The sequence below is a fragment of the Ammodytes marinus genome (assembly GCF_949987685.1).
Source record: "Ammodytes marinus genome assembly, chromosome: 9".
Taxonomy (NCBI): Eukaryota; Metazoa; Chordata; class Actinopteri; order Uranoscopiformes; family Ammodytidae; genus Ammodytes; species Ammodytes marinus.
The window spans coordinates 22,152,639-22,224,727 of NC_137213.1; the positions used below are offsets into that span (position 1 = coordinate 22,152,639).

At 40.5% G+C, this 72,089-nt stretch overlaps 2 protein-coding genes across 5 annotated transcripts in view; one reads left to right on the forward strand and one right to left on the reverse strand.

The window, feature by feature from the left end:
• Positions 1-5,285: 5,285 nt before the first annotated feature.
• On the forward strand, positions 5,286-40,397 carry LOC307255401 (uncharacterized protein; the record flags this gene model as incomplete). The annotated part of the gene is given in 40 exon segments (XM_080034084.1): positions 5,286-5,345; positions 6,751-6,840; positions 7,011-7,055; positions 7,276-7,320; positions 7,716-7,778; positions 8,075-8,101; positions 9,309-9,353; positions 9,497-9,577; positions 10,576-10,638; positions 14,014-14,083; positions 14,395-14,571; positions 14,786-14,875; positions 15,396-15,466; positions 15,559-15,747; positions 15,882-16,053; positions 16,176-16,265; positions 16,401-16,508; positions 16,707-16,801; positions 17,339-17,489; positions 17,651-17,761; positions 17,926-18,090; positions 18,399-18,485; positions 18,598-18,732; positions 19,692-19,790; positions 19,908-20,047; positions 20,194-20,320; positions 20,432-20,512; positions 20,730-20,828; positions 21,034-21,081; positions 21,614-21,734; positions 36,906-36,970; positions 37,267-37,341; positions 38,006-38,119; positions 38,393-38,488; positions 38,968-39,177; positions 39,272-39,449; positions 39,619-39,733; positions 39,835-40,007; positions 40,286-40,358; positions 40,362-40,397. Coding segments are annotated over 40 exon segments (4,080 nt in total).
• A 12,224-nt stretch (positions 40,398-52,621) lies between these two features.
• The window catches only part of fgf12a (fibroblast growth factor 12a), a gene marked incomplete at both ends in the record, with an annotated part of 36,250 nt that continues 16,782 nt past the window's right edge, over positions 52,622-72,089 (reverse strand). For all 4 annotated transcript variants that reach the window (XM_080034668.1, XM_080034667.1, XM_080034665.1 and 1 more), the window contains 2 exons: positions 52,622-52,740; positions 58,444-58,642. In XM_080034668.1, coding sequence (XP_079890794.1) covers positions 52,622-52,740; positions 58,444-58,642 — 318 coding nt within the window. The remainder of the gene's footprint in view (positions 52,741-58,443; positions 58,643-72,089) is intronic.

Consider the following 72,089-nt stretch of genomic DNA (forward strand, 5'->3'; position numbering starts at 1 on the left):
GGAAAAAAATCGCGGCCGACCCCCGCGGTCCCAGAGGCTTTACCGTAGAGCGACGCGAGCCGCGCGCGTCCGACAAACGACGAGTCGATCGGAGTCGGGGGGAAAGGGGCGTGGCCCGGCAAACATTGCATCGGCGAATGACGTTTTTCGCATTCGCGGCGCCCCCCCGCGGGTTAACCTCGACGAGCTTAGAGGGACACGCCACCGCATGTCTTCCGCACGTATCCTGCGAGTTTCACGCCGATAGGACCTACGGGCAACGAGTTATGGCCAATTTGTAATTAAGCCCCGCCCCTGCGTAAACGTTTTAGTCAATGGCGGCCATGTTTTCCAAGCTATCCTACTGATATTTTTCGGAGACGTGCTTCACAGTCCCCCGGGGCTTAGAGAGACATTTGGTGTCGATAGAGTAAAACGTGAAAAAGTTGTGGATAAAACCCCGATTTTCAGTTTATGCTAATTAGCCGAAATTATTTCCAGGTTGACTTTTATGGTCCAAGAGGCTTTTTTGTAGAGCGCCCTATCATACAGCCGTGTGAGAATTTTCAAGTCAATCGGACTTACGGCGTGCGGGGCGCGGCCTCTCAAACTTTCTTCAGTCTGGGTTTAATTATAGCGCCCCCTAGCGGAAATTACAAAAAAATTCTGAGAGGCTATATTGTAGAGCACCATGAGCTGTACATGTGTAATCAATTTCAAGTCAATCGGAGTCGGGTGACTTTTGTGGCGCCCCCTATGGGTTAATCGCGATAAGCTACGAGGGACACGCTACCACATGACTTCTGCACATACCCAGAAAGTTTGATGATGATAGGACCTACGGTTAAGGAGTTATGGCCAATTTGTGGATAGGCCCCGCCCCTGTGGTGCCCCCTATGGGTAAATCGCGATAAGCTTTGAAGGACATGCTACCACATGACTTCTGCACATACCCAGCAAGTTTCATGATGATAGGACCTATGGTTAAGGAGTTATGGCCAACGTGTTATTAAGCCCCGCCCATTTGTGGCGCCCCCTATGGGTTGATCTCGATAAGCTTCAAAGGACATGCAACCACATGACTTCTGCACATACCCAGCAAATTTGATGATGATAGGACCTACGGTTAAGGAGTTATGGCCAACATGTTATTAAGCCCCGCCCATTTGTGGCGCCCCCTTTGGGTTAATCTCGATATGCTTTGATGGACATGCTACCACATGACTTCTGCACATACCCAGCAAGTTTGATGATGATAGGACCTACGGTTAAGGAGTTATGGCCAACGTGTTATTAAGCCCCGCCCATTTGTGGCGCCCCCTTTGGGTTAATCTCGATATGCTTTGATGGACATGCTACCACATGACTTCCGCACATACCCAGCAAGTTTCATGATGATAGGACCTACGGTTAAGGAGTTATGGCCAACGTGTTATTATGCCCCGCCCCTGCGTAAACGTTTTGGTCAATGGCGGCCATGTTTTTCAAGTTGTACTACTAATCTTTTACGGGTATGTTTATTGTAGTCCCCCGGGGCTTCACGAGAAATTTGGTGTCGATACAATCAAATTGCAGAAAGTTGTGGATAACACGCTGTTTTTCAGTTTATGCTAATTAGCGGGAAATATTCCCAGAAGAATTTTTATGGTCCCAGAGGCTTTTTTGTAGAGCACCCTAACATACACCTGTGTGAGAAATTTCAAGTCAATCGGAGTTACGGTGTGCGGGGCGTGGCCTCTCAAAGTTCGTTCAGTCGGGACTTCATTACAGCGCCCCCTAGCGGAAATTCAAAAAACTGTATAATAGCACACCCCGCGGGGTGGGGACGCACGTTGTGCGAAATTTTTGCATGTCTGCGTGTAACGGTGTGGGAGGAGAAGCAGCTAGAAAATGTGAGGCAGAATAAGAAGAAGTCAGAAGTCAGAAGTCAGAAGTCAGAAGAATAAGTATGGTGGAGAGTAATAATTACGGATCCCCAGTTACACTGGGGACCCGTACTTAAGGATCCCCAGTTACACTGGGGACCCGTACTTAATAAACCATTTACTCCAAATTAAAGGCTAACATACAGCATTGAACAGAAACACAGGAGGTGTTGGCTTAGAGTTACAGATTTATTTTAAATGTTGGGGCAAATTGCCTCCATAATCTTTCCAAAGTAAACACTCCTCACTGTGCAAATAAAGAATTAGGGTAGTAGGGTACAAACATCCTGTTGATACTGTAGATCAACAGGATGTTTGTAAAAATCGTACCACAATTTGGATCACTCAAATCATCAGCCTGCCTTCAGGAACTAGTGTGGGCTGGACCCTGCAGGGGGCATAGACGGGTGGAGTGGGGCAGTGCACGGGGTGACCGGCTGGCCAGGGAACTGGAGTGGGGCAGAATGGAGGGGTGTCAGGCGGGCGGCCAGAAAAAGGCCCCAGGGCACGGCAGGAAGCTTCAGGCGGACAGCCTGGGGGGCAAGCAGGGGCAGAGTGGAGGTGGAACCCCTCAGGAGGCCGATGAGGGCTCAGTCCCTCTGGAGGCCTGCAGCGACGAAGGTGAGGAACCCCTTCTGGAGGCCGGCGGCGACGACGAAGACACCCTGCTGGAGGCAGGCAGCGGCGACGACCCACAGGTAGCCGGCATCGACGAGGACGGACACCCGCAGGAGACCGGTGAAGGCAGAACCACTCAGGCGGCTGGCCACGGCGAAGGCAGACCCCCGGAGGAAGGCAGGCCAGAGGGCGGTCCCCCTCAGGCAGGAGCGACGGGCGGACCCCCTCAGGCAGGAGCAGGGGGCAAGACCCCTCGAGCAGAGGGTGAGACCTCTCAGGCAGGAACAGGGGGCGAGACCCCTTGGGCGGCAACAGGGGGCTGAGACCCCCCCTCGGGCAGGAGCGAAGGCCGGTCCTCCTCGGGCAGGAGGGAAGGCCGGTCCCCCTCTGGAAGGCGAAGAAAGCAGGCCTCCCCTGGCAGGCGGGTACCCTCACGAAAACGTGGAGTGGGTTCAGGAACTGGACAGTGTTCTTGTGGTTGCTTGAGTTCCTTCAGGAGCTGGCAGCTAGCATGCTGGGGCTGGTAGCTAGCATGCTGGGGCTCTTGAGGCTGCTTGGGCTGGTAGCCAGCATGCTGGGGCTGGTAGCTAGCATGCTGGGGCTGGTAGCTAGCATGCTGGGGCTGGTAGCTAGCATGCTGGGGCTGGTAGCTAGCATGCTGGGGCTGGTAGCTAGCATGCTGGGGCTGGTAGCTAGCATGCTGGGGCTGGTAGCTAGCATGCTGGGGCTGGTAGCTAGCATGCTGGGGCTGGTAGCTAGCATGCAGGGGTTGGTAGCTAGCATGCAGGGGTTGGTAGCTAGCATGCAGGGGTTGGTAGCTAGCATGCAGGGGTTGGTAGCTAGCATGCTGGTTGCAGGAGGCCGGGGACTGGAGCTTGCTGCTGGAGGCCGGGGGCAACTCGGGAGCTGGAGAGCATTGAGGAAATGGATGGCAATCCAAACTCACCACGCCCACTCTGATAGTCCTTAAGGCAGGAGGAGGCTGGTAGCTGGGGCCCGGGGGCAGAGGCTGGAAGCAGGATACCGGGGGCTGAGGCCTGAAGCTGGAGACCGGGGCCTGAGGCCTGAAGCTGGAGACCGGGGGCTGAGGCTTGGGATCTTGCTGGTAGCTGGGAGGCCAAATCTCGGGTGGGTATAAAAAGTTATTTGCCCACTCTGGTAAGGACTCCCTGAACCAAGGCTGTAGCTCAACAGCTCGACACGCCAACGTCAAGGCTGCCTCTTGGTGGTCGAGTGTGAGGCCTTTCTCCCAGGCGTTCTTGAGGCAAGAAATAGTGAAAATTACCTCCTCAAGTTCCACCTCAAAAAAGCTGTCTGCTGGGTCCATTTCTGGTCTGTGCATTCTGTTACGGTGTGGCAGACAGGCAGGCAAGCAGGACCCAAACGCAAGATGTCGTAGCAAAAGAATAATTTATTAAGCTCAAAAAAAGGCAACAAAAAAGGCCAACAGGCAAAAAGGTCCAGGACCAGGAGCACAAGGAAACACAAGTACGCATGGAACACAAAGGACAAGGACCCACTGACACGAAACAAACCATAATGCACAGACAAGGAACACAGGGAGTATATATACAAGACACAACGAGACACAGGTGTAATACATTAGGGGAGGGAGCAGTAATCAAACAAGAGGGAAGCTTGACAGGACATGGGGAGGAACAAGACAGACATACCAAAATAAAACAGGAAATCCGGGTAACACCAAAACAAGACAAGACAAAGACAGACCATAACAAGAAAAGGTTTTTGTAAGGTATGTTTACACTTACAATAAATGTGCCATGGTATGATCGTGCGCACAATGAATATATAAAAAAAAACATAATCAGAGTAGTCTATATAATAATTAAAAGCAAGTCAAATGATATAAATAGAAAATTAAGAAAAAAATATAATAAAATGTATTCTTTAAAAAGTATAGCTGTTTAGTTGTAAACAAGGGTGTGTTAATGTGATTTACTGTTTATGGAGGCTTTACATGTAGTATAGGGGCGGTAACGTCCATGTCAATGGTTGGACAGAATTTTCCATTTACACAAAACATATTCAACAATTTTACTATTTATTTTCAGTGTGAGTGCAATGGAAAATCAAGGTGCCACTGTGAAGATGTGAAAGGCAACAGGGTGAGTAACATCATCTATAATCTCTGTCGAACACATAATCAGTGCTGATGGTTACTTTGAAAGCCTCTCGCATTTTTCAAACCACTTTTTTCTATTTAAAAGGTGCTATGAGGTCTAATTTTTCCTCTGATGATCATAAATGACATGTAACAGCAAACAAGACATTCAGTACAAAGAACCCTATTAGTAAAGTGTTTTTTAATGCCTTTGTCAGGGGAATGCTCAAATCAAATCAGTTTTATTTGAATAGCCCAAATTACAAATGGACATTTGCCTCAGTGGGCTTTACGTTCCATACAGTATGGCACACTGCCCTTCGCCCCTTAGTTCGGCTTGGAAAAAACTACCAGTAAAAACCCTTTATCGGGATAAGAAAAAAATGAGAAATCTCAGGGAGAGTTGACAGAGTAAGGAATCCCTCTCCCAGGACGGACATCCTGCAATAGATGTCAGAGAATATCGAAAAGGTGTCGAATCATTGACCAGATGTTAACATGGTAATACTAAAGTAAAGCATGAAAAGTGAATAGTGTGGATGCAGGAGGACTTCAGATGCTGCTAGAGGAGGAACCTGCTCCACACCGTCTTGTCTCCACCAGGGAAAACTAGAAGAGGAAAGACAAACAACCAATGAGCAATGCAAAATGAACGTGAACATGAAACCGCCGCCACGCTCACCAATGAACAACAGCTAGTAGTAAAAACACTACGGCTTTTGTCTGAACGGGGTGCAAGAATTAACAGAAACTAAAAAGTTCCTATGAGCACCTTTAGGGTTAAAATATGTTTTTGTTTCTTGTTTACTGTGTTTGTGCACATGATTGAAGTATAGTACAGTTCAGGTGTCCACAATATTGTTTTTTCTAAACTCCTCACATGATGATGCACTGTAAAATTTGATAAGTTGACCTTACTTAAATTTTCTAGGAAACTGATTTCCCTGAAATTAAGTAAATATAACTAGTATTCTTAAGTTATGTTTACTTTATATCTATTTGTTAAGTTTACTAAGTTAAGTTGAGTAATATTTACTTAATTTTGGCAAGTGATGGCAACTTAATTAAACCAAGTTGGTTAACTTAAATCAAGTAAGCGCAACACATAATGGTAAGCGTGCACAGTCATTCTTTATTTTAACAAAATGCCACAGAGTAAATCTTAAGCCAAAAATTAGAAGATCAATTTAACATGTCTGTACAGTAACTTGCCCTTTCTTTCCACATGTGAAGTTGCAAAACAAGTCCACTGCATCAATTTTGGTTGTCCTGTCTTCAAACTGAAAGAAAGAAAGAAAATCACAAAAGAAAAGAAAATGGCAGTTAATGGAATTATTTAATTTAGTGATGTACACCTGCTTCTCTACTGTGATATGTCAAAATGTTAGAACTACCTCCCAAATACTGTTATTCTTTCGTTAAACATCTCAAAAGCAGGTATCACTGATTGTAATTGTTTTTGTTTTAATTTATCTTTTATTTTTCATAGTTTTAGAAAGGACCTTGCATCAGGGGAACAGGGGAGATACAATATAAACACCAACCCCTTCAGCTGTTCTATCAATTGAAATTCTGGAGGGAAGATGTCCAGTGGTGCATCAGACATACTGTATTAGGGTAGATCTTACTCAGGTCGTACTACTATTGCACAAAAAGCTTCTTATTAATTTAGTGGCCTCAACATCCTTCATACATATTTTAAGATTGTTGGGAGAGACCAGCTATTTCATTTTAAATTCAGCTCCTGGCAGAGAAAGCAGAATACATTAAACACATTGTATTCCAATGCAGCTAAGTAATGGTCTGCAAAATATAATTTGACTAATCATGTTTCATTGATTACACATGTATTCCAGTCTGGCCTAGGCCAAAACTGCTAAATGCTATCATGAAGGACATTTTCATAAAGACAAATAAAAATGTAATCAAAAGGATTGTGTCTCATCTTAAGTTGTCAGCTATAGTTATGCGCAGTTCACACTGCATCTTTACTACCATTTTGAAATGTGCATATTATAATTTGTATGATTTCAAATTTGTTCTCCAATGTTGTTTATTGTTATTTGTGATCACCTCTCCCTCTCGTATGTTCTCTCTAACACACAGGGAGACATAGGTATTCCAGGACTTCAGGGGACCCAGGGGACACAAGGCCATCCAGGAACAGATGGTCGTGCTGGCCCCATTGGAGAAAAGGTGGATATGTTATGTGTATTTCAAAATCTGATACTGTTCTCAGAGGGGTTCATTGAGTCAAATTGTGCACAGCCTGTGATGAATTACAGTTTTTCTTCTTTTACACTCTTGTGCTCATACTGCATCCCACTAAAACACTGAGATTAATTATAGGATGCTGTCTTTGACAGGGCAACACTGGGCCTGATGGACCTGAGGGGCCAAAAGGCGATCCGGTAACATCATTTTCCTATTCAAGCTTGTGTCTGTTTGGGTGTTTATTTGATGTCCCACTGACAATTGAGTTATGCTTGATATGACTTAATTGAATTATGTGTTTTTGTGTGTTTAATGGGTTGGCATGTTCATTGACAAAGTCAAACATATACTATAAAACACTCTGTAGCTCTGTTGTGCCTTTTAAAATAGTACACTGCTTTTTCCTGTCATTTGCAGGGATTTAACGGCAAAGAAGGATTTGCTGGATCTCATGGTCTACCGGTGAGTAGACCCTATAGGGAGCACTTGTAATCCGTGCCGTACTTAAGCGCAATTGTTTCCCCTCCCTCCTCCCCTGCTGGCCAGGCACTCACACTGCTTCAAAATATATGGGCCTAGGCATGCATACTTCTTGCCATAGATATATAGAACAATGTGTTTTATCTATGCTTCTTGCCAATACGTCACCACCTCTTTATACGCACAGGTTTGGGTTTTGGAGCATATGTGTACACTGGGCAAACAGACTAGACTTTAGGGGGCAAAACTACTTGGGCATGGTATGGATGGCCTACTATGCGTGTGCCCTTACTCTCTGATACATTGTTACTGTCTGTAATCTGTTATTATTGTAATTGCCTGTTACATTTTACATTTCGTCTGATGTTCTCTTACAGGGTATCCCAGGTTTACAAGGGCCTCCAGGACACAAAGGGCCCCCAGGCTATAATGGGACAGATGTGAGAACATATTAGTAAAAGTTTTATGGTGGCTTATTTGTAAGATCCATTATATCTGTTTTGAGCAAATCATTTACTCTTAGGGAGAAGATGGGCTTCCTGGTACACCCGGGACCATTGGCATTGATGGACATTTAGTAAGACCCAAAATCAGAAATTATGTTGAAACAAACACAGATTTATTATACTTCTATTAAATTATAAACTTCAGTCTTTTGCTGTTTAGTTCTTCAAATGAACCATCCAAATGAACATGTTCAAAATGTGCTTCAGCTTTGTCTTTGTTTATTTTACAGGGTGCACCTGGTCCGCCTGGACCTAAGGTAATTAAATGGATGCTGGTCCAAACCAGAGCCAGTTGTTACATCTCATATTTAATAAGGTTGAAACTGCAGAATCGCACAGCAGTTACTGCCTTTTAGAAGTGTATTAGCTGTATCCCAATGCACTAACTAGAAACAATAGGATGGTGCTGAAGTGGCTCATTTTCTACCTAGTCCATTTTTCTTTCTTTCAAGCCTTTTCTTCAGCCTTTATTCGCAGCAATAAAGCAACATTTCCAGACAAAAAAATAATGTTAATCGCATGTACAACAATACTAGCGTACTACAGTGATGGTTACAGAGACATACGACCACATGCCCCAAGAAAGACCCCACAGCTGAAAACAGGTTAAGACAACATCCAGTATATGAACATTGAAGTTTACAAAGTTACTTTTTTTCACAGGGTGAATCTTTGGTATCAGGGAATGATATAAAAGGGCTACGAGGGCCACCTGGGAGAGACGGACAGCTGGTAACTATTTAAATTGCATACTAATAACACTGTCTTGTAAAGAAGAGATACGAAAATGAACGCTTTATTATAATTTATTTTGACATATTAACATTAAGAGGAAACTATCTTATATATCAGGGAAATCCCGGTTTCCCTGGATGGTCTGGACCACCAGGGGACCCTGGACCATGGGGCTCTCAAGTGAGTAAAGTATTATTGGTCACCTTGCACACTCAAGTTTGTGCCAAAGTTTGAATGTTATGTAACTATTTGCCTTCTTCATGAACAGGGGCTTTCTGGTCGTTCAGGAGGTCCAGGTTCTAAGGTAAAGCACATTTTCTCTGGAGTATGCCTGTACGTGTTTGACATCTTATAGCTGTGATAAAAAGTGCACATTTTTTCTGCCTATGTAAGTGGCACAGAGCTAAACCGCAATTTTTTTGTTTGTGGTGACTGGTTCCTGAATTCATAATGGCAGTGTCCACACTCCCTGGGGAAATGTCTAATAATGTCTAAGTGACTAGCACTGGCCACGGTGCTTGTTATTTGGAAGGGCAGCGTTTTTAAAAGAAGCGTGAACAGCTGCATGTATTACAGTAGCCCAGTTTTTATGTGATACTCCTCTCAGACGAAGAGCAACACAGCAGCCATTACCACAATTAAACTGTGAGTAAGAGGGAAAATGTGCAAAACAACGGTGGTTTTGATCAACTGCAGATCAGTTAATTTATTCCCAAACCCATCCTACAGGGTCAAGAAGGAATAAGTGGAATCCCAGGACCTCGTGGACCAAAGGTAAAACACTCTTACAGCATATTAACAGGTTACATTTAATTACTTTTTTCTTTACCTGTAACTATTTCTGTATCATGATCATAACCACGTCTGTGTGCATGTCCAATTTATGACTGAGGAAGATCTCAATTTGTGTGTTGTAGGGGAGGTCAGGACCACGCGGGCCGCCAGGACCACCTGGTCGAATTAAGGAGTTTTTCTCTGAGGGTCTCAGAGTGTTAAAGGTACAGTAAAAGACTGAGGTCGAATCACTATGGCAATTACACTGTGTGCTCCAGCAGAGAGTGGTGTTTCCTGTATGGGGACAATGGTGATGCATTATCACTGCTGCATTGAAGCAATCAAAGTAATAGCTTCAGTTTATATGCATAGTGCTCTTTGTATACATCCATCTATGTGGTGCAGTACTGTAAAATGCCATCACAAATACTCTTTTTCATGTTGTTTTTGTTGTTGTTGTGTTTGTTTTGCAAAAGCAGAGCCTTTAAAGTCTATTTGAGAAATAGCCAGTGAAAGGAGTCAACACATTACACACCATGATTGTATTCAAACACACACACATAAAAACATAAATCCTATGTGTCAGACGTCAAAAACTGAAGTTTCCATATGTTACATTGGCTAATTGAACAGACTTTTCACAAATCCTGTAAATTCACAGGAGAAGATCAGTTAATGGGAAGGCTGTTGAGAATATGACTTCAATTTGATATTATAGAAAAAGGTTATGAAGTGTTCACAATAAAAAGATTATGTGCTCAGACATTTTCATCGTAATATTAATGTCATAGTTTGATATATATTGTGAATAACTGGAACGTGTGGCCTGATGGTGGCACTAGAGGAATCAACCAAGGATTAGCAAAGATATTAGGTTTGATCATCCAGGGGGAAATGTTTGTCCACAGCAAATTTAATGGCAAATTGGCTAGTTGCTATTCAAATCAATTGGTCTGTTTAATAAAATGTTGCGCAGACAGAGTAACAGGCAGCTGTTGAACCATAAAAAGTTTTATTTCTCATTCAGGGTGAAAAAGGAGATGAAGGAGATGTAGGAATAAAGGGCTGCAAAGGAGCAACAGTAGGTTTATATTTAAATCACAACAATAACATTCTCTTCCTGCATGGCACTACACTTTATACATCTTTACGTCTTGCCCGATTGTGCCTTGTCAGTGTTTTAATTTCTCTGATTTATGTCACTATTTCAATCTGTTTTCAGGGAGATCCTGGTTATGGTTACACCAAAGGAGCAAAGGGAGACCGAGGGTTAGAGGGTCCACAAGTAAGATGCTACACGCTATTTATTCACCCTCAACTTCAAGCCTCTTATTCTTATTGTGAACAGATGTTTCACCTCTTACTTTTGGTTTTCATTTCATAGAAGGACCACCCATAAATACTTTGGGGATAGCTCAACAAAAACGATGGTCAACAGAGGGCAGTAATGTGGCATTACACTCAGTGTTGTTTGCCACTAAAAACAAAAAGGGGACGAAATAAAAAGGGAGGATAAAATAAAATAAAATAAAAGCCCCTTATTGATATTCCCTTTTGTCAATCAAACGTATTAATAGGTAGCTTGTGGAGGATAGGCAGAAATGTAGTGAGGCAGATAACTTCAAGGATTGTGTGATTGGTTGTCATCATGTGAAGTCAAATGTAAAATAACGTTTTTTATGTACAAAGGTTTGCTTGCTGTGAGAATTATATCTTACAATATTTGTAGTTTTTAACTAATAAATGGCTTCCTGTTTTTTGTTATTTTATTCCAGGCTAGTGTTTATACAGTGTATGTTCTTAGTTAATGTGTTTTATGCTATCTTAAAGGTTTGGTTTTAATGCAGAAATGTCCATAATTAGACAAGTTTCACTCATGTGGGATGATAAAAGTATCCTTAACCTTATTATCAATCTCTATAGGGGCGAGTGGGGAGAGCTGTGCCACTTTTTACTCAAAGTGACTTTAAAGTGAGGCCTTGACAGTAATGTCTCCAATTTAAGAAATTAACGTATATTTCAGGATGTGGTGCATCCCCGGCAACAATAACTTTGGATCTGAAATAAACTGTTTAGGAAATATAGCTTTCGGGAAAAAAGTTGTCTTGTGACACAACTTGCGGGGTAAGTTGTGCCTTTGGAGAGAATACCATGGGGTAAATTGTGCCATTGATATATATCTCATAAACTGTAATGCAAGACAAATACATTAGACAATTACTTATTTAAGGTTTATTTGAAGTAAATAAAGTAAATATTTTACAAAGATTGAAGGTCAATTTTCTTAAACAAGGCCTAGCAGATCTGAGTGGTTTTACCTGCAAAGCTCACAATGACAAAGTCACCATCATCATCTTTCTGGCCATCGGAACTCTCATCAGTGGTGTCGTTGAGTTGCATGGGAGATGTCAGTTTCTTCTGAGCTACTGTAGACAATCACTTTCCTTTTGGTGACCAGCGTATACAGCCATGCCACTGGCACAACTCAGAAATTTACTTTGCACTAGCTGCTCCGTGCTTGTGGAACCAACTGACATACTGTATGACTCCCCCTCCATTTCTGCCTTTAAATCAAGGCTCAAAACCCATCTGTACACTCTGGCTTTTCCTCCCCATTAACTATCTTACCTCTGCACTACTATTTTAGTTTATATGTGTCTGGGCTATATGTCTTTTATTTTTGTTATTTTTATTTTACCATGATTTTTTACCTACTGAATGCACTATGTACAGCACTTTGGACAGTGCATACTGTTATAAATGTGCTTTTATAAATACACTTACTTACTTACTTACTTACTTACTTACTTACTTACTTACTTACTTACTTACTTACTTACTTACTTACTTACTTACTTACTTACTTACTTATAACTCACCCCAGGCCCTTTGGCACAAATCATCCCAACCCCAGAATGTTGGATAATTAGCATTATGCAGTAGTTTAGGGCTGACATTGTGCTAACTGTATAGACTCAAAGTGTAGCATACTAAAGCACTAAAACATGTGTCAAATGTTTTCAAACGTGTCTATAATTTTCCAGACACAATAATCAAAAAACCTTGATCCTAGAAATGTTACTTTGAATGGCAAAAAACTTAAATGTGCTTATATCCTATTCCATGTGACTTCCTACTTTACAGGATGAGTCAAATGGATGGCTCTTCAAAAATATTACTTTTCCAATTTCTTGTATGGTTTTCTAGAAACAAGGGGTTGCACTACTTCCCCACTGGCACAACTCCACCCTCTCTCCCCTACACCATTTCAACAAAATTACATTATAAGAGAATCGCTTCAGTCAAATCTTAAAGTGCAAAATATTATTATATTATATTAACACTGTTTATTGTAGCTTAATTTCTTAAGGCCCAACCTTAAATAAAGCTTAAAAATTAACACTGTGAAACAAGGAAAACATTAAGTACTGAGACAGTTAAACATTATAAGCCCCTTTTAGGTGTGGTACACTTTAGTTGAGGGGGGGATTAATGCTTCAAAGCCACCCTACATGACTGAGAATTTCAAATATAAGCCTGACCTATTATTCTGCGTGCCATGTGGATAGCCAGATAGAGCCAGCCTTTTTAGTAAATATTATTTTTTGTGTGAACTGTTGATTGCTTTGATGATTGCAATACCAACCAACATGACACTTGTATTTTGGTAAACAATTTGCCCTATTTTCTATGGAAAGCAGAACTTGCCATTTCCTTACTGTTGTACTTTATTACCTTTACAGGGAAAGCAAGGGAAGGACGGTGTTCCTGGACAACCTGGATTCAAGGTACTACTGGGAATATGTGTATGTGTGCAGAGAGTTATTTATTTTGTTATTTTGTGTGTGGGCTTTAAATACAATATAGTTCTCTTTTGGAAAAGCATGGCACCAGAGGCCTTCCAGGATATCCAGGGACACTAGGAAAGACGGTCAGTGAACTGTTGATAACAAATAAAGGAACAATCATAACCAGTGCATATGTTGGTTTGCATGTGTTCTACTGTGTCAGCGTGCTTTGATTGTATCCTTTTATTATTTAGGGTGAAAAAGGAAATATGGGAACCCCTGGTCCACCGGGAGATGTGAGTTATTCTTATCCTTTTCTTCTTGGTACCTTTGAATTTCCATTACTATTTTGAGCATTATGTAAGCCAATTGAGAGATCAAATTTTGTACATTTTCAAAATGCTCAGCCTTATATATGAGATTAAAGGTGAAGTGAGCGATATATTTAGGTTAATATAAGTATTAAATCACTCTCTCAGTCACCCGCTCTGCATGTAATCGGCAAATTAAATTGTTCGGGGATCCCGAAAGTAGTATCCAATCAGAAGAAAGAACACTACAAACCGGCACCCGTCTCACTGCCGGTGCACCCACAGAGCAACATATGGGTGGATGTTTATTCGCCTACAATGGCGGAGCAGGTAAAAATCCTCCCCAATGTCTGTTTTGATGGTTTTTATCATGTTTTATCACACTTATGGATCTGAGATGATGCTATATAACTTGCTGCTTGAAGACCGCAGTGCATTAATGTGGTGACGTAGGGACGAGCGAGGGGACTGCTAACTGCAGTAACTGACAGGAAGTTAGCTAAAAGAACCATTCCGCTTACAGCACCTTTAATTGTTCATTGGTTTTTGTTAAATGTATAGGCAGAAACACTCAAAGGATACCCTGGAGATCCTGGTTCCCCAGGCACACCTGGGCTTCGTGGGCCTCGAGGTAGGCAAACATAAAGCTGTATAATAAGCAGACTTACAAATGGTGAGACAACTCAAAATGATATTGTCATAGAGGCGAAGTATATCACTATAGGAACTAATGTTTGCTTTATTGCAAAAGACTGGCACATAGATATAACACAAGTTACTTTTATTTCTCAGGTGTTCTCGGTTTTCCTGGACCTGATGGACCTCCAGGTGTGCTCAGTCTGTCTGTCTGTCTGTCTATCTATCTATCACCATAATTTTTTTATATAGGTATAACTTTTATTTTAACAATTTGGTCACAGTCTCATACTTTACATTTTGCAGGCCATTCATCTGGAATTTATGTGCCAGGCCTACTTGGTCCCCCTGGCTTTCCAGGCCTCAAAGGGGACCCTGGGGACCTGGGGGATATTTATACCAGTCTCCCAGGACTAGATGGCGATCCAGGTGATGCAGGGCCTCCTGGGGATCGAGGTCCACCTGGGCCTCCTGAAGATAGAAGTATGTGTAAATGTCTTCCAACTAAGACGTTATTTACTGTAATCTAAATACTACTACTTCCTCTACTACTTATGCTATTAATCCTACTTTTTTTGTGTTTCAGTAATTTCAGTGATTTCAAATATATGTATCAACTCATGGGAGTATGAGTTTGACAATACTGGGAAACCATAACTGGTAGACTAATGGACTTTGTTGTTGTTATTGCTTGTAGCCAACAGGATTACCCAGGGTATCCCAGGAATGAAAGGAGTGAGGGGTATACCCGGACCTATGGGATATGGTGGGGGTTTTGGAATGAAAGGTGGGAAACAAAGTGTTATTCACAAATATAGGTTTACCATTCAACTTGTATTACATTGGTTTGGCATCTCTTCTGACTTGTTACAGGTAACTTGCCTTCATCAATAAAAATATGCTGGTAGACTATTACGTGCCCTTTGTCTTAGTTTAAATGATGCCCTTTAATATTATATCAATGGCTTTTTAGTAATTCCAACAGTCTGAACTAGAAGGGGTAAGAACAAAACATTGAGGATGTGGAAAATATAGTATTGTGAAATTAATAATGCACTCATAAAATAGACTCCCAAACAGACGCCTATGATCTATACAGGAGTGAAGGGGAAGCCCTGTCATGAGTGCTCCGGATCAGGACCAGCGGGACCCCCGGGTTCACCGGGTTCACCTGGATTACCTGGTAAAACCTTTCACTGCAACACACAACTCTACCTTCCACATTCAAATGCAGTTGTACTGGTTATACTGGAGAGTGTAAAAAGCTTAAATGTGGAGCAGACTTTTTATATGTTTCCATCACTCAGGCAGCAATCACGGACCAGGTGCTAAAGGTGATCCAGGGTACCCAGGACCTAGAGGCTTAGCTGGAGGACCAGTAAGCAAGTCTTTAAAGTAGTTTGATTTTGGTGATGGTTTTTTGTTGTTGGCTTTTTTGGAACCCTTGGAAACAATCATTCTTCTCTGAAGGGTCCTATTGGTGAAATGGGATATCCAGGCCCTTCAGGACAAAAGGGAGAACAGTCTTCCTACAACATCCCTGGTATAAAGGGAGAGAAAGGACACCCTGGACAGCCTGGCAGGCCTGGTACAGATGGACTCCTCGGATTTCTTGGGGTACCAGGTCGCAAAGGTGTTCACGGGCCTCCAGGGGATCCGGTGAGAAGGTTTTCACAGACTTGAGCTTTGCGGTCACATTTCGATACTTCAAATTTCTCAGCTGTATGCAAGAGCCCGTCTAACAAATAAAAAGGTCATCATCGTGATTGTTGAGTTTTCTGTTCACTCTTTAGTATCCCTTCCCTGGCACAGAGGGAGACCGTGGATTTCCAGGTCCACCAGGGCCGTTAGGAAGAGCAGGACCAGCTGGCTACCCTGGGCCAGTGGGATATGGGCTTCCTGGATTTCCAGGAAGTAAAGGAGATACTGGTGTACCTGGCCTTCCAGGACAGCCTGGAATTCCAGGTAAAGAAACATATTGACAGATGTAAAAAATGTACAAGGACATGTATACATAGACATGCAAGTAGACAGAGAGACAGAAAGACCAGCAGCCATAGTATGTCCTTTCTTCTCTCCATCCATAGGTGAGAAAGGCGATTCGAGCTACATCCGCAGCGAAGGACCTCCTGGACCTAAAGGATTTCATGGTGTGCCTGGCTTACCCGGAAGACCTGGTAAGTATGACTGCATGATTGATGGATGGATTAATGGATGGCTAGATGCATGGATGGATGGATGAATGGATGGCCTTTAAATTCCTATACAATGGAGGATCGATGTGTCACTCATACCTACCATCAAACATCCAGGTAATCAAGGAGCACCAGGTTCTCCAGGGAGACTAGGTTTTCCAGGAGAGAAAGGTGAAAGGGGTGACGTGTCATTTCCTGGAGGACCAGGGATCCCAGGACCGAAAGGTAATCCATACTAAAGAGCCAAACTTAAACCCTGTAGATAACAGATTTGAGATTCTTAGAGCCCAACGTGTATTATCGTTATTTCACTTCAAAGTTTTTCAATACCCTCTTTAGAAAATGTGCTATAGCTCAAAGTATAATTCATTCATTATTTGTGTTTTTAATCACTGTGTGTGATTGTCTGTGTCTGCTGTTCAGGTGAAAAGGGTCAGCCAGGTCTCTCAGGCTTTCCAGGTAGAGGTTTGCCTGGTCGCTCAGGCTCACAAGGTGCTCCTGGTCTTCCAGGACCGCAGGTGAGAGATATGTAGTTTAATGTATATAGGCAGTATACACATACATATTTTCTATAGCACTGTATTGCCATTATGTGAAATAAATATAAGGTAAGTCTAAAGGTATCTTGTTTTAAATGCCAGGCTTACACTGTGTAATACTGATGCAACTAGGAAAATAATTTTTTCTTTATTGTTTCCAAAAATTATATCATTAGGGATGAGCAATAAGACAGCAAGGGATCAATCTTAAAGGAATAGTCTGAAATTGTTGAAAGATATTTTTTTCTTTGTCTTGTAGAGAGTTAGATGAGAAGTAGCAACAGTCGGCAGCCAGTTAGCTTAGAGACTCGAAACAAGGTCACAACTTGCTCTGATCTGTAGTAAAATTCAATTACAGGCACCTATAAAGCTTGCTAATTCTCTTCAATCTATACTTATCACAATGAGCTTGCCAGGTGACCTCATGGTGATATGCCCTGTTTTACTGTAAAGTGAAAAGTCATAATAGATAACTAGCACAGCACTAAAACGATGTTTTGTATGTGTGATTATCAGGGTGATGGTGGCCCTGGACACACTGGCCCCCCAGGCCGTCAAGGAGCTCCAGGAGAAGATGGAGATCAGGGGCCTGTAGGAGACCCTGGGACCCCTGGCCTACCAGGGAACCCGGGCCAAACAGGAAATCCTGGTTATCCGGGAGAAAAAGGTAAAGTACTTCATACTGTAGCTGAAATATAATATAAATTGGCAACTCTCAGACGGGCAGACATTATACAATAATAATGTATGATTAATCAAACATACACAGACACATATATACATTCTTACATGTTCATCTCTTTACAATTTATTGTATGCTTCATACAGGAAGTAAAGGTTATCTAGGCCTCCCAGGACTGCCGGGAAATAAAGATACCTGTAAAGGTTTACCTGGACCAGATGGGCCACCAGGACAAGATGGTTCTCCAGGACGTCCAGGTCAGCGTCTATTGAAGTCTTGTAATGTACTTTACTGTCAATTCCAGAGGGACAATGAATGCAAAAGGTGAAAGTCAACAGGGAATGAAATGTTGGCTATTATATCTCCTTAACCTCCCCACCACCAATTCTTAATGTGTCTTCTCCAACCCTTTCACTCTCAGGACTTAGTGGGTTGCCCGGTGTAAAGGGGAATGCAGGTTTGCCAGGGTTTGGTCGTCCTGGCGCACCAGGAAATCCGGGTCCCCAAGGGCCCTCTGTCCCAGGTTCACGTGGGCTTCCTGGACAAAAAGGAATCCAGGGAAATGTTGGCGTGCCTGGTCAATCAGGTGCTGGATTGTTTCTCTTACAGGCCAAAACACTCGTTCGAGGGTGTGTTATGCCTCTGTAAATGATAGATGTGAGGTCAAGGTTACTAGAATTAGTTGGTGTTTAATTGACTTTAAATATTTCTTAGTTGTGACTTAACCGTGTACTATACTGTAAAAGGTGTTGTGCAGTGTCCAAAAAGTGCATATCAAAATAACTTAATATTAACTACACACTACCAGTGTGTACAGGCTGTGTACATATACTGTAGAATATATTTATAGACATTTAGAGTTTTCCTTTAAATGTTCCACTTGGACTTCTTTAGGACTGAGAGGAGACCCTGGACCAGATGGGATCCCAGGATATGGACCAGATGGATTGCCTGGAATTATAGGAGTACCAGGCCAAATAGGTATAATTAACTTTTCTTTTCTTTTTTTCTTTCTTTTTTTTTTACTTCCAGTTAGTAGCTGTATGTTGTTTACAGTTAAGATTGAGTTATTGTTTACCATTACTCTTTACAGGAACCCCAGGCCCAAGTGGATTCAAAGGTTCTCGGGGTCCCCCAGGCATGATAGGGGATCCAGGTTTTAGAGGTCCTTCAGGCATTTCATCAGCAGCAGACAGTGTTGGGCCCCCAGGGGACCCTGGCGATCCAGGTAAGCTTTACAGTAAACTTTTCTTGTGAAAACCAATTATTTTACTGACATTTCTTATTGCCATTCGCACATTAAGTCTTAAATTAAGTATTTGCTAGTCTTACTAATATACTGTATAGTATAGCTTCAGAGATGTTGATTATGTTCTTACTGTATACCTGTACTTTGTCAGGTCACACTGGTCTAAATGGCCCCCATGGGCATAGTGGAAGTACTGGGCCAAAGGGGCAGAGAGGGAGAGAGGGACCCCCAGGGGGGCCTGGACAAACAGGTTTGACATTTGTTTCACACTTGTAACAAAACATGTGTTAAAGTTTTGGTTCTCCAAACCATTCTCATTGTATAATTAAGTTGAGACAATGCAGGTAAAAACAGTTTTATCCAGCACTAGTCAATTTTGAGATTTTGGACTAGTTTGCTTCCATAAAATGTCTTCTTTCACATAATCATCCTCATCTGCCATTATCTTAAAATTAGTTTTTTCAACACTGTTAATCAAAAATCTCAATTTCTAAATAACTAACATCAACTAAACTTTCCATAATTATATTGTTAGCATTATATGAAGATTATTACAGAATATGTTGTTGATTGTCCGATTTATGATCGACTTTGTTCTTAAAAACATGCTTTAAAAAAATATGATTCATTAAATGAAAATGGCTGTATCCTTAATCTGTTCATTAAAAACTTTGCACACTTATTTGTATGTAAAAATTAAATAAAATGTTTAACGCTGGTTTCATTTAGATTTTTGTGTTTTTAGAGAAATGCAAATCTACGCATTTTAAGTTAGATATCGCTGCATATACATATTTATTCAAACATTTCTGAGAAAATTCGAACACAGAAACTAATAGTATGATGTAAGAAATCAAGCAAAGTTTCATGATGATATCCATAAGTATCTTGACTTAACAGATGTTAGAATTGTATGTATGTGCTATTGTCTATAACAGGGCCCCGAGGTGATCCAGGTATCGATGTACCAGGTCTCTTAGAAGGAAGTCCAGGACATGCTGGTGCCCCAGGAGACACAGGAGTCAGAGGGCCCCCGGGTTAGACATAAACTTGTATTGCCTTTAAACAAATTCACAACTCTAACCTCAAGCATTAAAGTACACAAACGACCAAATTATCTAAAATAAAATAAATGTTTTGTTTAAATCTCACAGGCTCAAAGGGAATAAAAGGAGATCAAGGACGCCCTGGAGAGCTGGGTCCAAATGGTCCACCGGGTCCACCGGGTTATAAAGGTATGAAAGGAGAGCCAAACTACCATGGATATGGACCGTCTGGACCACAAGGACAAAAGGTTCGGATGACTGATCTAAACATTTGAGTTTTTGTAACTGATTCGGCAGAGTACTAACTAGATAAAATAATAAACTATCTATAGATTAAAAAAGTGTTGATTATAGAAATAATCATGATTTTCCTCTCTATTCTATTTTTTCTCAGGGGGAACCAGGATCAAGCTCTACTATGGTCATGAAAGGACAGAAAGGTGAACCTGGTGTGTTTGGACATGAAGGTCTACCAGGAAACCGTGGAGCCAAAGGAAACCCAGGACCTGTTGGACTAAATGGTGACTACCAGTGGTCACGAAAAAAAGGCAGTTCATTATTTGGCTGTAGTGTTTTGCTCTTACTCTGTTATCATCTCTTACCCCACTCCTGTCTCCACCCTGCCATTCCAGGTCCACCGGGTTATCAAGGGCCTAAAGGCGCTGATGGGCCTCCAGGGAACAAAGGACCCCCAGGACATGGAGGACTGCCAGGTAACATTCTTTTAAATACTTTTCTTTTCATTTTCTACGCCATAAGGAAGCATTGAATTTCAATGAACAACATATTTTTTTATAACTTACTTAGTGCAACTTACTGTGTGACCGTGTGGAGGTTATTTTTATTTTGTTGCTGTTACGGTATATTTTATTTGTAATCTACTTTAAGTTTAAACTCAGCCTTACTTTTTTATTTATCTGTTTGCCTCAGGCAACATTGGTCCGCCAGGTCTCTTTGGTTATCCAGGTACTAAAGGCAACCAGGGCCGGGATGGGATCCCTGGACCACCAGGGCAAAAAGGAGACACCTGTAAGTTGAATAATGCATGGAATGCTCTGTAAAGCTTGATGAGCTCATGCATATCCTGTATTAATTCACAAACATGTATGTTAGGCATGTCATTTCCTCCTGTTGGAACAACTGTCCTGTTGAACTATTGTCTCACCCATATCTAACCGTACCCCTCGGAAATGGCTGCTGTCAAAACGTTTATCCTCCCATCTCTCCTCTGCAGTCATAATACAAGGGACGCCTGGCAGGCCGGGTGACACAGGTCAACCAGGTGAGTCTCAGGTAAACAACATCAGCCTTTTCAACCCTCCATTTCTTTTGTTTTAAAAATAAATTTATATTTTCCCAACTGGCCCATTTGGAGTTTTTTGAGAACTGTTTTGGTCCCAGAAAACAACCATCTTGCCTTAGAAGGGTTTGAGCATTTGGTAAAATACATTTTTGTACTTGGGGACAGTCTGGAAAAGCGGCCTTGCACAAACCTAAGAGTGACGGTCGTCGTTTAGCACTCAAACAGACCCTACTGAGGTGTCCTGTAGTAGTCACCAGACAAGCAATGCACTCCGATGTTACAGTAATATCTGTTTCATCTATATCACTGCCCAGTGACCAAACGAAAAATAGTACCAATACGATCCAATATCTTATATTTTTCAGTATTCTTATTTATTCTTTATGGCCTAGTTAGTATATACAGACCCCCCCCTCCCCCCACACCAACACCCCCGCAGCCACTAAAAAATATATATACATTTATCACGTTTGTTGACATCAGTACACATCTTTGTATGTCTGTTGTATAGGTCTACCTGGGGAATCTGGTCGCCCTGGCTGGTCTACAGCGAGTCCTGGACCAATAGGAGACAAAGGACTTCCAGGTTCACCTGGGATCCCTGGTCTGAGAGGACCTTCTGCGGGAAAAGGGTATTGTGCCCCCGGGCCGAAAGGAGACCATGGCCTTCCTGGCTATCATGGTAGCCCAGGTTAGGATGTTCTGTCTTCTTCAGGTTTTTCCAGTGAAGCTTTGTTCTGGATAATGTAAACCTCAATACCTGTAAAGGTGTTTTAATTCTAAAGACATTTTGACATTTTGTTTCTTTATTTTTAGGGCCCGAGCACCGACCGGTGCGAAGCCCTATTGAAACCGCTAGGATTTTTATTAGGGCCCGAGCACAGACATGTGCGAAAGCCCTATTGTAATCGGTATGATTTTTATTATTATTCTTCCGGATCTAAAATGGGACTTTTCCCCTACTTGCCCTGGTAGAATAGTTGTAAAACTCTGCGGGCAGGTCAGACCTGCAAAAAATTGCAATGTATCAGTGGTTCAGGATTTGTGCACAAAAATAGCGCCCCCTATGGCCAAAAACAGTTTTTCAGGAAATGCATGCTCAAAAATTGGGCTAGAAGCCTGAAATTTCCGGACAACATGTAATTGCCCAAGGCGCACCTAAATGCAATTGTATGTCATTAGCCAAAATCAACAGGAAGTCGGCCATGTTGGAATTAGTGCCTAAAACCGCCACTTTACATCTTTTCGCATTTCGACGAACTTGTCCTAGAGTTTTTATGCCAGGGACGTCAAACCACTTCTCAAATACAAAAGACCCTTGCCCGATAAGGAATTGCGGAAAAGATTTCAAATTCCTCCCAGTACCAGGGATCTTTTTGGGGTCAAAGGTCGCGTAAATACGCACCTCATTACACTTTAATTCATTATAGCTCAGGCTGTGTTATACCTAGCTGCACCAAATTAATAACCCAAATGTATCTCTGCAGGCTCCACAAAAAAGCCTCTTGAAGCCCCGCCCCAAAATCAACAGGAATTTTTAAAAAGTGAAATATGTGAATTTCTGACTCGAAAATCCTCAAAAAGTTCAAAATTTTTTAACTCCTAGCAGGAACATATTTAGCAAAACGAAAACTCTAGGGACACTCATAAGACATGGAAGATATACCAATAATTTTTTTGTTTGATTCCGAATAACTATGACGAGCTGGGAGCCAATATTCGCCAACACGGCGCAAAAAGTCAGAACTCCACATTACTCTGCAGGATTGCAGAGCAAAGTGGACTCATAACAACTTTTTGTGCAAAAAAAAACATGATAGGGTACGTCCTCCGACATGGAAGATGATATACCCGAAAGCTCGATTTATCCGGAATAACCGTCTTGCAGCACTGGCCCCTGATTGGCCAAAAACCATCACAAACGCACGTCATGAACCCTTTGATTGATCATAACTCAGGCTATGTTGTACTTACAACCACACAATTTAATACAGCAATGTACAATCCCAGTACGAACAAAAAAGCCTCTTGACGCCCCGCCCCAAAATCAACAGGAAGTGTTCTTTTTAGCAATATTCGCCCATAAAACCAGGCCCCCAGGATGCCGCCTTCTCCGAGCAGCCAGCATAGACTAGTGGCCAACCCATTGGTACTGCATGCTGTGAATGGGAGCTTATTTTCCTATGAGCCCTGAGGCAGATCTCTCTTCCTACATTAAGTAGGAAGAGACTGCCATCTGCTGGATACATTTATCTACACATCCTACTCCCACTAAATGGCAGTATTGCATTACAAATAAAGGGACTGAAGACTTCGCTTAGCCCAGTGGTTCTCAAATATTTTCTGTCATGACCCCCCAGGGGACAGACATTTTTTCGCCCCCCCCCCTCCCCCAAATTGAAATACTATTGAGAACCTGCTAATATTTATTTATTAATCCGTACAAAAACACTGTTTCTGGCATGAGCATTCTGCATACAATCACCTTAATATAAAATTAGATGTTTGATTATACAATTAGCTGAGATAACTTCTGCAGCAACTTCAAAAAAAATTGGAGTTCAGTTAATTAGCTCAATTTGTAACATTTAAACAAGACAACTCAGTCTGTGTGAATCTCAGGACAGAGAAACAAGAGCAAATGATTAACTGAGGTTTGCATTTCATTCAAAACATTTCACAACTGTACACATAGGTGGTGTTTTTTCATTATTATAGGCCAATATGCCTTCTGTGATGCAAACCTATAATTGATTAATGTTATAATTAGTGTACTTGCTTAATTTCCTTTGAAATAGCCTACAGAGACACTTGGAGACACATGTGGACGTTTATTTACTGCAAATCACGGCCTTTCGCACGGTAATGACCGTACACAAGCACACGTCGCGCTTCGCTGTAATTTCGCTCTGCAATGGTCCATGTGCTCCAAACTTCACCTTCCTGGTAAGAGTCCAGGCCTGAGGTCGTCCTTGCATCCATATCAAGCACGTCGCGGCAACTTCCGCGCTTCCGGCGACAGGTATTGCTGTGCCGCGCGCTCCGAAGAGGCACGTTCTCTTGTGCGGTCACCCGGAGCGCCGAGGACGGCCAGGACGGCGAGCAGCATGGATGGGCGAGGGCCCGGTCATCACTGCTTGCAGTTTTAATTCTTTTTATTATTATTATTCCGGACGTTTTGGCACTTTTCACCCCCTTCCCGTCATGCATAACTTGAAAAACTTTGCGTACCCATCAGACCTGCAAACAATTGCAATGTATCAGTGGTTCAGGATTTGATCTCAAAAACGGCGCCCCCTATGGCCAAAAACTGTTTTTCAGGAAATGCATGCTCAAAAATTGGGCTAGAAGCCTGAAATTTTAGGACAACATGTAATGGCCCAAGGCGCACATGAATGCAATTGTATGTCATTAGCCAAAATCAACAGGAAGTCGGCCATGTTGGATTTAGTGCCTAAAATCGCCAAAACCATAATTTCGCATTTTGACGAACTGGTCCCAGAGTTTTTACACCAGGAACGTCGAACCACTTCTCAAATACTCAAAACGCTTGCCCGATGGTAAATTGCGAAAAGATTTCTACAATTCCATAGTACCAGTGATCTATTGGGGGTCAAAGTTCGCGTAAATACGCACCTCATGAAACTTTAATTCATCATAACTCAGGCTGTGTTATACCTAGCTGCACCAAATTAATAACCCAAATGTATCTTTGCAGGCTCCACAAAAAAGCCTCTTGAAGCCCCGCCCCAAAATCAACAGGAATTTTTTTAAAGTGAAATATGTGAATTTCTGACTCAAAAATCCTCAAAAAGTTCAAAATTTTTTAACTCCTAGCAGGAACATATTTAGCAAAACGAAAACTCTAGGGACACTCACAAGACATGGAATATACACCAATAATTTTTTTGTTTGATTCCGAATAACTATGACGAGGTGGGAGCCGATATTCGCCAACATGGCGGCAAAAGTCAGAACTCCACATTACTCTGCAGGATTGCAGAGTAAAGTGCACACATAACAACTTTTTGTGCAAAAGAAAATATGATAGGGTATGTCCTCCGACATGGAAGATGATATACCCGAAAGCTTGTTTTATCCGGATTAACCGTCTTGCAGCACCGGCTCCACATTCGCCAACAAACATCAAAAACGAACCTCATGAACCCTTTGCTTGATCATAACTCAGGCTGTGTTATACTTAGAACCACACAATTTTATACAGCAATGTACAATCCCAGTACAAACAAAAAAGCCTCTTGATGCCCCGCCCCAAAATCAACAGGAAGACTTTTATCTTGAAGTATTCGCCAAAAAACATCAAAAACAGACCTCATGAAAACCCTTTCATTGATCATAACTCATGCTGTGTTACACCTAGATGCACAATATTTCATACAGAAATGTATAATCCCAGGACAAACAAAAAATCCTCTTGAAGCCCCGCCCCAAAATCAACAGGAAGACTTTTAAATTAAAATATTCGCCATTTTTTCAACTTTTCTCTACATGGACCTATAAAGAAAGGGCTGCACACTAGATGACAGTATTACATTAAGTAGGAAGAGATTGCCACCTGCTGGACAATATAAATACTGTATGTTGCTGCATTTACCTACACATCCTACAAACTTGGATCAAATCAAACTCAAAGCAGCTCAGGGAGGTCTAGAGACAGCCACCATGATAGCACTGGAAGCTGGTTCCATTGGCTGAAACGCCTTCGCCGTAGCTTGGCGTCTTCGCCACTAAACAGGAAGTCGCTGTAACTTCACTATTCTCCGTCTGATCATCTCAAAATTGTATATAGTTAATGAGACCCAAGGCCTGAGGATGCCCACACGCTAATATTCATATAAAGTGAGAGCGCCACCCGCTGGGCAAAGTAAATATTGCATGTTGGTTATTTAGCTATATGTCTGTCAAACTTTTATCAAATCAACCTCAAAGCAGCTCAGGGAGGTCTACAGACATCCACCATGATAAAAATGGAAGCTGGTTTCATTGGCTGAAAGGCCTTCGCCATAGCTTGGCGTCTTTTTCACTAAACAGGAAGTCGCTGTAACTTCACTATACTTTGTCTGATCATCTCAAATTTCTTATGGTTAATGAGACCCAAGGCCTGAGGATGCCTGCACGCTAATATTCATACAAAGTGAGAGTGCCACCTGTCAAAACGCCTTCGCCGTAGCTTGGCGTCTTCGCCAGTAAACAGGAAGTAGCTGTAACTCCACTATACTCAGTCTGATCTTCTCAACATTTGATATACTTAATGAGACCCAAGGTCTGAGTAAGCCCACACAATAATATTAAGAAAAAGTGAGAGCGCCAACTGCTGGGCAAAGTAAATATTGCATGATAGTTATTTACCTTCAAGTCCTACACACTTGATCAAATCAACCTCAAAGCAGCTCAGGGAGGTCTAGAGACAACGATAACACGGGAAGCCGGTTCAATCGGCTCCATGGCCTTAGTAGTTTCTCGGCGTCGTCGTCATGAAGCAGGAAGTCGCTGTAATTTCGCTATGCACTGTCCCACGCGCTCCAAACTTCACCCGCCTGGTAAGAGCCCAGGCCCGAGGACTTCCTCACATCCGCATCGAGTGCGTAGCGGCAACTTCCACGCTTCCGGTGACAGGTATTACTGTGCCGCGCACTCCGAAGAAGAGGAGACCGTGGCGCGTTCTCTCACGCGGTCGCCCGGAGCGCCGAGGACGGCCGGGACGGCGAGCAGCACGGAGGTGCGAGGGCCCGGTCATCACTGCTTGCAGTTTTAATTTTTATTTGTTACTCAGTTGGCATGTATGATCTTTGTTAAAGCTACAATTACTTGTCCATGATCAATCTCTTTCCCTCCCTTCTGTACATATATAGGCAATCCTGGCTCACCTGGCCCCCCAGGTCTAACAGGGCCTGGGTTAAAAGGTGACATAGGGGACCCAGGCCATACAGGTAGACCAGGCTTGGGTGGACCCCCAGGAGATCAAGGCCCTCCAGGACCACCTGTAAGTGACCGGAGAGTATTTCTTGAGGAATATTTGACAAAATATTTTCAAAGGGGAATTTACATTCAAATCCAACTTTCCATTCATATTTACAGTCCCCTCCATAAGTATCAGAACAGTGAGGCCAATTCCTTTATTTTTGCTGTAGACTGGAAACATTTGGGTTTGACACCAAAAGATGAATATGAGACAATAGCTCAACATTTCAGCTTTCATTTCCAGGTATTCACATCTGGATCTGATACACAACTGAGAAGATGTAATTTTTTGAAAAGGAACACCACATTTTTAGGCAAGCAAAAGTATTGGAACAGATAGACTTTAACCCTTAGGGCCCGTTGGTCCATTTTACGGACATTTAATTTTTCTTTTTTTGGATAATTTTGGCTGTGTTCATGCATATGGCATGAAAACTGGTAAGGAAGTGTATTTTTATATGATAATGTTATTTCCAGCTCAGCTCTTACAGTAAGGCTAAAATACACTGTGTACAAACAAGAGTTACATTCAGACTGCTAAGGTCCATAAAACGTCCATTAACACCCATTCAAACACCATTTTTTCAACACACTGCCATTAAAGGGGTAGTTCAGGATTTTAGACATAGGGCCTTATTCCCAAGTTAGCCTTGGTGTTCTTTATCAGTGGAGACAGTTTTCAACACATTTAATTCAGTCCTTCTAGTTGCAGAGTGCGCTCGTGCTAAGCTAGCGCACGGCATCGGGGGGATACCTAGCCTGCTACTAAAACAGTCTTACCCACTCCACAGTACACCCGAGGCCAATCAATTATAACGCCAGACTATCGATGTAAATGTCTGTGTTGATAGAATAATTTTAGAAATAAAACCAACCTCGCATATTGCATTTTGAGGGACTTTATTCCTTGTAGGCTGCGGCAGCGGCGGACTAATACCTAGGTTACAGGCTCTATAATAGTTTGTTTATCTGCTGCTGCCCGTACCTGTACGAGCCGGAATACACTGATGAAGAATTGAGAGGGATGCTCAAAGGGCAGAAAGAGAAAGAGCGTCTGTAGAGACAGCCCCCGCTGGAGCTGCAGCAGAGAACCGGGACAGAATGACGGTAGACTGGTGGCAGTGCAGTTTCAGTTTCTGTCCCACGCTGCTCTGTTTACTTTCTGCTGTAGTGATTCGGTTACACAGCAAAGTAAAAGTCCGCTGCTGCTAAGAAAGTAGTCCCTCAAAATGCCATAATTCATGCGATGCGAGGTTGGTTTTATTTCTAAAATTATTCTATCAACACCAGGGGTGGACTGGGACAAAAATTCAGCCCTGGCATTTTTGGCCATGGCAGCCCACCATGATTATTTATACGATATGTGGAGGCAGGGGCGTTGCTCAAAATTCTGGGCCCCTATACAGGAAGTCCTGATGGGCCCTCTGAGAGGCGGTCTTACAATACAAACATGTAAAAGCTATGTTTGTCTATAGTCCAAAACGTATGAGTGACTGGTCCCTCTCTGAGCCAGATAACAACACAATGTTTCTATTGATGAATGACCAAATCATTACGCGTACTTGAACACAACCCCTGGTCTAATGACTCTTAATAACCATGCACACACACAGTGTTTCTCACAGGAATTTGGGAGACTGTGTCGTGGACCCTGGACCTTCTAGAGCAGGGGTTCTCAACCTTCTGCAAGCTGGGCCCCCCCAAAGCTGGGTCATTGCAGTTGGGCCCCCCCACCGACCCTGACAACCCCCCCCCCCACACACACACACACACACACACCACCCTACACAGATAGACAGATAGACAGATAGATAGATAGATAGATAGATAGATAGATAGATAGATAGATAGATAGATAGATAGATAGATAGATAGATAGATAGATAGATAGATAGATAGATAGATAGATAGATAGATAGATAGATAGATAGATAGATAGATAGATAGATAGATAGATAGATAGATAGATAGATAGATACTCTATTATTGTTATTATCACAAGGGCTAGGCCAGTGGCGCACCTTTGAGTTGAACATTGGGTTTAGGGTTGGGGTCCGGAAATTTCTTATAATTTAACGTTAAATTCTGGTGCACTTTTATGTGACACTGAGGAAATGTTATTTTTTTTTAATCTCCTTAGAAGAGAAGAAAATAGTAGCCTAAATAGAACATACACAGAATAAATTCTACAATAGGTATACCTGTTATGAAAAAGCTTCACAAAACAAAGTCTATGATCAATGGGAAACCCAGTTCAGAGAATGTTTCAACTATTGAGTCTTGGATTTGGAAAGTGGCCAGATTTAGCTCAAAATGCTACCTGCGATTAATGTGCTGTGCAGCCTGAACGCGGAGTTGTGTGTGTCTCAGTGGCGATTCCAGGAAATTTTGACTGGGGGTGGCCAAGGTGGGCCACAGAGCTAGAGTGGGGTGGCCATCACACCCCTGAATGAATAGCATGTGATATGCTGTACAACCAATTCAAAGATGATTTATAATCCCAAATGCCCAAATCATGTTAGTATCCATTGTAATGTTTGTCAGAAAACTAAACCCCTGAAGAGGGGTCTGGGGGCATCCCCCCCAGAATATTTTTGTTGTGTTTTTAACATGTAATCTAAGCATTCTGGCGAAGATAATAAAGGAAAAAGTCAATATTCATTTCAGTTCAGATGAATAGTAAAATTAGCAAGACAACATAACTTGCTAGCAGCCAGATGCCTAACAACTGGACAGAGGGACGGATGACAACTAGATTTTGACCAAATATCTTGCTAAAAAATAAACCTTTATTTATGAAATTCTGCCCTAAGAACATGTTACACTTGCTAACTACAAACTTAAATTTTTTTATTCAGATTTCAAAAATCTGCTGGGACACGTGCCCATACACATGCATGGGTGGCATGCATGTCACAAGCACACTTATGCTGTTTTCAAGACCTTTGCTGACCAGAGACCAGTTCTATTGGCCACAGTCCTACCATTAATTCAGTACTTGAAAATTGCAAACTGATCTCATATCAGTGGATTGGAGTGTTTGTGTGATGAACTTGGCAACTACCTATCAAAAAAAGTTAAGAAAGAAAAAAAATACATATCATCTCTGAACTAGGCTACATATCAGGAATACAATTTAAATTACAAAAAAAAAAAAAAAATTAAGATTAAGATTTTTTATTTTTTTTTCATCCCCCTCGCGCCCCCCTGGTTGAGAACCACTGTTCTAGAGGGGTCCGGGGGAATGCTCCCCTGGAAGATTTTTTTTCAAGTGTTAAAGTAAAATTCATCAATCTGGTGCACTTTGAAGAGAAAACTAAGGATAAATCAACTGTTTCCTATGTAAGCTATTTAGTAGGCTATTATTTGCTGGAATAATGTATAGACACAGATGACCAAAAAGCAGAAAGAAGAAATGTACATGTTTAAAAAATCCAGTCAGCTTCGGGATTTTTTTTCCTTTGTTTGCATTTTTTAATGGCCCAATATAGGCCCCTGATCTTCGTAGCCCCGAACAATGTTATTTAAAAAATAACATAAATGTACTGACGAATGAAAGGCCCATGAAATCTTTTTTTTCCCTAAATAACGTTTTTCTGGGCCTTCAAAGATCAGGGGCCTATATTGAGCCAGTAAAAAAAAATATAAAAAAAAAATATATATATATTTTTTTTTGGGTGCAGCCCCCCTCTGCCTTGGGCCCCCCAAGCCTGTCCGCAGTCCGACGGCCCTGAACGTAACTGACCATCGTCAGATGCTCATAATTATGGAGTAGAAGTTGAATGCATGATAATACAATTTAATGCAGCCTCTGAATGGGCGGCCCTCTGCTGTGTGTGTGATTGGGCCAGGCCCAGCCTAGAACCAATCATAATGAGTCAAAGCCCAAGCCTGGGACAAAGTTTTATTTAACTTTCAGGTGAAGTTGACAGCCTGCACGCACAATTATATGTCCATGGCACTCCCGAGAGGGAAGGGCCCTCGGCCCTCGGCTGTGTGACTTGGCCGGGCCGGGCCGAGTCACACAGCCGAGGGTCCATTAAAAAAAAAAAAAAAAAAAAAAAGATTTTTAATTTTTTTTTTTTTTTTTTTTTTTTTTTATAAATGGACCCGGCCCGGCCCAAAATGCCTGCCGGCCCACCGGGACGATGCCCGGTATGCCAGATGGCCAGTCCACCCCTGATCAACACAGACATTTACATCGATAGTCTGGCGTTATAATTGATTGGCCTCGGGTGTACTGTGGAGTGGGTAAGACTGTTTTAGTAGCAGGCTGGTATCCCCCCGATGCCGTGCGCTAGCTTAGCACGAGCGCACTCTGCAACTAGAAGGACTGAATTAAATGTGTTGAAAACGGTCTCCACTGATAAAGAACACCAAGGCTAACTTGGGAATAAGGCCCTATGTCTAAAATCCTGAACTACCCCTTTAAAGCATAATTGATGCATTTTTTTATATCTTGGTGTCAATCTGGGCTTCTACCTTGGAATTGATAATTTTTACTACTCTCCACCATGTTACGTCATTATGACCATATTTGGCATATGGAGAAAAAACAGGCTATTTCCACTAGATAGCACTGTCACAATCCCCCCTTCCTCTCCCTTTAGCTTTAACCCTGAGGAGTGTGTGTGTATGTGGGTGTGTGTGCATGTGTGTAAGGTTGTGTGTGTGTGTGTGTGTGTGTGTGTGTGTGTGTGTGTGTGTGTGTCCATGACCTATGACATTATGAGCAAAAGGCTAGTGGTTTTCAAGTGGCACTGTTTTCATTTACTCTGAATCCTCCTCCAGAGCTGGGATGTTTCCTCTGACTTTCAGTAGTGGAGAATTCAGTGGGCCCCACCAACACCCAAACACAGAGATATACTTCTGCAGCCACTTGAATGGTACAGGGACCCACCTGTTACGCGCTAATGGAGGTTTCAGACACAGTGTCTGTGTCAGATTCCTATTGCTCGCTATCAGAATCATACTCCATCACTGTTTCCAAAGCTTCATGTACTTCTTGTGTAAAGGCTCCCTCCATATTGCCAGGTAAGAAATAACTAGTTCCACAGTTTGCTTTGTATAAACTCTGGTTTCAATGGCAGCTGTGTAAACAGCTCAACGACTTGTTATGTGTCTCTGACGGCTGCACCTTTGATGTGATTGAAGATGAACCATGTTTTAACTTATTTGAAGCAGTGCACTGCACATGCTTGTGTGTATGGACCTCAGGTAGGTGTGTGTGCTGTGCATTTATACAAAGTCATCTTTAGAGGGATTTTGAACTTCTGCATGGAAAACTACACATGGAACAGAGTGAATGAAAACAGTGCCACTTGAAAACCACTAGCCTTTTGCTCATAATGTCTAGGTCATGGGGATGCACACACACACACACACACACACACACACACACACACACACACACACACACACACACACACACACACACACACACACACACACACACACACACACACACACAGTCTCTCTCATACACACAACTTTATTTAGCCAATGATGTCCCTGTTACACTGTTCTTGGCCCGTTCACTGTTCACTGTTCACTTCTGGATAATAACAAAAAGAGTGGAAAATGTGCATGGACTGCAGGTGAGGTTCTTTTCCTAACACAAAAATTCAATTTATGATTAGTACTGATGTTGGTTTAAAATTCAAGCCTAAAAAAGTTGGAAAAATATCGATGTATAATATTTTTTATAGCTACCTTTTTCAAAAGTCCATTTTACGTACCTTAGCGGTATGAGTGTCAGTTTATTACACTGTACAAAAAATAATAATGCCTAAATTTCTGTGTTCCTGCTCATCATTGACATATCCCAGGCCTAATAATGCAATACAAAAAAAATTAGTTTGCATGTAGTATATTGAAAATAATAAACATTTTCATTTTTTTCCTCCAAAATACGATGTCATCATGACCAAAACCTGGCATTTAAAGGGTTAACATCTTTTAAAATTCATGAATATTTTATATTAATAGTTAGGGCAGATGTGGGGGAAAAGAATTGGCAAAAAAAAAAGTAAAAAAAAATAATGTATACATTTTTTTATAGCTACCTCAATGAAATGTCCATTTTACGGACCTTAGCGGTACGAGTGTGAGTATTTGACACTGCACAAAAAATAATAATGCCTGAAAATCAGTTTTGCTGCTCATCATTGACACATCACAGGCCTAATAATTCAACACAAAAAAAAATTAGTTTGCATGTAGTATATTGAAAATATTTCAGTTTTTCAGTTTTTTTAATCTGAAATACGATGGCATCATGACCAAAACCTGGCATTTAAAGGGTTAACATCTTTTAAAATTCATGAATATTTTATATTAATAGTTAGGGCAGATGTGGGGGAAAAGAATTGGCAAAAAAAAAGTAGAAAAAAAATAATGTATAATATTTTTTATAGCTACCTCAATGAAATGTCCATTTTACGGACCTTAGCGGTACGAGTGTGAGTATTTGACACTGCACAAAAAATAATGATGCCTAAAAATCAGTTTTGCTGCTCATCATTGACATATCCCAGGCCTAATAATTCAACACAAAAAAAATTAGTTTGCATGTAGTATATTGAAAATACTTCATTTTTCCAGTTTTTTTCATCTAAAATACGATGGCATCATGACCAAAACCTGGCATTTAAAGGGTTAACATCTTTTAAAATTCATGAATATTTTATATTAATAGTTAGGGCAGATGTGGGGGAAAAGAATTGGCAAAAAAAAAGTAGAAAAAAAATAATGTATAATATTTTTTATAGCTACCTCAATGAAATGTCCATTTTACGGACCTTAGCGGTACGAGTGTGAGTATTTGACACTGCACAAAAAATAATAATGCCTAAAAATCAGTTTTGCTGCTCATCATTGACATATCCCAGGCCTAATAATTCAACACAAAAAAAATTAGTTTGCATGTAGTATATTGAAAATACTTCATTTTTCCAGTTTTTTTCATCTAAAATACGATGGCATCATGACCAAAACCTGGCATTTAAAGGGTTAACATCTTTTAAAATTCATGACTATTTTATATTAATAGTTAGGGCAGATGTGGGGGAAAAGAATTGGCAAAAAAAAAGTTAAAAAAAATAATGTATAAGTTTTTTTATAGCTACCTCAAGGAAATGTCCATTTTACGGACCTTATAGCGGTACGAGTGTGAGTATTTGACACTGCACAAAAAATAATAATGCCTGAAAATCAGTTTTGCTGCTCATCATTGACACATCACAGGCCTAATAATTCAACACAAAAAAAATTTGTTTGCATGTAGTATATTGAAAATATTTCAGTTTTTCAGTTTTTTTAATCTGAAATACGATGGCATCATGACCAAAACCTGGCATTTAAAGGGTTAACATCTTTTAAAATTCATGAATATTTTATATTAATAGTTAGGGCAGATGTGGGGGAAAAGAATTGGCAAAGAAAAAAGTAAAAAAAAATAATGTATACATTTTTTTATAGCTACCTCAATGAAATGTCCATTTTACGGACCTTAGCGGTACGAGTGTGAGTATTTGACACTGCACAAAAAATAATAATGCCTGAAAATCAGTTTTGCTGCTCATCATTGACACATCACAGGCCTAATAATTCAACACAAAAAAAAATTAGTTTGCATGTAGTATATTGAAAATATTTCAGTTTTTCAGTTTTTTTAATCTGAAATACGATGGCATCATGACCAAAACCTGGCATTTAAAGGGTTAACATCTTTTAAAATTCATGAATATTTTATATTAATAGTTAGGGCAGATGTGGGGGAAAAGAATTGGCAAAAAAAAAGTAGAAAAAAAATAATGTATAATATTTTTTATAGCTACCTCAATGAAATGTCCATTTTACGGACCTTAGCGGTACGAGTGTGAGTATTTGACACTGCACAAAAAATAATAATGCCTAAAAATCAGTTTTGCTGCTCATCATTGACATATCCCAGGCCTAATAATTCAACACAAAAAAAATTAGTTTGCATGTAGTATATTGAAAATACTTCATTTTTCCAGTTTTTTTCATCTAAAATACGATGGCATCATGACCAAAACCTGGCATTTAAAGGGTTAACATCTTTTAAAATTCATGAATATTTTATATTAATAGTTAGGGCAGATGTGGGGGAAAAGAATTGGCAAAAAAAAAAGTAAAAAAAAATAATGTATACATTTTTTTATAGCTACCTCAATGAAATGTCCATTTTACGGACCTTAGCGGTACGAGTGTGAGTATTTGACACTGCACAAAAAATAATAATGGCTGAAAATCAGTTTTGCTGCTCATCATTGACACATCACAGGCCTAATAATTCAACACAAAAAAAATTAGTTTGCATGTAGTATATTGAAAATATTTCCATTTTACGGACCTTAGCGGTACAAGTGTGCCTAATATTATAACGGCCCTAAGGGTTAAATAAATTAAAGTAAATAAAACATAATATTTTGTCGCAAATACTTTGCTTGCAATAACTGCATCAAGCCTGTGACACATTGACATCACAACACGTTTGCATTCTTCTTTTGTGAGGCTTTTCCAGGCTTTCACCGCAGCCTCATTCAGTTGCTGTTTGTTTTGGGGGGTTACTCCCTTCGGTCTCCTCTTTAGCAGGTAAAATGCATGCTCTATAGCGTTTAAATCTGTAGATTGACTTGGCCAGTCTAAAACTTTCCATTTCTTGCCCCTGATGAACTCCTTTGTTGTTTTTGCAGTTTGTTTTTATCATTATCTTGCTGCATGATGGAGCATCTTCCAATCAGTTTGGTTGCATCTTTCTTTAAATTGGCAGACCGAATGTTTCTGTAGACTTTTAAGTTAATTTTTCAGTAGCCATCATGTGTTACTGTGTTGTTGTCAAGATGAACCTTTACCAAAGTGATGGAAAGGCTAAAGTTTGGAGAAAGAAAGGATCTACTCATGATCCCAAACATACAGGCTCATCTGTGAAACACGGTGGAGGCAATGTCATGGCTTGGGCTTGCATGGCTTCTTCTGGGACGGGCTCATTATTCTTCATTGATGATGTAACACATGATGGCAACAGCAAAATGAACTCAGAAGTTTACAGAAACATTTTGTCTGACAATTTAAGGAAAGATGCAACCAAACTGATTGGAAGATCCTCCATCATGCAGCAAGATAATGACCCAAAACACAACAAAGGAGTTAATCAGGGGCACAAAGTGGAAGGTTTTAGACTGGCCAAGTCAATCTCCAGACTTAAACGCTATAGAGCATGCATTTTACCTGCTAAAGAGGAGACTTAAGAGAGTAACCCCCTAACACAAACAGTAACTGAATGAGGCTGCGGTGAAAGCCTGGAAAAGCATCACAAAAGAAGAATGCAAAAGTTTGGTGATGTCAATGGGTCACAGGCTTGATGTGGTTATTGCAAGCAAAGTATTTGCGACAAAATAGTACGTTTTATTCACTTTAATTTATTTAAAGTCTATCTGTTCCAATACTTCTGCTCGCCTAAAAATGTGGTGTTCCTTTACAAATAATGATATCTTCTCAGTTGTGTATTGGATCCAAATGTGAATACCTGGAAATGAAAGCTGAAATGTTGAGCTATTGTCTCATATTCATCTTTTGGTGTCAAACCCAAATGTTTCCAGTCTACAGCAAAAATAAAGGAATTGGCCTCACTGTTCCGATACTTATGGAGGGGACTGCATATTTAACAGAAGAAGCGATTCTCTATTCAGGTTAACAAAAATAAGTTTACTTTTAAGCACCATTTGCAGTTACATAATACACCATTTGTAATGTCCAATCTTCTATTACTTTTATTGTTTCCTGTCCCTCCCCAGGCTCGAGGAGGCGGACCTGGATTTCCTGGACCAAGAGGTGATCCTGGTCCTCCCGGATATCAAGGGTTCCCTGGTAATATATCATCTCAACTGTAGCCTTTAGATTAGGTTTTCTCATTTTGAATTCTTCCCCAAACAATGGCCAATGTGTCAGACAGGAAAAGTAATAGTCCTAGACTGATTTGTGTTCCCACTGATATGAAATACAAATGGGACAGTGAATGAAGTGGACGGAGAAAAATAAGATCTGTGAGGATTTTAGTTCCAACTTTCTTCTTTGATACCCAATAAGATGGAATTTATGCAATAGGTTGTTACGAAAAGCTAACCCTTTATTATATTTATGACATGTGATGTTTAGGTGATATTGGAGACCCTGGTTACCTTCCAGGCCCGCCAGGTCCACCTGGGACAAGAGGTCTGACTGGACGACCTGGTGAGTCAAAATTCAGTTCTTATTACAGTATTGTTCATAATAACCAGGAATGACAATTAGCGCTTCTAATGTCTTTCCACCTTAAAGCTATAGTGTGTGACTTCTGTTGAGGAATCCTGAGTAATTACAACAACACTGTTGGCACATTTACATGAGGTAAGCCTTTGGTGAAACATTTCTTGGGCTCTTCTCTGGATTTTTTTTAGCTCCTGTCCCAGTGTCGGGGGGTGACACCAGTTCATAAACGCTGCCATACTGAGAAATACAGAGAGAGTTTTTTGGAGCTGAAAGACTTAGTCAACTTTGTGTCAACTTGTTTGGCGATGTCTTGAATATGGCTGACATTTATTCATGTTGTGCACTATATTGTATGTTTCGGACCCCAGGAAGACTAGCTCTCATTCCGGTGTGTTGCTAATGGGGATCCTAATAAATCAAATCAAAAATAAATCAAATCAAAATATAGCTTTAAGCCACTTCTTCATTTCATCAGTCAATCAGTATCAGATAACCTGTCTAGCACTTGATTATGCATCACACTACTGACATACAAATTCAAAAATTCCAGAAGATCACATGAAGCACCGGTAGTATACAGTATATGTTCCTATTATTGTAGTTGAATGATGAAATCCCTCTTATTGCTCCTTCTCTATCCCTACAGGCCTCAAAGGTGCACAGGTGATAAATGAACCAGGAACTCCTGGCTTCCCTGGTCCCCCTGGCAACAGAGGACCCCCAGGGATAACTGGACCACCTGGAGCGCGAGGCTTTCCAGGTCCAAAATTATAAGATGTGTTAATACATTTTAGCTCATGTTACTCATACTCTTACAGTAATAGGATATGATACCCTTCAAAAATAACTTAAGTTAATGCTTATGTATTGTGATCTCTGTTTGCTAAATCGACCATTTACCTCTGGCTTGTTCAAATCATAGCATGAAAGTGAACAACTATAGAGTTGTGTGAAACACAGTATTGGTCAATTATGCCACTTTCACCAAGCTGGTCTCCATTGCACTATATGACATTGTTGTTTGCTGTCCCAGGCCAACCAGGCCTCAAAGGAAAACATGGTCACAGCCCAGTCGGCCTGCCAGGATTTACTGGCCACAAAGGAGACAAAGGAAAAGCAGGACTGCCAGGTGTGTGTGTGTGTGTGTGTGTGTGTGTGTGTGTGTGTGTGTGTGTGTGTGTGTGTGTGTGTGTGTGTGTGCCTGTGTGTGTGTGTGTGTGTGTGTGTGCCTGTGTGTGTGCCTGTGTGTGTGTGCGTGCTTGCATGCTTGTGTGTGTGTGTGTGTGTGTGTGTGTGAGTGTGTTTGTTAGGATAGGAATTTCCTTTGATGTTTTTCTGTGTCCACACATGATGAGGTGTATTTGGTGCAGTGACATACCAATTGAGGTGGGCAGCAGTACCTTTCGCTGGGATTTGTGTAACATTAAATCCATTTTTTGTATGTGTGGTTGAGAATAAAGTGAGGTATTAAGTGAGGAAAATGTTAACATTGCGCACTCCCGCTTCTTTGTCGGCATATGGCCAGCGTATAAAAAGATCTCCTCAGAAAACACCCAAAAGTACTTTGTACAGTTTTCTATTCATTAATGAAGTATTTCCTCTGTGCAGGTCTAATAGGAAAAGCTGGAGACCCAGGCCGCAAGGGCTCTCAAGGGTTTCCAGGCAAAAGCCAATCCTGTTATGTTGATACTTTCTTGATAACTAGACACAGTCAGAGTACCTCTATTCCTGACTGCCCTAGTGGCACCAGCTTCATGTTCTCTGGTTACTCCTTCCTCTTCATGAACGGAAATGAGAGAGCTCATGGCCAGGACCTTGGTAAGTGGATGGGAACCCTTATCAAAGAGAAAGACTGTGCAGATTCTCTCGGACATTTGACCAAGAGTTCTAACGCCTCACACCGTCCCTCTAGGCACTATGGGAAGCTGTCTGCCTCGTTTCTCCACCATGCCCTTCCTGTTCTGTGACAATGTAGCTACCTGCCGCTACGCTTCTCGCAACGACTACTCCTACTGGTTGTCCACCGACGCACCTATGCCCCCCAGCATGGTTGCCATCAAAGGAGATGAGCTGAACTCCTACATCAGCAGGTGGAGGAATTCATATAGAAAAACATACTGTAAAGTATTGTATATTTACTAAGCAAAAACAATGATATGTTCTGTTATTTGAAATATAAATCTGGTTCTACAAATTTTTGATTTGTTTAAATGAAAATGTTTTCGTACTAATTGATGTCTGTGTGCATGTGTGGTTTAGGTGCTCAGTGTGTGAAACCACCTCCAATGTGATAGCTGTCCACAGCCAGACAACTCTGATACCTAGATGTCCTCAGGGCTGGGCCTCCCTGTGGACTGGATACTCATATATCATGGTAAAGACTTCAGTATTCCCCACCCCGCCCCTCCCCCATGTACCTGTCAAACTGCTATTTTCCACCTAATTTTGTTTTCCTTCAACCTTCCTCCATTGTAGCAAACGGGTGCTGGAGCTGGGGGTTCCGCACAGCCCCTGGTTTCTCCAGGCTCATGTCTGGAAACTTTCCGCCAAGTGCCTTTCATTGAGTGTCACGGCAGGGGAACATGTAACTACTATCCTGATTCATATAGCTACTGGCTGGCCCCACTAGACCCCAACGACATGTTCAGGTAAACTGTTTCCTTCTGTTTTAAACAGTCATAGCGGCATGCCAGTTTTTTTTATACATTAACAGCTCTTTGTTTGTAATGATGATGACCTGCAGAGTTGCTTTCCTTGGTGTTGCATGTCCCATGATGGTCAAATGCTTATCCTATCTTTTGTAATTTTGTGATTTGCTAATTAATGAATCATAAGCCACAATACAGTTTTAATCTAAATCCCTGTTTAGGAATTATAATAACATTTCTACCATTGTGTTTGTGTTACACTGTGTTCCTTCCTGTAGTAAACCCCGTCCCCAGACAGTGAAGGGACCTCTAGAAAGTGTCATCAGCCGTTGTCGAGTTTGCAGGAAACAGTAGCAACCTGCTACAGACGGAATGTGTGGGCAGTCTTAACACTGAGTATTTGGTTTTTCAGTGATATCCAAAATATGTACATATCTTTTTTGTTTAACTTTTTATGTTAACAATTTGTGTTTATCTTTCTGAATCAAACTCCCTTCTACCAAATTGCCAATTGTCCTTAATGGTTTGTTATACAGTTATATAAGCTCTGAAACATTTAATGAGTCAGTGATGGACTTGTGCATCTAACAGCTATCAGCTAGTGATAGCTGTTAAAAAATCTTGGTTGTTGTTGTAGTTACAATAGTAGCAATAGCAGCACCACAATGCTTCAACATTCTTCTCTTTTTTTTCTCAATTATACTTTGATGTCCCTGGTATTGATATAATTTAAATAACCTAGTGACATATCAAATACAAGCCATGTGCAAGCAACACAAACCTGTCAGTCCAGGAAATGATTGTGCATTTAAATATCCTGCTTTGTGTGAATGACACCCAAACTGCTGTGGAAATAATCAAACAATCTCTACACAGTGCGATGTGATTGACATTGTCATTTGTAACAGCTGGTGCAGTACACTAGATGTCTTTGATGTGTCAATTGGAGGGGGAAATATACAGTAATAAACAATGAAGATAAATAATGCTTATTTCATGGTATGTTAATCTGCCTATTGATTCAACATATCGCCAGTGTTGTGAAATGAGGTAAATAAATAATGACAGATAAATATATCAGTTTCCATCCAGAATAGCCTCATTCCTCTTTCAGTTTAAACATCTTATTTCCATGCAATATTTACTTGGGAGACGATCCGGAGAGCAATAGCCCCCTAAGGAACAGTTATTCAAGCTTGCTCGTCCAAATCTGTCACCGAGATCAATAGATGCAAACTCCCCATACAGCTAGACGCAAAAAGGCACGCTCCTGTTCTTAAACAATACTGTGTTTGAAATACCGTTGCTTTTTGGCACGCAAGTATTCCAAGATATTATTTTCTCAGAGTCAGAAATAACAAACAGCCTCATGTGCTTATGTAAGAAAGCCAATGTACAGCTTACAGCAAGTAAAGCTGAACCTTCTTGTGTGAATTAAAAAATATATATCACAAAACGTGTTATGTTATCAATTCTTGACATTTCTGGAACAACATCTCAACTCTGGCCTAAAATAGCAAGCAGCCGCTCCTTGAATGCCACCTTGAATTAAATAACTCTTCCATGGCCTGGTGCAGACAGTTGTCAGGATGGATAGAAACACACTTGCTGAAAAGTGCTCCCGGTAGCCTTCTTAACAGGATTATTCTGCTCCCAACAGTGCACTTACTAATTGTTTAGGCAGCTATATTAGGCTTCCACACCTCTCTAAGTGGGTTAGAATGCCGATTTGTTGAAAGGTTGATGCACTTCAAGGTTGTCTCCCATTCCAGAAGGACACGTCCTTTGAGGTTTCTCCATGCACATGCCTTACATGTATGAATGTATTGATACTTTATCAGTTTATGTTAAGTTGGTTAATGCTGTTCTAACAGAATAAATGACTGTTATTTGTTTCTTGGTGTCTGACTGGGACATTAAAAAAAGAAAAAATGCCGTGTTATAGAAATGGATGAACACATTCAAAACCCATGACTTTAAAGTCAAAGTTTAACAAGATAGGATGGGACAGGATGTTGTCTGTCTACATTTAAGCCTATTTCTAAAGGGATTTTGAAAATGTATTTCCGCCATAATATGTATAGATACATTTCAAAACTTTGATGGAAATGCTGAAGAGTGAAATTAATTGCCTAAAAAATCACATTTGTTTTGAAAATCCAGCCTACACTAAGACCCACCCTCTCACTGCTCATTAACAACAATACTACAATTTAACAACTCTTAATAAACAAAACAGGGTAATTTAAGGAAAGGGTAACTCATTTCTCCACACATGGCAGAATATACCATTACAAGATCATTATAGCCTGTGACAACTGACAAATACACCTTCATTTAAATACAGAATAACAGTTAAGTTAAACAGAGCAGAAATCTCATTAAGGAGATGCTCAGAACAAACTCACAAGGGTGTAACAAATAATAAGTTGACCTTTATGGCCTCTCGATATCCAATTTTCTCTGCACTGTCCGTTGATTCAACATTATGGGCACAGCAGGGTTAATAAAAATATTGTTTTCCCCCATGTCAGCGTTAATAATGTGTTACGTCGCATGAGTGCACATTGAGGATTTGCTTATAAACAAGGTGGCAGAGAAGATATTTCTCATTTACAAGATAAGCCAATGGCAGAATCAGGATGACCTTCACTTAGACAACCAGTTTACACTGTGATGTAAATAATAACACTATAGCAGGATTGTGAAAATGTCCATACTGAGACCCTTTTTCTCACTATTATTGACTGCTGTAAATTACATGCTTCATCGCATTGATGGTTATTATGCGAAAAAAAAACCTGCACACTCCTCCCTTTTGAGGCCAAGGCACCTCTTTAAAAACTGATGTCTCACTATATAAGTGCACAACAGCAATAGAAGTTGTGGTGTCTAAGACGTGCTCTCAACAAGAAGCAAACACACTGGATTTTTTTAAGTGAGGATGGCCCATACCTTGTGTATTTTGGCACTTTTGTGTCTTGCAACATGTGTTGCAGAAAATGCAGAGCAGGTATTTGAAGACCTCCAACTTCAGCAAGACTCATTGTCATGGCTAGACAAATTACGGGACAAACTGGTAAGATGTCTTTATTGTGCTTTATAATCTTTCCCATTTGTTATTATTATTGCATATTCTGCAGTTTGATAGAAATTTATATTTCCCTGAATTACAGACACGATTAAAAAAAATTTAATACGAACTTTTAAAAATCTGCAAATATTTAGAATTCTTTATTATTTAGATTATTACCCAATTTCATCCACAGGAATTGACAAAGAACCAGACCATTGTAGAACTGCTTCGTAAACTGTCAAAATCGGAAGATGGAACTATCATCGAAGGATCCACAGACACAGAGAAACAGAAGAAGAATGGACGTGGACTGGTTAGGGGTCGGACCAACTGGAATCGCAAAAACAGCTGCAGGATATTCTTCTGGAAATCCTGGGCTTCCTGCTAACCTTGATTCTCACTGAAATGCCAGACTGTCAAATCGTGGAACGGATACATCACTTTTCATGTCAATGTGTAGTTTTCTCTTTATATACAATTGTATTTATTGCTTCTTCAAAGTCGACATGCAAACGTTTTTCAACTGCATTTTGTCTTTAGGCTAAAAACAAGTGCTTTGTGTTGTTCATGCTCACATAAATGTTTCATGTTTTGGTCATTTCAAGAGAGCATTTCAGCAGCTTTAAGTAGCTCCCGTCTTCAATTGTATGCGCCTGTGAATATAAAGACAGTGGAACTATGTTGGAAACCATGTATAAATGTATATGATGACGACATACACAGCTTTCATTGTATTCGCTATACAGCCTCTCAAACGTGCATTAACATCTATCAGAACTGTACCATCAGGCCTGTGAAAGCACTTTAGCCTCTTTAGATTCCTTTAGTTAGATGAACAGTAGTTGACCTTCGTCATCCTGCATGACCACGCCATTTACAGAACACCTGACAGCCTGGAGGAGATGAACACAATGAAGTGGGCACTGCATGTTTAATGATCAGTAAATGAACAGATACAGTGGAAAAGCTGTTTTAAACCCTTACGTATCCTGCTCGTCAAAGAGATACAGTTATAAGAGGGGGAAGAATGCCCCCTTGGCGACCAGCTGTGCTCTACTGGCCTGTAGAAATGAGTAATGCATTTGATTGTGTATTGGACACATTTATCACATGATCTTCACTCCAGAGGAGGCTGTTCTTCTCTTTGTTAAAGTCCAGATCGACTTATAATGTAAGAAATGTCTTCAGTGTGTTTAATGTTTCCCCGTGGTCCTCACGGCAGAGCAGCAAAGCAATAAACCAACCGCTTTACAGACATCCAATCATCTTGTCTTTTATGCTCAAATGATTGAAGGCCATTTTCTTTTCCCTCTTTAAGTTTACTGTGCGGTGTCCCTGAACGCTCATCGCGCTGCAACTTAAAATAATGCAAAAAGACCAGACACAAACAAAATTGAGAAACCATCTTCCTCAATTTGACAGCATTATAATAGAAAAATGGTGCAAAGTGGGAAAACAAAGCCACTGGGCACATACACAGAAACTCAAACCAAATATCACAGATGACAATGGACCACTTCCAAAGCACACACAAATAATAAAAAGAAAAAAAAGAAGAAAAAAAACGCCTCGACAAGACCACCTTGCAGAGTGACTTGTGTCTGTATTGTGTATTCCGTATTTGCATTCCGTATTTGCAGCATTTCTTTATTTGGTTGTTTTTTTCCCTTTGCAGTATTTGTATAGTTACTTTACGTAAGATTCCAAGACTGACGGGAGCGTGGCTGCCATTTTGCGCCAACGGCCCTTCCGACCACCACCTCAAACATACACCAGTCATACACATTCACACGAGGCAAGGTGGGTGAAGTGTCTTGCCCAAGGACACAACAACCATGACAGGTGGTAGGGCGGGAATCGAACCGCCAACCCTTGGATCATTGGCCAACCCGCTCTACCACCTGAGCCTATAACCCATACTATTATTGCACTGACAAGCAGGCATATATACTGTACCTATAGCTCAGCAGCAATGCACATCTTAGAGGCCATTCTGTTAAAAAATGCATTGATCTCCGTATGTATTATGCATGCATATAGAACTGCAAGGTACATTTTAAGATAATGACATGAACTTATTGGCCTCAAGAAAGTGAAGAATGCTTGGTGGAACTTAAAGAAAGTGAGGAGATGAAAAGTAGATGTTGGGTGAAGGAACATAAGGCTAGATTGAGGAGAAATCTATCAAATTAGATAGGTGGAGAGGGAATACAGATTAGGAAAGAAAGACAATATAGGAATGGGGCGAAAAGAAAGGTAGAAAGGGGATGAGTAAGGGAATTAGATATGCAATTATTTAAGTATAGTGTGTTGGACCATGCAGGCAAAGCTTGGCTTAGTATCCTTTCTGTCCCCAGGCTATTAGGTTTCAACAGATCAGCTTCCCTGCTGTAACAGGAACCACTGCCAGCACATTAGCATGCTCATACCGCAGGGCTTCTTCCATAAAGTGAGCGTAACACATACAAGTGTGAGTGAGTGTGTGGGCATGGCAGATGGGTGATGTGTGTGTGTGTGTGTGTGTGTGTGTGTGTGTGTGTGTGTGTGTGTGTGTGTGTGTGTGTGTGTGTGTGTGTGTGTGTGTGTGTGTGTGTGTGTGTGTGTGTGTGTGTGTGTGTGTGTGTGTGTGTGTGTGTGTGTGTGTGTGTGTGTGTGTGTGTGTGTGTGTGTGTGTGTGTGTGTGCACTGTACTATAACACTTGTATGTGTCTTACGTCTCTTAAATACCTACTTCACCGGTGGAAATATGAAGGTGTATAGAACTCTGAGATCCTATGTAGTACAAATGTGCAAAAAGTTGGCTCGTCCTAGCCTGAGAAAAGGCAGAAAGAGTGTTTTATGTTCTCACTGTCTCACCGTAGATTTTCCCATACGTGACATCACACATGGGAAAATGTAGGGTTAGGATTAACAGGACAACTGGGCCAAGGGAAGACTGAGGAAAGACTAAGGGAAGTAAAACCTCATTCAGTATATAATAATTGCGATTTTATAATTACAGAGCGCCGGTTCCGTATGGCTGAAGTATTCCTTTAAGTATCAGCGATTGTGTTTGCTTGCAGTGTTCCTCACAGTGCTCATCCGGAGACAGAAGAAGCCCACAGAAGCGAATAACAAATGATAAGGAAGAGACAAGGTAAAGTGATCTGTTTGAATCGTCCATAGGGACAATGGACAGTGGTCTCACAAGCTGCCGCAGCACAGGCTTTGTGGTTTTAAATGCTGTCTCTTTCACCACCAGAACTCATTTCATTCAAACATTTATATCACTCGAAAGCAGATCCTCTTTTCTGCCTCCAATCTTCCAGAAGTAAACACATTACCAGCGATTATCCAATACTTTTGCCAACTCCAAGAAGTTGAATTGGAAGAAAAAGTATAAAACATTTAAAAAAATAAAACACTCAGCCTGCTAGATCAAAGGAGCATCACAAAGCCTTAATTGAACAGAGACCAATTATTTTTAATGAGTGGACCTGAACGCCCCACTTCTTTGCAGGAGTTCCCCTAATTCTTCTCCTTGGGAGGACATGGAAAGAGAAACAAGTGGAGTCCCAGTGGCGCAGGCCCATGTCGGAACAACAGCACAAAAAGAGGTAGACACAGAGGGAAGAAAGGCATCTGGGATAAAAGATCAAGAGTATTTCTACTCTGTGTGCAGAGTCTGCAAAAGACAGTCAAAGTCATGTTCAGTTCTGTATAAATAGAGTGAGACCATGAATAGATGTGTGTGTCGCAAAATCTGAAAGTTTTCCATTTAGCTATAACTTTATCACAGACAAATACGTCAGACATGCATTCTTGATTTCCCAGACATTTTTTAACACAGAGGTAAAGGGATTTTGGCATTGCAAAGATTTTGTAAATCGTGCCAGCTGTGACCTTTAAAATGCAATGAAAGCTATTGGGTGTCCTGCCACAAAACTGCCACATTTTGACGACGGTGGGTTGTTAGACAAGAGGAGAGAATGACTTAAAGTGGTACAAAAGGCAAGAGTTTTTAAAAGCACAGCAGATGATAATTAAGTCAGTCGAAACTAAACCACCACCTGTTTTGTCTGTTAAATGAACAATTTTATAGATCAATGTATCAGACTCATTCCTATTATGTACGTATAATATCACAGCCCCTGTATTTTTGTGATATGATGTATATTGTATAAAAACCTGGTATTCTGACCTGGCATTAGAGGGGGTTCATGGAGTGTCCAAAATGACAAATGTTTATCCAGTTTGAGCAAGGAAGTGTGAATGTGCTCAGCAAATGTCATGGCAGTTCTTCGACTGTCAAATTTCTTGTGTGAAGGTGGACATTTTGTCCAGATGATGGAACTAAAGAAGAAATATCATTCATTCATTAATATCCATGAAAAATGTCAACAAAGTCTGGCGATCTGTTTTTAAGCCACTCTAGTGGCTGCTGTAGGACGGCATTGAATGTCTGTTAGACCACCACTTTGGTCTAGTCTGAAATGTCTCCGAAATTATCAAAGGTATCAGCATGAAATCACGGACTTGAATGGCCCTCAGAAAATAATCCTGCTAAATGATCCACTGTTTGCATGCAAGTTGACACGATATGTTTTGACAATTATTACATTTATTGCCATGACATTTAAACCAATGTCCATGGTGCCCAGTCAATCCTAACCCTATTGCTGTTTTGAATTTTCCTCCACACTAAGGTTGACATTTGTGGTTTTGAGAAAAATATATTAAAAGACTATTGGATTGATAGATATCTTTCTTCGAAATCCCAGATGAGAGGCAAGTAAATCAAGGCACTGATTAAGGTGTACATCCTATGCAAAATATGTGTTGTCAGGGTGTACCTCACATAAGAGTATGAGGAGGGTGCTATAGTTTTAAGAAAGGTTGTTTGAAACTGAGATAAATACAGGATGTTTTTTTTTTGTGCATTTAAGTAAATCTGTATGCCGGGGGATGATACAATACAATACAGACATCGAGCCCAAGGTTGCCTCTTTCCCACAGGAGGGGCATTGGGGGACGACAGGTGGATGTGAGAGATGTAGCAGAGGCCACAGCTGTAGCTGAGAGGAGAGGTGAAGAGAGGAGAGTGTGGCCTTCAAGCTGTTTCCAGCTGTGTACCTAAACAGATGACCCTTTTTTGGACAACAAACTCCCATGGGTGTCTGAAGAGCTTGCCGTAACTTGTTTCTTCTCATGTTGAAAGTTAATTACAGCAGTGAACAGAACAGAATAATTATAGATTTTGATTGCAATCAAATCTGCAATGTGAATCTCTTGTGGCTCTAGGCATGGCAATGTTGGTTGTCAATTGGATCCCGGCTGAATTGCCGTGACACTTTTTAACAGACATACGTGGTCCCCAACGGATGAATCCAACTGCTTTTGGTGATCCCTTTACTTTTCCTTTAGGAGCTGGAATTTTTTTTATTTGTGGATGACATTTCAAACCATTGGATGGAATGCCATGGAAAGTTGTATTGTGTCATTCCTGAGAGAATTTGTCCAAATATTTTCATTAGTTTTAGTGTTCACTTATCCTGAGACATCATCATAACATCGACTGGATGGAAAGGCAAACATTTTGTCACTGACATTTGTAGTTTCCACAAGATGTTTCCAACAATATTCATTAATTCCCTAACATTTTTCTTCTTCTATGATTTTACATTGTATAACTTCAGGAATTCCTTAACCCTTTCCAGCAAAATTTTAAGATTTGTGGTTGGTTTTATGATCAAACACTTGTTAAACTCAAAGAAAGTCACATTATGGTCAGCTGTACTCTGTTGTAGTGCTAATTACCAAATGATGAAATGGTAACACTGATGGTGAACCTGTTAAACATTATACCTGTTAAATCTGCATGTAACATTGTCGTTGTGAGCATGTCGCCATGCCAGTGTCAGCGTCAAAGCACAGCTGTGACTAAGCCACATATCAGCCTATCGTTACAGCTTTCTTTGAAGTAAGGGGAAAAAAAGAATAAAGAAAAAGAATCAGCAATGCAGACTGCAATCAGGATTGTAGTTGTGAAAAATGCACATGTTAAAATATGTTTTGTGTGTTCATTTGCATTTGAAAGGAGAATGAGAGGGAAACGAACTTATAATGAATGCAGGTGATGGAAAACTTAAGACATTTTTTTTTCTCTTTTTCCATGTTTATTTGCCTTCTTTTGTATCTTTTCACTGTTCCCCTCTGCTTTGAATGGCTGTACTGTAACCGAATGAAAGACCATACAAAGAAATGCTACAACATGCTATACCGTCCCTCTTCTCCCCTCCTCCAACTCTGCTGTTTTCTGTGCTGCAGCCATCAGCAGAAAGTCCTGAAAGTCAGGGGAACATTCCTCCTCCTCCTCCTCGTTCTCCTTGCAGACTGCACGGAAGGTCTGTTTCCATGACAACGGGAGAATTAAGGGCGAAAGGAGCGCCATCCCAAAATGACAGGTTGGATTTAGGGGCCTGTGAGAAGATACATCACCCCCTGTGAATTGGTACAGAGAGAGGATTGGATATTCTGAATTTGAACCGCATAAAAAAACTCAAATTGATGGATTTAGTTTGTCTGCTCACCCCGTATGCCTCCCTTGTTGTCGCAGTTTAAGCGTCACATTGATGAAACAGATACCCAAAACAACACACACATTGAATCAATCACTGCGGAGGGGGACATTTTTGATAACATAGTCTTTATTCTTAAACAATCACTAACTTCATTCAGATTTTTTTGATTTTCAATGCATATTTTTTCATAGTTCATCTCACAATTCATAATGCATAATATGAGCGTGTTTCCAATGCAGTGAAACCATCTGCAAACATAAGAAATACTAAATTATACTTAATATCACATACAACCCACCCAAGCCTTTTCTCACCCTTTCATACATCAATAAACCCCCCAGAAAGTGCTCTGCTTCGCCACTTTGTCACATCAGCTATTTTTAACCGCCTTGCTTTATTCACACTTTTCTCAAATCCTCTCATTCTCCAGTCAACAGTTGACATCGAGTTACATCCAATTTCATGCATTGCTTTTAAGTCCACGTGTATCTCATTTGCACCGATATAAACCTCTATAAAAAGATTCTTATTTTATGCTGGTCTTGCCTGCTGACTTTCGGTGTCATGTCTATGCTATAATATATGTTTCACGGTAATGTTGTTGGTGCTGAGGAGGTTGAACTAATCTACCATTAGCTCTTGCAGGTTACTTGCACCAGCTATGAAACCAGGTCCCAGGTGGGGGGGTCCCTCCGAGATCCATGGTGATCTATATCACCATGCAGTTCTCTGTGTGCAACTGAATGTGTGCTATTTACTGTACATACCACCAACTAAGCATATGATATCCCAACCAGCTATAGGAGAGATGTATAAACTCTCGCTAATCAAAACGTTGCATACAAAAGTTTTGGACCTATTCTCCCTAAGTTCCAAACAAACCATTTAGTAGCTTTCCATTCATAATAAAACATAGCTTACTTCAACTCTGACAGTCATGCGATGTTCATGCTTTTCCTCGGCACCTGTTCTTTGACCTTTCTCACCTGGCTAGCTGTACACTACCTTTAATGATAAAAACACCATTGACCCCGTCCCAAATGCCTTTAACATTGCATTACAACAGTGGCCAGGCTTTGTGCAACGGGGGGCTGGACAGTGAGCGGCCAGCCTTTTATTATCTGGCCCCATTCACGGAACAATTTTAGGACTTCCTGAGATAGACAAACTAATTAGGGGTAAGGAATGACTTATGCAGCGTACACGGTGTACCAGTCAATTCACCTTGTTTATACAGCCCTGTCAGCTTGTTGATTTATGGAGGAGAAGCTTTCCTCTTCAATGCAGCAAATGTCTCATTTCATGGGTCACAAAACCAGTGCGGGGGGCTGTAGAGAGTGTATGGATTACCATGTCAGAGGAAACAAACAGTCAGATACTCTCAACGGATGGTAAATCTTCCTCCCCCCAAAAACTGGCTTAATCCAGACAAAACTGGCTCCTCAATGAGATGTTCTGCTACAATTGTGATGGGAAAGTCTTAATGATTGTGAACTTACACTGAAAATATCAACATGTCAAGTCAGCGGATGATTAAACAGTCAAGACACCCTGTCCACCAGTGTGGAGAAATTTATATCGCGTTCACAATAAAAGTAACAGGAAAAAGTCAAACTCCTTGAAAACCAGTCAACACATGTCATCACTGCCAGTTATTTCATGATTTGTCTTCAGAGTTTAATAATACTTTCATATGGTTATAGTGTTGTGTTGAGAGTTGTCGCCATAGCCTAGCAAAAAGCAAGGAAAGGGGCTCTGTGTTTCTTGAGGTGCAAATGTGAAGTGACCAATTTTTGTTGGCCATGGCTCATAGTGCTGATGCTGGTCGTTGTCTTCCTCTCAGAGAGAATACTAATCTTTGCCATTTGTGACAAGTTTAGACATCTTTTTTTATTTAAAACCTAATAACCCTTGCAAATGTTAAGGGTATACTGAAGCTATATCAAAACAGTGTTTCTTTGATTCAGACGTTTCCCTACACGTAGATAACTTTCTTTGTCATCCTTCCTTTCCGACAAACACAGCAGCCACAGTGATGCGTTGTCAGTTTGTTATTGTTATCATTTAGAGACATACCCTTCTCCTCTTTTATATTGCTTGTATCATTTCCATCCAGAACAGCATAGGGAAGATCATGTTAGAGCATTTGAAGCAGCCCTACCTGTTCTATTTGTCACATTAGTTACACTTACAGTACACACCTGAGTAAATTACATCCCACCCTAAGCACTCTGTTTTCATTGGAGTCCAACACAGTGAACTATCAAATACATTCAGTCTTACCCTTACACCAGAGCATGTAGTGTGACAGTGCATTCAAGATCAAACTATTAAAATAAAAAAACATTAGCGTGATTGAAAAAAAAACTTTCTTTTGTCTCAAAAAAACAAAACAAAAACAAAGGCAAGAGTAACCATGACAGTCACTGGGATGATAAGATAAACAGATTAGTAATGATGAAGATGATGTCATAGTTATCACCAACAACAATAACACAATAAAGCATATGAGTGCAACAGCATTTAGAAAAGAAATGAGTGTATGAAAATCGAACGTGTATTAAAGCTTGTTTTTCACAGCATACATTGGAAATGATAGATATTCGTATTTGTGTGAAGAAAGACCACCATTCCTTTGTTTGTTTGTTTGTTTGTTTATCACAGCTTTTTCTCTTTTTTTTGCATAAAATGCCTGATTGAAAATGTTTTTTTTTTCTCTTTTTCATATATATATATTCTCTTGTTTCATATTAATTCATCTAAAAGGTTTTCACAGGCAAGAGTTCAGTTTTGTTGATGATGTCTTGTTGTTGTACAGTAATAGCTCCTCGTCGAACCACCACGCCCTCCCTTCCTCTCAGAAAAGGATGGTTGGCGTGTGTTTTGGGGGAGGGGAGGGGGTTGGAGTTTGAAGGGGGAGTTGAGTTTTCCTATGACCCCTCCCTCTGAGTCAGGATGAGGCCACTCGCCCCCCACTGCTATGTGGAGTCCTGATTGACGGCTTTCCCTCCGTTCATGGTGGGAGTCCCTGAGCTCTTCCTGGAGTTGCGCTGCTTGTCCTCTATCTCATGCATCGACGGCTCCCTGTACATACAAACTGTTGGTGGTGGGGACGTGGAGAGGAGAGAGGGGAAGACAGGATGGAAAAGACAGAGGGGGGGGTCGGAGAAGGACAAAGAAAGGAGGAGCTCAGAAGGAGGGGACAATGGAGTGAAAGAGCAGATTGGGAGAGATGGATGTGAAGACAGAGACAAGGTCAGGTGCGAGGCTGGAGGGACAATTATACCAGGCTGGGAGGGATAACACAGGGAATTATGGCCGTGTCAGCACCTTTTTTTTATCACGTTGCTTGACAGGTTTTCATGATAGCATCTATCAGACACTGCTCGCACTTCCCTAGGAACAAGTTAGAGGTGATATTTAAAAACAAAACCTGTACAACAGACTAGAGCAGATTGTTTCCGCTCTCATATGTCTATGATACATGTAAAGCTACGACTAGAAGCTACTTACCGTAGCTCAGTTTAAAGATTGGGAAATGGAGAAGCTTGTTTTAAAAATTGACATATGCTACCTCCCAGCGCCCCTAAATCCTAGAAATGAACCTAATCCATATTGTTACCTTGATCAATGCCTAGATTAAAGTGGGGATTAAACCACAACTTGTATTCTCTACACTTTGGTCTTGGTACGGATGACATATATGACATATAATATGTTATAGTGAGTGGATAAGTAAGATTTATTGGTGATTGTAGGTGGATTGTTTTATTCAGCTTGTACAGCACCATGCTATCTTTCCCCCCCTGTTGCTCTGCGGTATGCTAGTGCTAAGCTAACCAGCTGCTGTTTGTAGCTTCATTGTAGGCATACAGGCATGGGAGTGGTATTGATATTCTCGTCTAACTCTTATAGTCCAGGCAAAATAGCGTTTTTCATAGAATAAATTGTAAAAGAATTTTTTTCAGCTCAGATAATTTCTATGAGGTGTCCAGAACAACATACTAAAAGTCCTAAGAAATCCTAGTTGGGGAAATATGTTTAATTCTCATCAATCCGAGATGTGTGCCAATAAGGCGAGACACCAATAAATCCCAATGGGGCTATTTTTTTCCTTTAGTCCTATCAAAATGAAACTTTACACAATGAAAGTATCCATGAAAATTTAAATGTTTTGTATTACAAGTTTCTTTGAAAATGTATTTTAATGTGCAAATGAGCTATACACTAATCGTACACGCCCAAAATAAACCCAAATAGGCTTAATTTTTTCCTTTACTCCTATCACAATAAAACTTTACATAGTAAAAGTATACTTGAAAAGTAAAACATTTTGTATTACAAGTTTCTTTTTAAATTAATTTGAATATGCACATGAGCTCCACACTTATTGAATATCCAATCATCGTACTGCCAATGGGTGATGGCGATGCTGCTTTTAGACTGGCCTCTATCCTGAAAAACTGGCTTACTTATAACAGGTGCCTCTCATGAATTAGATCCCCCCCCCCCCCAGCTAGTGTAATTTTTTACTTTTTTCAGTGCCATTCCCTTTCCAATGCCAAATAGACGAGACGTAGAATCACAGCCTGAAATGGCATGGAGAAAGAGGAGATTGTCACACACCTTGGGACCAATTAACTCGCCTTTTGGAATTTTATTTATTTTGACTATCATTAATTAATTTTGATCAATACCAGTATTTTTTATATGAAATAACAGATTTTTGTTTATCAATTCCACATTTTTCTTTACCGGAAATCAATTGTTAAAACTGATAAAAAATAAATTATTTGACAACTTTTGTATGTGCAAAAGTTTGTGAACCCTGAGCTGCATTGCTTAAATGGAGCAGGTAAACACAATCAGGTGGGCCAAATTGAGTGATGAAATGGACCAATGTAATGAGAGATCTTTAGGGAAGTAATTGGGCGGCACCAGATAAAACAGAGATAAAACCAGGTCAGTTTAGGCTCACCAAAGTGAACCCAAACAGGTCAGACATGCCAAAAGGGAAAGACAATCTCAGAGGATCTCAGGAAGAGAGATGTGATGTTGCACATTTGTCTGGGGACAGCTATACATTAATTTATTTGGTTCTTGTGCCATAAACAGCTTGTGTGCATTCAGATCAGTATGATGCAACAAGAGTACTAACAAGTCTGTGTCATCACCTACTGAGACTGTGTCTTTTGTTCTGGCAGAGGCAATGGCAGTTTGGACAATGAGCACATCTGCATCGTGCTTTGCATGGTTTGTGATACACCATTTTTTGTCTTACAAGTTTCTTTGAAAATGAATTTTAATATGCAAATGAGCTATGCACTAATCAAATATAGGCTACCCAAAATATATCTGCATAGGCTTCATTTTTACCTTTACTCCTACCACATTAAAACTTTACACAATGAAAGTCTACATGAAAAGTAAAACATTTGTATTAGAAGTTAACTTATAATGGTCAAGGCTTTCCAGAAGGGGTTGGTCGAACGTCAGAACAGGGGTCACATCATACTGCAGAGCTTGAGTTGCCACAAACCTCAATGTTGAGTATATGCAGGATTCAGCACTGGGATCAAGCTCAATCATTGGAAGGAATGTTACTGAAGCTCTCCCAGGGTGTTCATCTAGAAGATGCAGGATCTGCATCATACCAGACCATGATGGCCTTTGAGAGTGAAGGAGTAGGGATGTCTTCCACAAAACATCCAGCTGTGATGTTTTGTTATCTGCTGGCAACAGAGCCAGTGGCTGATACACAATAGGTTCACGTATAGGAGGAATCATAAAGTACTGAATGTGTATGCAACCAACCGCAGCAATATCTGCAGCAGTCACTTGGATCTTTAAAGGAAAAAATTAAGCCTATGCGGATATATTTTGGGTAGCCTATATTTGATTAGAGTATAGCTCATTTGCATATTAAAATTCATTTTCAAAGAAACTTGTAAGATAAAAATGGTGTATAACAAACCATGCAAAGCACGATGCAGATGTGCTCATTGTCCAAACTGCCATTGCCTCTGCCAGAACAAAAGACACAGTCTCAGTAGGTGATGACACAGACTTGCTAGTACTCTTGTTGCATCATGCTGATCTGAATGCACACAAGCTGTTTCTGGCACCAGAACCAAAGAAAGAAACAAAAACAAGACGGATATGGTGCATAAAGTAGACAAAGGAGTTACTTGGTCCCAAGGTGTGTGACAATCTCCTCTTTCTCCATGCCATTTCAGGCTGTGATTCTACATCTCGTCTATTTGGCATAGGAAAGGGAATGGCACTAGCCTGGAACTCCAGACCTGCCACTAGGCGCTGGCAAATTAAATGTGCTGCGCCTGTTGGTCTGGGCACTCTCCATTGAAGCTCATTAAATATGTCAAGAAATCCTGAGCTGCGTTTTAATTGGTTCTATCTGATATGGGCGGGCCAGAGCCCTATGTATGGTGCTCTGGGGCCTCGACCCTTTACAATTTGGAAGACGGCACTCAAATATTTCATTAGCAAGTAAGAGGAATGTTCTTTTTTGCCGACCGACCACGACAAAAGTTCAATTTAACAGTTAACCCCGCTGTTCGCTAAACGAACAGGGCTTAATACGTCACATTGTTCATTGCTCTGATTGGATGTAGTGCTATCAAATTGCGTGCAGTGGTATTTGAAGAGACAAATCTAATTCATGAGAGGCACCTGTTATACCCCTGGCAGGTAAGCCAGGCAGTTTTTCAGGTTAGAGGCCAATCTAAAAGCAGCATTGCCATCACCCATTGGCAATAAGTGTGGAGCTCATGTGCATATTCAAATTCATTTAAAAATAAACTTGTAATACAAAATGTTTTACTTTTCAAGTATACTTTTACTATGTAAAGTTTTATTGTGGTAGGAGTAAAGGAAAAAATTAAGCCTATTTGGGTTTATTTTGGGCGTGTACGATTAGTGTATAGCTCATTTGCATATTAAAATAAATTTTCAAAGAAACTTGTAATACAAAACATTTACATTTTCATGGATACTTTCATTGTGTAAAGTTTCATTTTGATAGGACTAAAGGAAAAAAATGCCCCATTGGGATTTATTGGTGTCTCGCCTTATTGGCACACATCTCGGATTGATGAGAATTAAACATATTTCCCCAACTAGGATTTCTTAGGACTTTTAGTATGTTGTTCTGGACACCTCATAGAAATTATCTGAGCTGAAAAAAATTCTTTTACAATTTATTCTATTTTTGGCCCCAAAATGCCTTACTTTGCCTGGCCTATTAGCAAGAAAGCAATTGGGTTACTTCCCTCAAATTTTCCTTCAATAAGTCATCGGATCATTTTATACTTGTATAGTTATATTTATTTACCTATTAAACATATGAAATTAAACTTCTATACCAATGTTTGTCTTAGTCTATTAACTGCAAATGAGATGAAATTTAATTACCGCCCAACCCTTTCCAATCGTTACCATAAATTGTTCCTTTTTTTCATCTGCAGGGCAACCTCTGTTGCACTAATTTCAATTCTGGAACTTTCAGAGACATTACAACTTGCTGCAGATAGGTAATCCATCACAGTAAATGCACAGTAGTGTTGCTGCAAGATCATTTATTAAGAAAAGCTCTCCTTGTTTGTAAAGTCTACTGTAATATCTGAAAATGGAAAGTTGCCTGCCAAGGTGAAACACTTATAAACAGGAATAAACTGTTTTTCAGTGTCCTTCTTGATTGTTCTCTGGGGTTAGTTTGAAGAAAACAACGATTGAAAATGGAATGATTTAAATTAATCAAATCTAAAACATCTTGTACCTTAAGAGCACACAGAGAGAGAGAACCATTCACATGTTTTTTACTTTTGCCCATCACTAAAGACCTTCTGGCAATTGATTGCAAATTCTATTATGAAAATTTTCCAAATTAACCAGGTACCTGAACCAAAATGTTTCATTTTAGGTGTAACACCAGCTGAACTCATATCAGAAAGAGACAAATACTTATTTAGGATACTTAGGATAGCAGCAATGAAACAGATAACAAGGAACTGGCTAAAACCTAGTCCACCATCTTTTAAAAACTGGAAGTCAAATGTAAATAATATTTTAGAAATGGAAATAATTGCCTATAAAATTAGAAACCTAGAAACTGAGTGTTCGATACGATGGAATAAATGGTTAACATATATGGATTGTAATTAAACTAGTATTATTAATATTCTGAAGAAAGTTGTGAAGAGCTGGAAGAGTTTAACTCGTCTGTATATACTTTCTGTGTTCTTTTTTTGTTTTTTTGTTTTGTGTTTTATTTTTTATTTTTATTTTTTTTTTCATATGTAGTACTGATGAATATATTTTGGCCTAGGCATGTGTGGATGTGCGTGTACATGTGTGTGTATATATGTGTATATGTGTGTGTGTATGTGTATGTATGTGTATATGTGCATGTGTATATGTGTGTGTATATATATGTGTATGTATGTGTATATATATATGTATATATATATATATATATATACTATTTATCATTACTATATTTTGTTGTTTTTGTTTATTTATTTACTTATTCTTTTATTTATATTGTTTACATTTATAAAAAAAAAAAAAAATGTTTGTAGGATGATGTAAATGTAAAAATAACTCATCAGAAATACTATATGATCCTACAATAAAGTATAAAAAAAAGAGCACACAGAGAAAGTCTCGTATACCCAAAATATAGTAAATGGGAATTTACATGAATAAGCTCAAAAGGGAACCAACCAAGCAAAAAAATTACTTTCAAAGCTTCAAAAACATGTTTCTACAAGCTTTCCTTTACCTTCTATGGGCCTCGGTACAAAGTGTGACGAAGGCTTAGTCTTCTTGGCCCGGTTTCCCCTCATGACTTGTCCCTCCTTCGTGAGTCCGAGGAACCAGGCCCGGCCCGACTCCTGCTGCCGGTACACAGTGGACGAGTAGATCACATAATAGTTCTCGAAAACGGACTCCTTGAACTTGCACTCTGGCGTGAACATCTCCTGCAAAGAGAGAGAGAGAGAGAGAGAGAGAGCTAATGATACATACTGTATATGCATTGGGACTTTGACATCAAGGTATGCATACAGTCCATATGAATTAAATGGTTGCACACAAAATGTATTTTTGTTACTTCATAAAAATCAAAGGGACACATGCCGATATGGCCAGCAGCGAAACGGACCGATGATTTTAATGAAGCCTCATTTCAGGAAAAAAATAAATAAATCTGTGTCATTTTTCACTCACTCTGCCAATATTGGCTCTAATCAGTAGCATGTGTACATTGCCAAGGTCAGTAAACATACAGTATTCACAGACACACACATACCTATACACACACCCTTGGAATCCAAGCAATGAGAATGATAGCCTTATTAGAATAATAGTGAATAGCGGAAGATTTGTATCTTTCTGCTCCATTATCAAAGCAGGGAGTCAAGGAGAAAGTCAAAGGGACACACAGGACGTGGGCAGGGATGATGGATACCAACCAGAAATTAGTTACGCTGATGGGACCGAGTGTGAATGCCAGATTATTGCCATGACAGTCCAAGAGACGAAAACAACGCTTTTGACCATCTAACCCTTGACGAAACTAAGATGCAATGGGAAATGCATTTATTTTCTTGAGGATAATGGTGGCAATGACCTTTAAATAGGCAGGGAAATGTGTATTTTTCAAACTAAATATTTACTTATACCTAAAAAAAACGAGGAGCAAGTGATTAACTTGCAATGACAAGGTGGACGCCAACTCTCAACAACCTTGCCCCCTCATCTCTGCTCTCCTTCCGTCTGAATGCTTCCTCACTGCAAGAGGCTAAGTTAAAAAACTAACGGCAGTCGGTTTGAAGGGCGGAGAAGTTGTGTGTGTCATAAACACCTGTGGATGCATGTGATGTGGAACAGTTGGCTTGGTGGATGTTGTGCTGTCTCGGTATTTGCAGGTGTTATCCTATATGTGTGTGCTTGGGTGTCAGAGCTGTATTTCTTTCATTAATATTTCCTGCTGGGTGTTGTGGCCTTTTAAGGTCCATTTGACTGACAGCCCAATTTTGCTTCCCGCTGGAGGTGACTGTTTACGTGTTTGTGTGTGTGCGGGGGGTGGGGGGTGCGTGCGAGCGAGAGAGAGAGACAGAGAGAGAGAAATAGAGAGAGAGAGAAATAGAGTGGGAGAGCAGATGACATGTTAACTAAAGTTTTGGGGTCAACCAAATTACATAAAATTTAAATAATAATAAATAACTTATTCTAATTTATCAGTTACCCATTGTCCTATGTAGATATATTTGCAGGTTCTATTTACCCATGTTTTGAGGTATCAGTATCTGAGTTTCCTGCCCTTCCTTTAGTACAATGAAGGCACTGGGAATTGTGTTTGGGGTGCTCAAAGCAGTGGAAAATTACATTTACATTTTGCACAATGGTGTCTTTCCAAACATAACAATTCACTCATTGCTTTGATTATTTTTCAGCTGCTCAATTTATTTTGAGGAAAGAAAATACCTATATAAACTGTTAACAGTGAAGTCTGTAGAATAGATTATCCATAGTAAAGGTGACTTTGAAAAGGAAGGTTGTAGTTTAACTTTTTAAATGTCATTTTTCAATGCGTTAAGCACCACAAAATGAATTCATCTATTCCACTCCACGGGCTGGGAGCAGAAATCTCAGAGAAGGACATCTCAAAACCTGGGCAAATTAAACCTCATCCATCTACATTGTTGTTGTTTTTTAAAAATGTTATAAGTCAGGTTTAATGACCCTTAAAAGTTGTTTGCAGGATAATGCAGTTAACAATTATATGTCAAACAAATTGATATTTCTTTCCTGGGTGCAACGAAACAAGCTGTAAACCAGTGCTTCTCAAATGGTGGGGCGCGCCCCCCTGGGGGGGCGCCGTGAGTTGTCAGGGGGGGCGCGGGCTGCCTTGATTTCCAACTGACATGCTTGTGTATGGTTATATCCGCGCGAAAGGCCGCAATTTGCAGTAAATAAATGTCCACATGTGTCTCCAAGTGTCTCTGTAGGTTATTTAAAAAGAAATCAAGCAAGTAGACTAATAATAACGTTAATGAATTATTGGTTATCGCATGACAGAAGGCCTATTGGCCTATAATAATAAAAAAACACCACCTTAACTATGTTTACAGTTTAAAAATGTGTTGAATGAAATGCAAACCTCAGTGAATCATTTGCTCTTGTTTCTCTGTCCTGAGATTCACACAGACTGAGCAGTCTTGTTTAAATGTTACAAATTGAGCTAATAAACTGAACTTTGAATGTTTTTGCTGCAGAAGTTATCTCACCTAATTTTTGTTATCTAATTTGATAATAAGGTGATTGTATGCAGAATGCTCGTGCCAGAAACTCATACAGTGGTTTTGTACAGATAAATAAATAAATATTGGCAGGTTCTCAATAGTATTTCAATTTAGGGGGGGCGCGAAAAAATTTCTGTCCCCTAGGGGGGGCATGACAGAAAATAATTGAGAAGCACTGCTGTAAACTAACCGATAACATATTTTTTCTACCTTCTATATAATATAAATAGTTATAGCAAACCTCTTATAAACAACTTACTTACACATCCAGCAGACACATAGTTACATTACAATTCATTAGAAGGCAGCTAAGTTTTTACAGTTGCTTTATCAATTGGAAATAGGGTCGATGAGAGCTGTGAGAGTGAATTAAAACAGTAGAGCTGTAGTCCCCTAACACCAATTGTCCATTGTTCATGTAAAAATATTTACTAATGCAGCTTTTCCCTCCCAATTACAGTAGAAAGCAATGCCGTACCATGAGTAAGTATATGTGTCATAGATAGTTTGCCACAGCTCACAATGTTTAAATCACAGAGTTTATGAGCAGCCATTTTCAAACAAAGCAGTGCATAGCTGACTGTTCAAAGGACTCTGCGAAGGTGAGGTCACATGGTCAGCGACATGGAACCGTCTCACTGGTCGGCAGGCGGTAGGACGACCTCTGTAGTGAGCTGGTGGTGACTGAGTTTATCTGGGCCTGCTGACACACTGTCAAACAGCAGACATCTCTCTCTGTGTTGGGGCGCCGGGGTTCACATAGTGCCTCTCTGGCTGCGTGTGCATTTGTGTGTGAACATATGTGTTTGAGTGGTGGTCTGGAGGCAGACATTGATACATTACACACACACACACACACACACACACACACACACACACACACACAAACACGCGCACTACTATCCTACCCTTTACAATCAGCTACTTTGCTTTGCTGACACGCTGTAGTATCCCCTCCAAACGTGTCCACAAGGACAACACTCTGTTACTGTCTATGACAAGGCTTGAAGCAGTTTAGAAAGCACCCTGGCGGGGCTTGGGAATGATAGGGGTGGAATGTAAGTGACTTTGAAGTCTTTGACAGAGTACCTTGTTTGTGGATGACTGAGTGGAAGTATGAGGTGAAGAGACTGGGTCGGAGTTTCCAGTGATTAATGAGATCTCCTTAATGGACATACGTGAGTCACGGAACAATGCAGCGGAAGGAAAAGCACAGAGGTAGACATTGGCGAACAGCCACTTGCTCACACAAAATCCAATGCAAGACTCGTGCACATACATACACAACAGGTTTGCCCTGTTGTCACCGCTGCGAAAACAAGAAAGATTAAAGAAAAGGTGTGCCACATTTCAGGGTTTTGCTTAGTGATGGTTAATTTACATGGTAAATTACAAGGACGACTATTTATATTCTGTGGTGATATGAAGGAGAAAGGGCGAAGGACTGTTTAGTGAATCCATTAGGGGTCTCAGTAGGGAGCTTAAGATAAATATAGACAGAGGTCCACCTGAGACCCAGTCAGCAAACACCATGCAACCTTACAGAATATTAATGTATCAGAACAGAACAATTTTAAGTTTTTCTTAGTCGCTTTGGTGCTTTTCTCAGATCAGAATGAAAATTATCATAACTATTAGTTCAACCTCCGCAACATTTAGTCATTTGAGCACATCATAGTAGCAATTTCTCCTTCCTCTGAACAAATTGCAAATGCTTTTGGACATGTATCAGTTGCTTTCATACAATTCTCTGCTGTTTTATAACATTGTCATTTGCTTATGTCATGTCAGTCAAAATTAACTATACTTATGGATGCTGAATAGTTGTTCCCAATAACACTAATAGTCTTCATTTCATTGCTTGAGTCATTACATACAAAATTGTTGAACAGGGTGTTTTTTTATGTTTGTTCTAAATAAGTGACTGAAGTGTATTTTCCTTTTGCACAATGCTGTAGAATTGCAAAGAGCATATACAGTAAAAATGTGAAACATACGTATTCAGTGTCTTGTACTCACTTACTCCCCTAACTACAGCAATGTGTAACTTTACTGTAGTTTTCAAATGGCTGTGCAAGTAGTGTATAGTGGTGTCTTGAACATTTTCAGGTAGTGTCACCGAGATCTGACCTTTTTTTTGCATTGGAAAACACTGAGAGAATAAACTGTCATAATGAAATGTATGTATAATTACAACATCTTGTTTATAAACGGTGGTGTCAAGACTTCTCATTTTGATGACACTGGCAGTTTCATTGACATGAATACTTGCTTTTGAGGACTAGACTATCCATTTTGAGCAAGTGACGTACTTTTGCAGGTTATCCACTAGGTTTTGCAGTTTGCACTAATTGTTTTGAGAAATGCACTAACTGCTGTGCAAATGTTAATAGTGATGTGAGAAAAGCACCAAAGCGACTGAGAACAACTGTAACCACTGAGCCACCTAGACAGCCATATGTAATGCTGAGTTTCAATTTCACATGACAGCTTTAATTTTGTCATATTTTCCTCTAGTTTTTTGCATTTTCTAAACCAATGAAACCTGTTGCCACACAATCGCAAACACTACAAACAACGACAAAACTCTTGATTCTTACCGATATACGTATGAGTGAGGTGAGACGTTAGTTAGACATTAGTTTAGCTAAAAAGCTCTCTTTCTTACTCTTTTTATCCCTCCCCTCTACCGATCTTTGTCTCTCTCTCTCTCACTCTGAAAGTCAATCTCTTTTAACACGGTTTCTGTTCTGCCCTTTCTCAAACTCCACTGGAGAGGACATTCACGGTTAATGGCTAAAATCAAATCACAATCACATACTTGTCCCAAATGTAATGGAGAAAACCCCATATTGTCCAAAACACTCTGTTTCTCTCTGTACTTCTCCTTCTACTTTCATTTCCTGATCCTCGTAACATTTGTATTTTTCTCTCTCTTCAGCATGAAAAAGCACAATCAATCCATTTCCTGACTTTTGCACTGTCAACACATACGTACATGCAACTTTACAATGTGCATGTACACTAGTCTAGTAGTACGAAAACAATTAAAGGTGTGTATTTTCACTACATTTTATGGACTAAACAAACAAGCAATATACACAAAACATTATCTACGGATTAATTGCAGTCATAACACAACCAGAAACACCCACACACCTCACTAAAATGTGTTCTATAGACCAAAAACAAACACATTGGAGCGCAGGCGGCAGAAAGACTTGTCATAAAATCCCCTATTATCATTTGTCACATGAACAAAATATGCTTTCCCTGTCTTTATAACACCAACTCTCTCTTGCTCCACCCCTCAGGGGCTTTAGTACAGTTTTTACTGTGACACAGAAATAGGAAGCTTTAAAATTAATTGCAGATTGAAATAAAGAGCAAGAACAGTTCAGAGGCCGCTGTGTATGTGTTTGCGTGTGCAGTGATGGACAGATTTGTCCGTTTGTCAGAATGTTTCATGGATGGATGGATGGATGGATGGATGGATGGATGGATGGATGGATGGATGGATGGATGGATGGATGGATGGATAGATAGATAGACAGACAGACAGACAGACAGACAGACAGACAGACAGACAGACAGACAGACAGACAGATACTGTAGTACTGTAGACAGATAGATAGATAGATAGATAGATAGATAGATAGATAGATAGATAGATAGATAGATAGATAGATAGATAGATAGATAGATAGATAGATAGATAGATAGATAGATAGATAGATAGATAGATAGATAGATAGATAGATAGATAGATAGATAGATAGATAGATAGATAGATAGATAGATAGATAGATAGATAGATAGATAGATAGATAGATAGATAGATAGATAGATAGATAGATAGATATAGATGGATACATACATACATACATACACACATACTGTACATACATACATACATAGATATATAGCAGAGGGAGAAGGACAGACAGAGTACAGTGGTTACTGCTGTGTAGCAAACTAGGTCATTTTGAGAAGTGTTATAAATAATGGAAGGGAGCTCTTCATTGTAGATCCTCAGCCCCCACGCACTTCATCACTAAGCACTCCACACAAGCATTATCACCCTGCTCACCCATGGCTACATCAGATCCACTTAATTGACCAACAGTAATCGTAAACAAACCACAGTAAAAAAAAAGAAAAAACAGCCAGGTACCTGGCACCCAGATGAAAGACTAAAGACAAAAGGCTTCTCAAAGTGGTGTTGCAACTATTCAGATTTGTCTTGAAAGCACATGTCACATTCCCTTACTAACTAGACAAGTGCAAAGAAGCAGGGAGGGAAAAATGGAAAACGAGGGAGGGCAAGACACATAGGAGTATATCCCTCGGTAATTATCTCCCAGGAGGTGGGGGGCTGTGCATCTCTGCTCTCAGATATTAGGGAGAAAAAACAAAACGACTAAACAAGCAGCAAGAAACTTTATAGTTTGTAGAAACAAAAGAGCTTAATGGAGACCTTGAAGAGGAGAGAGGAGAGAGCAAGAGTGAATACAAGGGGGCGACTGTGGCTCAGTTGGTAGAGCGTGTCGGCCGATGATCAAAGGGTTGGAGGTTCGATCCCCGCCCTGCCACCTGTGTCATAGTTGTTGTGTCCTTGGGCAAGACACTTCACCCAACTTGCCTCGTGTGAATGTCGATAGTTAGCCTGCTATTGGTGTATGAATGTGTGTGTAAATGGTAATGTGGGAAAGGAAAACAGGTCTCCCTTGCAAAAGAGTCTTCGGTCTCAATGTTTCCGTTCCGAATCACATACTCTTTCTTTTTTCTATTCTACATACTACATCCGACGATAAAAAGAATCTAGTTAGGATGCAGTAGGCATACTATTGGGACATACTTTTCTCTCTTATTTCATCATAACATTGCGCCTTGATCTTGCCTCTTGCTTTTATCTCCGTCGCATCCCCGTTTGTTTTCATATGGAGGCTTCGTCGATGTTACGTCACTTCACGTGCGCACTGGATTGTGGGTCAGAATCGCCCAAATAGGATGCACTTTTCAACACTAACAATCTTGGCCGCATGAAGTAGGACATCCGGGTACTTCTAACCATCCTAAATCTGGCCACAAGAATCGGGACATCCCAAATCTTTTTTCTACATACTATATAGTAGAAAGTATGCGATTCGGAACGCAACCAATGTGATATACCTGTATAAATAAAGGTTAAAAAAACAAACAAAAAAAACAAAAAAACAAGAGGAAGGGTTGGAGGAAAATGAAAAAAGATCTGGACAAATAAGAATACAATGTGACTACGTGTGAGTGATGATAGTGGAGGACTTGTTTTAAAGCTGTGATTGCACTTTAAAAAATTACAAATGTATCATACTCTCTATCACGTAAGCCAAATTGGTTAACTTAAACTATTTAAATAATGGAAATTGGAGAGAGAAACAGACGCTGTCAGGCCCGGTTCTGGACAGTTAGATTAGGGTGGGCCTGTAGAAATTTTAAGTGGGCACACTGGGCAGAGAGACCGAAGATACAGCACAGCGCGCGACCAGATTTTTTTTGCCCTTGTAAGATCTCTGCGTCTGCTTTTTGGCACATTTACTGTGAATTGTGCAGAACACAATATGCAAATAAACGTTGAGTGTTGCAGTGTGGGAGATTTGATTCTTGCATGTTTTTTCCCCAAATGTTTATGAATAACATATAATATACATTATATACAACATAATGTATTTTTTTTTTTTTTTAACTGTAGGCAGCCTGAGCTGATTGAAGAGAAAGGGACTGGGCAACCTGGATGGTGGTAGTCCAGAGCTATATACTATACACACTATATAGATATATAGTCTTTCCACTATTGCCTCCGATGTCCAGCTGGGTGAAAATAGTAGCCAGCCGAGGTCACAACCCTGCTAGGGAGGTCCGGGGGTATCCCCCCCCGAGAGATTTTTTTTTACCTTTTTAAAGTGAAATGCATGAATCTGGTGCACTTTGAGAGGAAAATTAAGAGGCTAAATCTGAGGAAGTTTGTGTGAACAAATAATTTGGAGACACTGGGTCAGATGAATTAGAAGCTATTGAAGAAAGACACATGGATTTTCCATAGAAATATAAATTTAAAATAAAATATTATGCAGGGTCCTCTGGGATGGGCTTGGTGCTCTTTTTCTTTTACGGGACATATTTTTCTGTAATATAATGAATTAATTTAAATGCAGTGAGAGGAACGAAGCAGAAGAACTCTGTTGTCCAGTTATCTTTTTTTTCCACAGACGAGGCTGAAATAGGCTATAGACTACATAGGTGAGTCAATCTAGGGAAAAAAAGGACTTAACCCCAAAAAAATTGATACAAAAGGTTTTTCAATGGATTCCAGTAGTATTTGGTGTGCTGAATAACATACTAAAAGTCTACCAAAATCTACCCCCCAGAAAGCCCTCATTTCCAAGATGGCGGCCAAAATGGCGGCGGGGAGCTTGAAATGGCTATATCTCAAATTGAAAAAATGTTGCAAAGGAATTTTCAACTGATTTTGGTACCTCTGGACATGCTTACAAACATACTAAAAATCTAGGAAAATACACCTTCCGGAAAGGCTTCATTTTCAAGATGGCGTCCAAAATGGTGGCTGGCCAAGCTTAAAATGGCTATATATCTCAATAGAAAAATATTATTCAAATGATTTTTCACTTGATTCTGGTACCTGCAAATATGCTTATGAACATACTAACAATCTAGGAAAATATACCTCCCAGAAAGGCTTCATTTTCATAATGGCGTCCAAAATGGCGGCCGGGAGCGTAGAATGACTATATCTCAAATGGAAAATGTTACAAAAGAATGTTTCAACTGATTCTGGTACCTCTATACATTAAGAAAGTGCGACAAATCTAGGTAAATATAACTGCTAGAAAGGCGTCATTTTCAAAATGACTGCCTGATGGAATAGGGGAGGGCTGGGCGATTAATTGAAATTCAATTTCGATTACGATTTTGGCGTCCCTCGATCATGAAAACAAGATAATCGTAATAAATTGATTATTGTGTCGCACGCCGTGTCTTGTGTGGTAAATGCAGCGCACCCTTCTGTGCCCCCGCCCAAACACTTTCGCTTTCAGCGATTGCAATGCAATGGTTTATTCAGCATAAAGTTAAAGTACTCGCCCAAGACTGATGTTAAATCGAAACACAAAAGCCTTGCGTGAGCGAAATAGCGAGTTGCCAGTTGAAACTCCATGACGGTGGGTAACGGTGTCATTCACAGTGACACCTCGCCAGTGTGAGCCGCCGCACAGAAAAGCCCTGTGGCTTTACGGCTAAAATGAACCGGGGATATCCTGCCCGTTAACGTTGTTGATGTGGAAGGCTTCAGCTCAGATCTTGTCATCGAGACGACATTGGTGAGGTCATTGAAGACTACCGGTGGTATGACGCATGAAAGTGGAATGACTGACAATCAGAGAGCCCTTTGGACCATGTCAAAGTGCATAACATCAGAGTACAACACCGCAATGCAGGCAGGAGTTCACAAACCAGACATACACAACATCAGAACAGCACAAGGACTCAACAGAGGCAAGGATGAAAAGGGATGCTGCTGACCTGGAGAAGATCACTTCAAAACTTGCTATATGGTCACCTTTCTCTCCAGACTCTTCTTTAAGGAATGTTGTTACAGGTGTTGTTGCTGAGGACGGAGTGAACGTGCATGATTATGACTCTGTTGGACGCAATATCATGCACAAAATGATTGGACAGCCTGCATTCACATTCTCATTTAGTAGAAAGGATGAAGCCATAACCCTTGGACAAAAATCGTCTATCAAGGTTGCTCCTGATCGAACAATTGATTCTGCACTTCTTTTTCAACGTTTCCTGATTGTCTCCCAAACTGGAGAGCTATCATTGGAGGAGGTTATGCGTTACGAACTCAGTCCTTTCCCTCCTGCCCTCTTTGAAGCTGGACACATCTTCTGCAAGGCTGATAAACCACAACTTGCGCACGCAATCTGTGATCATGCAAGTGATGCAATCCTAGATTCTGTACCAGAAACAGATCATTATGTTCTTGATGGAGGTTCACTCCTTCACCAAATACCATGGAAGCACGGACAAAGCTATAGTAAAATTGCGCAGTCATATGCAGACTTCACCATCCAACATTATGGCTCAGTTACAACCATTGTGTTTGATGGCTATGGGGATGGGCCATCCATTAAAGACAACACACATCAAAGAAGAGGAAACAATATTCATCCCATTGTCAACTTCACTGCTGAGACAGAGTTCTCAGGTAAAGGAGTTCCTATCAAGAGATCTGAATAAACAGAGGCTGATTCAAATGATAAGCGATGAACTGAAAGAAAGGGGTTGCACTGTGGTCAATTCAATTGGAGATGCTGATGTAGACATCGTAAGGGCCGCAGTGGAATCATCTCTTCTTCACACCACTACGCTGATTGGAGAAGATACAGATCTCCTTGTCTTACTACTTCACTATGCAGAGAGAGATAGTAAGGGCGTATATTTCAGATCAGACAAGTCAAAAGCTGATGGCAGTTTTAAAGTGTATGCCGTAAACCATTTAAAAGAAGTACTTGGACATGATGTGTGTTCTCAGTTGATGTTCATCCATGCTCTCACTGGCTGTGACAACTTCTCGGATCTTCGGGGTTGGCAAAAAGACTGCTTTCCAGAAGCTTGTAAAAGGGGATCCTGTCCTTCAATCTTGTGCCAATGCATTCATTGTCCCAGACCAGACCACAGAGGTGATTGATGACCTTGGGTGCCAAGTAATGCCTGTCCTCTTTGGTGGAAAGTCACAGATTCCCTTGCAGCAGTGCAATATAACATTTTCAGCAAGAAGGTTGTCTCAGCTTCATCAACTGTAACGCCTGAACGTCTGCCACCAACTGAATCTGCGACCAAATTTCACTGTCGTAGAGCGTACTACCAGGTCATGGTCTGGATGGGAACAGAAGATGGTATGGATGCCCTGAACTGGGGGTGGAGCCTGCAGGACAATAGATTTGTCCCACTCATGTCAACAACGAATGTTGCTCCAGACAGTCTCTTGAAGGTCATTCATTTTAACTGTACCACTGCCTGCAAGACACTCCGCTGCTCTTGCAGAAAATATGGACTACCTTGTACTACTGTCTGTGGACCATGTCAACTTAAGGAATGTGAAAATCCACATAACCAGTTTCTTCCAGAGGAGCCCGAAGATGATGATGAATAAAGACCACAATAAGTGTGGCATTTATGTTATTCAACACCAACACCACCTTTCTAGTTTGAATAGTAACCAATTTGAACCATTTAACCAATGTAAGCTTACAGGCAGTCATTTTGAAAATGATGCCTTTCTAGCAGTTATATTTACCTAGATTTGTCGCACTTTCTTAATGTATAGAGGTACCAGAATCAGTTGAAACATTCTTTTGTAACATTTTCCATTTGAGATATAGTCATTCTACGCTCCCGGCCGCCATTTTGGACGCCATTATGAAAATGAAGCCTTTCTGGGAGGTATATTTTCCTAGATTGTTAGTATGTTCATAAGCATATTTGCAGGTACCAGAATCAAGTGAAAAATCATTTGAATAATATTTTTCTATTGAGATATATAGCCATTTTAAGCTTGGCCGGCCACCATTTTGGACGCCATCTTGAAAATGAAGCCTTTCCGGAAGGTGTATTTTCCTAGATTTTTAGTATGTTTGTAAGCATGTCCAGAGGTACCAAAATCAGTTGAAAATTCCTTTGCAACATTTTTTCAATTTGAGATATAGCCATTTCAAGCTCCCTGCCGCCTTTTCGGCCGCCATCTTGAAAATGAGGGCTTTCTGGGGGGTAGATTTTGGTAGACTTTTAGTATGTTATTCAGCACACCAAATACTACTGGAATCCATTGAAAAACCTTTTGTATCAATTTTTTTGGGGTTAAGCCCTTTTTTTTCCTAGATTGACTCACCTAACAGTATACACAGTGCATGGGCAACTGAGGGCAGCCCAATTTTCAAATATTTTTAAATAAACTCAACACACACTGTGCATGCCATGGACTTGAACGTGACGTGATCAGTTAACCTCAGATTACCTCCCAGATGAACTTATTCAATTATTAAGCTATTAACTATCTACCAAAACATTGTATTCCTTTTATTGTATGATAATTTACATTTACATAATATGATGTTGATATCAAACACACAAACTAAAAAAAAAATAATAATAATTGGGGGGGCCCCCCTGGCAGTCGGAACCCTAAGCAACCGCTCATTTTGCTTATGCCTCGGGCTGGCTCTGCTGACCAGTGACCACTATAAGCGGGTGGGTAACTTGGAGGCAGGTCGTGCCCACCCAATAATACAATTAGAAGCAATGCATGGTAATGGTATATTCTTTAGTATTAATTAATTGTCTGAATTTTATTTGACCTTTTATTGGACAGCGAATGAACAGGTCCGTCCGATAGTGGGTCTGGACTTCCACCTAAAAAAAAATAATAATAATCACCGGCCCTGGACCTTTTGTGTGTGTGTGTGTGTGTGTGTGTGTGTGTGTGTGTGTGTGTGTGTGTGTGTGTGTGTGTGTGTGTGTGTGTGTGTGTGTGTGTGTGTGTGTGTGTGTGTGTGGTTGTGTGCTTTCACCCAATGGTTTTGCATGTTGAGTTGGTCTCTTTATGAGCAGTCTGCGACTCTCTAAGGCTTATAAGACCCTTCTGTGATCTGGCCTATGCCACCCACATTCTGCTTACCAAATGCATACTAATTAATTTCCCATGCCTCCTGTCTGAGAGACCAGACTGCCTTCATATGGCCAGAAAGCGTATTCACACTGGGGCTTTAAAACTGCCTTTTAAAAAGTTACGGCCAAAATGCCTTGCCTTCTGACAAACACCCTCTCTCCAGGTGATAGAAAGGTCAAAAATGTGTTCCTCCGCCAGTGACTTAATGATACACAGGGGTCATGCTTGTCAAGCTGAAAGCTGCCAATTGATACTGATATACTGAATCACTGGGAATTAACAATAATCCAATACTTTGACGCAAATGGTGATTTGCAGTTAAGAGTCAATTTCATAAATTAAAGGATTTCTGTATGGACACGATAACATTTTAAGTAGACACAGATAGATGGT